This window comes from Vigna unguiculata, chromosome 3 (assembly GCF_037176805.1).
Source record: "Vigna unguiculata cultivar grain cowpea cultivar isolate G323 ecotype 2 chromosome 3, ASM3717680v1, whole genome shotgun sequence".
NCBI lineage: Eukaryota > Viridiplantae > Streptophyta > Magnoliopsida > Fabales > Fabaceae > Vigna > Vigna unguiculata.
The window spans coordinates 27,449,564-27,521,652 of NC_140794.1; the positions used below are offsets into that span (position 1 = coordinate 27,449,564).

Consider the following 72,089-nt stretch of genomic DNA (forward strand, 5'->3'; position numbering starts at 1 on the left):
AAAAATGTGGAATTGTCCTTTTCTTTGGAGAATGGTGGCCAATGCTATCAATTCTTCTCGTGCAAGCACAAGCCACACCAACAGATTGAATGAATGTGCCACAGATTCTTACCATTATTGATTTTTCTCTGCTCACAACTTCTTCAAGTAATCAACTAATACATTATTCTTTTCATTCATTTTTATTTGTCTTTAATAGATTTTTTTAAGCATTTATATGTACACGTAAAGTTAATTAATCTACTTATATTAGAGCTTAATTGTGTCTTTCGATTTGTTTTGTAGCTGCTGAGCAGTTTTTATAATTCTCAAAGTCACTACAATTTCTGAAAATATTAATTTTTTTTTAAGTGAAATTTTGATAAATTTCAAATCGTTTTGAAAGATAAGAGAATATAAAGAGAGACAGAGAGATCTTCTTATTTCAATATTCTAAAATTGACTCCTTATATATCTCTTTAAAGTTAACTGGTGTAAGAACATAATTGCTAATTATAGTTTATATAATCTTAATCTTTGTTGTTAGATTTTAGTTAATATTCTGATCAAATCAATTAAACAATACCTATGACTAGCACTTTTATTTTATTATATATGCATCTGAATTAAGGAGGAATATTTTTTAAAAGGAGTATGAATAAAATTAGGTTGTATAATATCATACCTAACTGAATTAGAATGGCCAAATAGAAGCATGGTTTATTATATATAACATGATCTTCTCTATCATTTGCTCCTGAATTATAATATCACACGCAATTATGAATGACTAAAGATTCTTTTCATCTAATATTGAATTTCAAATTTTATTTAATATTATCCTGTAAGATATTTTTAATAAAATTAACACTTAGATCAGTAATTTAATCTTCATATTTAAATTTACGATTTATTTTTATCTTTTATGTTTTTTTACTCAATTAAATTTTATTTTTTTAAATAAATTAATTTGGTTCCTTTCATTATATTGATGTAACATGATCGTCAAAATTTGCTATTTTTTACTTTAGAACCTTCTGATTATAAACATGACACAATTTTTTCAAATTTTCACATATGGTACTTTTAAATAAAGTTAATGCCAATTAAATTGATATGATCAAATTTATTTTATATTAAAAGTATTGAAATTTAATTAAGTCAAGAGAAACATAAAAAAATAAATCATGAGATTTAAGACTAAATTATTAATTAAGTTTAAAATCTATTATAACCAATTTAAGTTTTACATTGTAATTTTACATTATCATTATTATTTATATCAAATTTTATTAAATTTATTTAATAATTTGGTGATCAAATTATATTTAAAAAATATAAATTTTAATTTGAGATATGAAATAATTTTAAATTAATATGAGAGAGGAGATTAAATTGAACAAGATATATTTTTCAATCTTTAAAGAAAATCTAAAGTTCTAAGGAGAATAATTCTAAAACTTTGAAAATTTAAAATGATATTATCTATAATTATTTATGAAGAGGTTTTTTTTTTCATATTTGTTTTTCAATTCTATCTTTAAATAATTTTTTAAAATTAAAATAATTATTTTTTAAAAGACTATTTCTTTACATTTGACCGTTTTTTCATCTAATTATATTTTCAAACTTAATCATTTTCTAATTATAAAACTATTTTAAAATAAAAAAATATAAAAATTATTTATATTTAATTTTATAACTATAATAATATTGACAGAGTAAAGAGTAACGATTAGAAGTGAGTTTAATACTAATTCAACCTCGTAAAATCAATTTGTAAGATTAGGATTGCATCCTGTAAATTAGTCTTATCTCATCTCTAATTAAGATAGGACTTCCAACGGTAAACCAATACAGGCGAAATTAAACTTTGAAAATTACAAATTCATTTAAAATACTGATAAAGTAACGTTAACACTTTGTTGAGTAATTTGTTTTATTAAACTCTCCATTTAACACCTCTAGATACATATTATATATATAGGTATAGTAACATATATAGACGCGGAAACTGAGCATGTGATTATAAGTTTGTCCTGTTTTGGTGGAAAATCTGTGAACATTGTTAATTAACACTAAAAGTTGAAACCAAGTAGAAGATGCTTCAACGTTTTTAAAAGTTTTGCATGTCGGCATTGGTATGAATAATAGTTTAACAGTTGTTTAATTGGATAAGGATGAATATGCATGTATAATTTTTTTCTTAAAATAATTACATGAAAAGCAAAAAGTTATATTAAATAAAGAAAAGTGTTAATAAGATATATAGATTTTGATGAATCATAGTGAATACTGAAGGAGTGAGACATAAAGTGATAAAGAGGAATTGATTAAAAATTGTGGGGCATACGATACTTTTCTTTCTTCTTAGCCGTCCATTGTTCCTTTGGCCAAACCTTCAAAATCTGGTTCTCACTTACACTTACACACCTTTATCACCATTTCTTATATGTGATTCGCACTCCTTCCTCTGTTACATCCATAAACGTAGAAATCAAAAACTATAATCAAGTTCCCTCTGTTTCTGTTATTCTGTAGGAAATGTTCAAGAATAATAAGAAAATATATACAATTACTAAATTAGACCTTCCAAGATTTAGTAGTTGGTTCCGAAGGCAGGTTTGATACTTTGACAGGACTTGAAACCGTTGTATCATCGTGTTAAAAATTTGTTAGAAGTGAATTTTAAATTTAATTTAATTTCATAAAATTAATTTATAAAATGATATTTATATTCTACTTGTATTATGAAATTGTTTGATATAAGAATTTCGATAAGCTCCAACACATTTTTTGCATTCTTAATTCAAGTTGGCATCGGAAACAAAATGGCAATGATTATGTTGGTTTTGTGAATGGAGATATTTGGAAGATGATATTGTAAAAGGAAGCCACAATTGGGGAAAATAAAGTCAACTTGTGACCAGCTTTATGTGGTATGCTATATACATCAACTTTATAAGTGAGCAAACTCAGTAATATGGTGCATTCTGTGCATGAATTATATATATATATGACTGTGTTTTGGATAGAACAACTTTGCAATGGGCTAGTAACATTAGTGAGAAATGGGCAATTAGTATCAATAATTGCCTTTGCTATGGCCTATAAAATGAAGAATCTGAAGATGGTCCTAAAGAAAAAATTATGAATATGAGGGATCAGGCAAAGAGTTTTACTGGGTCCCATTCCCATAAACCAAAAAAGAGAAACTTTATGGAGCTCCACTTCTAAGTTTGATGTAACTACATTGTATGTGGTAGAAAACATATGATTTAACTCATGCTATTCACATTAATTAGTTGCTTCTCTCTCACAAGTGCCACAATTCTTTTTTGGGAAGTTGACCTTCTCATGTAAGTCCAATGTAGAAGTAAGTATTCAAGGAAAAATTCATATATATCTCTTTTTTTCTATTTTGTTCTTGTTAGTTGAACTTCCACAAGGACCGGAAAATGATGAGGTCCAACACACAAGACCATATATAATGTTGTGGAAAAGCTTTTCCATGTTTTTCCTTCGTCTTTCACTAATACTTTCACTATTCTTTTTTCTTTTTTTCATGTCAATGGATAATTGGAGCATCTTTCAACAAAAAATTAATAATTGTAGGATAAACAAATTGAAGTACCTCACGATTTCTTTGTATCATTCTCTCTCCACATCACCAAATTTTAGATTCAGCCCAAATTATTGAAATTGTTATAAACTCATTTAAAATAAATTATTAGACCAAATTAAAGTTTAATTATAGAAATTACAAATTATCATAGTTTGACATGGATCTTTCAACACACTCGTCTAAATTTATGGATGATAATAAATAAAGTAACAACTAGAGTGTCAACATTACAATTTGACAAGTTGAAAGAGAAAATAAAATTTAACAACTAAAGTGTCAACATTACAATTTTTAAAAATCTCTTACGCTCATTGTACTACATACATCATATTGCATTCAAATTCAACAAAAGTTTGAGAAAAATTAAGTTGAAGTGAACATCGATAAATATATTAACTTTCCTTACAAAATTTGCACATTATTAGACAATTACAAAATATTGAAGTAATTTCATTTGTTATATAGATAGAGATTATGAAATTAAACAAATAACTCTTCAGTCAAATTAATGACTGAGATGAGTTCTCACAAGTCATTTCAAGCATAGATAAAATATCATTGTAAAAGTGGACTTATGTGTATGATAACGCAAAAATGTATGTGTTGTGAGTTGCACAAATTATCTTGTAGATAGGTTAGATGGACTGGGTTATAATTGAAGAATTCAATATGTACATCAATTGTCTCATGCTAGAAATTAAATTGGTCATGTCATATCAAATTTTGATACTAGAGTTGGTAAAAGAGTTACACTCAAACTATGAACTATATCTTTTAGTCTAATGGTAAAAGCATTTACATATAAAAATCACTCTCGTTAAAGGTAAAGGCAGATCTTCTTAGTGACATAGGGGCCTTGGTCCCCCAACTTTTTTTTTATATTTATATAAACTAATAAATAATTTAAATTATCTTTTAAAACTTTTAATATTTTTTAATGTATTTTATTTATTTGGTATCTCTAAAAAAATTTATACATTCATATAAAGATTTTGACTCAAAAACAATTTTTATTGATGATCTGTCACTAATTAAAGAGTTGAACTCTTTTTTGAAGGAAACATTTTATATTATTATTATTATTATTGAGATAACCTTGAACTGAAGAAAATCATGATTTTTTAACAATCGATAGTTACAAAATACATGTTAAAAGTAAGACATTAGTACCCTAAAGATACAACTATCTTACTCGAAAAAAATGACAGAAAATTAAGAATGTACATTTTCAACTTGATTGATAAACATTATTACATTGACTTTCTGATCGTAGAAATTTCAAGCTCATTTTGCCTTCTAGTTATTGATAGTTCCTTTTTTCATTTACAACTATTAACATTTGTTAACACACTTACAACTATAATTACAAAACTTTTGAAGTTCAATTTCAGCCAATTTAAAATGAAAATTATATTGATTTACTTGTACGAAGCTAAATTTTATTTTTCACCCTCACATGTGGTAATTACTACTCATATTCTTAATCATATATTTTCTTCACTTTATTGAATATGTTTTATTTTATTAAGAATATCCTTTTTAGTATCTTCTTTAATTTTCTCGAATTACATTCAATTAATATGATTAGTTTGATTTATTAACTAAATTATACCAAAAAAGTAATATTTGAAAATAAAATAAAATAATGTGATTACCGAATCAAAACATTAAAATGTCTAAACAAATTAAAAAAAATACAAAAAAAAAACTTAAAAATAAAAATTTATACACATAATCACCACTTCCAAAAATAAATACAAACCGATGCATGAAACACGATGTATCCATATAAAAAATTGAAGAACAAAGTTTAACTTAAAGCAAAAAAGCGTGAGCGGCAGGATTCGAACCTGCGCGGGCAGAGCCCACATGATTTCTAGTAATGCCCGATAACCACTCCGGCACGCCCACACCTTTGTTACGAATTTTATTGAATAAATATGTTACTAATAATTCCAAATTTAAAAAGTATTTTCAATTTTAAAATAATTCTCAAACTCCTAAACCTTTTTTTTTCCTTTTTTTTATAAATAGATAGTTTGAAATTTTTTTCAGTATTCTTAAACTCCACGTGACATTTCAATAGTTTATTTTGTCAAAATAAAAAATATTAATTAAAAATATTTTTTTAAATCAGTTTAAACATTTTAAATATAATCGATTGTTATGAAACATAATAATTACGTGAATATGTGAAAATGAACAAACTAACACTATAATACCAGCAAAACTATAAAGTCTTTTTGATAATTATTTAAAATTGACTTAAACCGAAGATAGAAGGGTGATCAAGGTCAGAGGCAAATATATTTAAGTAAGAATGGCAAAATCGGTCAAACCATTTCTTCTAGGCCTATTTTGTTTTTGATCCGCAAAAATCTAGTCGAGTCGAGCTAACCCGGAGTATGAAAGCAGATTGAGATGTTCAACCCGTCCCGTCAATGGGGCTTGTTGGGCTCACGAGCTTGTCACTCCTCCCTTATTTTCTTTCATAGTTTTGGAAATACGAAGAATGATGCATAGAAAATTCGAACAAGCTCTAAACTTCTCCAAGCAAAGAAAATTGGAATAAGTTTCTTTCACATTTATTTCCAATATGTGCTTGTACGCTTCCAAGAAATGCATGCTCAAAATTTCTCTATACTCAAGTTCTTTCAATGATGGAGCAAAAGTAGTCCTTTCCATTTTTTGGGTTTTACTGCATGTCAAGACCAAACAAATATCACCTCTCAAGTTCCAATATTTGGATTACAATTCCATTTAGAACAAACGTTAAACTGTAAATTGTAGTTCCTGTAACCACAAAATTCGAACCAATTCCCTAATTCGAACCATAAAATCTCAATCCACAATTCAAACCATAAAAGTGATGTTCCAATTTGTTTTACGAAATTTGGCCACGGGTTGGCCCGGCTTGACCCGCAGGCTAGCCCGATGGGTTCACGGGCTTAGCGCGTCGAGCTGCATCGAATTTGTGTGTTGAAAACTTTATCTTGACCTGACATTTTTGGAGCGGGTTGGTAGGCTTGCCCGTTAGGCCTGACCCTTTTTCCTAACCATATACTTAAGAAAAAAATGACATGTAAGAATATTTTTATTCAATTTAGTATATAGTGAAATTTGAACGTCGTCAACTGTAGTTTTACTCATTGAGATCAACTAGTATATTAATAAAAGAAAGATTAAGTATGTTTTTAGTTCCTGAATTTTTATGCGAAATTGAACTAAAATATAGGAGTTAGTCTAGAGTAGTTTATTATTTTAATTTATTCATATACTACATATATATATATATATATATATATATTATATTTATTTTTCTATCACCATCATCTTTTTTATCTATTGTGAATTTCATTGTAGTGACATTGGACCGTTGATGGTTATTAGAATGTTGTTTTTGTCTATTTGTCCCTCTAGGACATCAAACTTCTTTAAGTGACAACTATTATTTTTTTTTTGTCTTCATCATTCTTTTTTATTCTATTCATTTGTAACCAATTCCTCTTTCATCAAATCAAAATCATAGTTTTTGTCTTTCACATGAATTTTAAATATTCCTTGGTTGTCTACATCTTTAATCATCTTAATCCCACAAAGTTGAGAGTGGCAAATTAGGTCATGGTCCATGGACCACCTGCTAGCCCACCAAAGCGAGTCAGGTTGGAATTTTCAACTCAATAGTTTGTTTTGGCCCGATCCGCCTAAATTGGTGTGCCAAAGGTAGGTTCACCCACCCAAACTCACTTGTTCATTTTTTTCTTAAAGTAAAAATTAAATGTTATATATTATATTTTTTAAAGATGTAAATATTAATAACATTGTAGTTTAAATCATTAATACCTACAAATTAAGTTCTAATTAATAGTTATAATAGAGTGATTTAACATATAAATATAATAATTATTTTAATTTATCCAAATTCTTATAAAATACTTATATGATTAAATATGATTTTAATATTTATTTATACGTATGTATATAAACAATTTTCAAAAATAAAAAATTAAGAAAAAAAAGGTGGCGGGCTACCTATCTTATGGTAGGGCAGGTTACAATTCATGGCCTGTTTTTGGTGGCGAGTCAGTCCGACCCGGTCTATTTTTGATAGGCCAAGGGCGAGCTGGGCTAAAACGAATTAGGTTGGTCTATTTTGTCATCTCAACATAAAGTTTATTTTCGAATGACATTTCCTAACTTTTCTCTAACAATTGAGTAATACTAAATAAATTTTGAGTAATCCTAGAAATATTTAAGACATAAAAGATAATTTGACACCTAAATAGTTTGAATTGTAATTATTCTTGTACCTTTCACAACCAGTTATTCTTCATTCCCTATTCTTACTTTACAAATATTATATTTATTAAGCTCTTTGAAACGTTCTTAATCAAGAGTCATATGATTTCTAAAACCACTATCTATAAGCCAATATTTTGTAGATTTGTTAGTTATAGCACATGACATTGCAAGAAGTAGTTTATCTTCTCATTCATCTTCTACAATCTTTAACATCTTCTTAAGAAGTTGAAATTTTCATGTCTTTTCCACATGTCCCAATTGACCACATTTGTGAAATTTTGCAATGTTGGTGATATTTTCCTTACAACAGTGACAAGATTGAAAAACTCATGTATTGTTATTTTGGTTGATTTGTTCTTTTTTTAGTTCTTAATTTTCAAAACACTTTGATTAGTATGAAGTAAATACCTTCAAGTGCATGGTCTTTTTTCACTAATATTGATTGCTTTTATGCATCTAAGTTATGTATCACTTCTGTCAAAGTAATTATAGATAGATTCTTTGTGTTTTCTAATAATAAAAAAAAAAATTGTATCTCTCCAAGAGTATTACCAAAGTTTTCTCAATAGGTTTAAAATCTAAAAACTCTTTATCCAATTAGTAATGTCCAACAATTTTTTGAGTATTTCTTAAATTTTCTTTCATACTTTATACTTTATTTTCTACTAGTGTATGTTTGTGATTTTATTTTATTTAAAAACATGCAATGGTCTGTAATGATAACGTAACAATGAGAAAAAAAAAACATAATTTGTTAATTAAAAGTTCAATGTCTAACTCAATTCAAAATTTTAAAGATAAAATTTTAATTAAAATAATGCTCAAAATCATATTTTTTTTTCCATATAAATAGACAGGTGTAAACTTTTTTTTCAGTATTCTTAAAAACCAAATAGTATTTCATAATCCATTTGGTTAAAATCAAAATTTATTAATTAAAAATATATTGTTTAACTTAAAAGAATGTTTGACAAAACTACGTGATAAGTAAGATGATAGTACATAACTTGTTTACTACCTTATAAGTTTTAAATTTGTGTTTATTGGATGAGAAGTATTTACTACATTAGTTGGTAAATATAAAATGACATGAAGTTACATAATTATATAATTTGTATTAAATAAATAAATTATTTTGTGCTTATAATTATAGATTTTCTAAAGTAGTTAAACTTTTTATTAGTTTGGTTCTATTTATTTTCTTAAAAGTTGTATAAACGTTTTTTTTTATTTGGATAACTCATTTTATTTAAACTAGTTAATATAATAACTATTAATCAAATTCAATTTTTATTTATTTTCATGATTTTTTATTTATTTTTTAATTTAAATGACATTACATTGAATTTAATTTTACAATTTTAATTAAGTGTAGTTTTTGAATAACATAATGACACGTTAATAACTTTAAGTTATAATATTAAATATTTTCTAACTTGTAATCACATACAAAATAAAAAGCAATCCACTAAATACTAAAAATAGCATAATAATTATTTGTTCTATAAAATTAAAATAAGTAATACTAGGTAAAAAAAAATAAAAATAACAAAAATATATCAAAATATAAAGGATAATAATAATAAAATTATGAAGTATAAAGCAGCTTAATTAAGTTGTAATTCCGAAAACGACATATCTTGGTATACAACACTTTTATATTGATTAACCCAACTTATAAACTACTAAAATAAATTAATAGTTTACTTATTAATCTTCTAAATTTACTCTTTCAAACATTTAAAAAAGAAATTCACTTGTGATACAAACACAATAATTACCTGATTAAGTGAAAATAAACAATTATTCAAAAAAAAAAATATAAAAACGTGAGCGGCAGGATTCGAACCTGCGCGGGCAGAGCCCACATGATTTCTAGTCATGCCCGATAACCACTCCGGCACGCCCACCTTGATGTTAATATCAACACTTTATTATTATTGAAAGAAATATTTCACAAAAAAAGTCTTAATTACCAATAACCTAGGAATTCAATTATTCATTACCCCACGTTGTTGAAAGTGAGGAACCTAATTTTAAGAGCATTTGTTCACGCCCCCACTACTAGCTAGGTGGGTAATGGAGGAGAAAGAGAACCTCTCACCACACAATGTCTTACCTAACAAATTTTGAATGCACATTTATCTTAATTATGTCCAAATCTTGTTTTATTTTAGGTGATCCCTTACGGAAATTGAACATCTATCACAACTAGTATTTGAAGTCTTAACCATTTTCCATAGAATATACCCTAAGTAGGTAGTGGAGCAGTAAGAGATTCCAGTATCTGTATAAGACCCCACAGATATTCTATGAGAGGAAAGTTATGGAAGAGCAACATGTATGTTGCAATTGGTATTATACACATTTGGTTGAAACACCTTTTGCTAGAAAGGCTAAATGAGTCTCTCATGATATAGGCACTAAAGTTTGCCCAATAAAATTCATCATCATGATCTCTTGTTTTGTATAATGTGAATAATTGGAATGATCCATTTGTACTTATCACCATGATTGACCCACTTAAATCCTTGAATTCCTACATCTAATCATGGTTTAGACTCTTCACTTTCTTAAAGCAACATTTTATGACCTAAACACCTAAATTGTCTTGTCATCATTATTTCAAATGTGGAACTTGATCATCACAAGATTCTAAAGGATTCCTTGCCAAGAAAGAGGGACAGTGTACAATGCAACCATAACCACATTTCTTAAAGTCACTGCACTCTTCAAAATGAAAGAGCCTCTTTTTTCCTCAGTGTTAGTTTTGAGCCTCAAATATTGGCTCAAAAGCTGTGTTGTAGTGGCAAAGTGTGGTCCTCACAACTTTTTTTGTCAACCATGCTTCTAAAAGATAGCTGATGAAATTAAGTGTCAAAGAATCTTGCTTCTGCTGCATAACAAAAAATGTAGCTGCTACAAATTTCAAACCACATAAGGGTCATTCATTTGTGCATGCTTATGGCCTAAGGTCCAACCACTTAGCATCATGTGTGGTGTGCCAAAAATTGGTTTTTTGTTGTTGGATTTAGTAAGAGGAAAAATGGTGGGAATGTGGGATAGTGTCTATCTATATTTAAAAGTGAATCTTTGAGATTGTGGTTGTCCATTTCGTGCTCTTGCTGGCTCTTCAAACCAACACAAAATTTGCTTAACTCAAACTAGAGTCAAATAATGGTGAAATGTTAGATTTTGTTTTCCAAGTGTTTCTTTCCATCTCAAGTCTAAAGTTTTAAATTCTTTATTCTCTTGAACTTCCCTTTTAGAAGTTGAGAACATCTAAAAAATGCAACAAAATTTGTTCCTACCATATATTCCCTTTTCTCTCATTAGCTTTCTCAAATAGGTCCTTAACCTAACAAAAACGAAAAAAAAAAAATTATCCCGAACTTAAGTTTTTTAAGATAATATCGTTAGATCAATAAATACGTTTGAGGTATTGTATATTTTAAAGTTTTAAGTATTGAAGTACCAAAACAAAAATAATAACCAATATGTTATTCTTTTTCTACACCGACCAATGTTTAGTTAAGAAGTTAAAAAAATTATAACTACAATAGCATTGTTACCAATATAATTTCACAGCGGCTTTACGTTAAAAAATAAATAATAAAACGTAGTTTATGCTATTTTTTTACAAATTACTAATCTTTTATAATGCATCCAACATCCATGCATTTTCTAAGAAGACCTAACATAAATAGAATTCCATCCAGTTTGAAATAGAAACAAAAACCAAATCACATTATAGTTTAAGAATTAAAAAGATAGTTTACTTTAAGTTAAAATTACTTTATACATAAATCGTAAAATTTATCACTTATAATTTTTCTAAATTTATAATTTTAACTTATGCATAAGTTAGTTTTAGTTTTAAAAATATATTTTGTTTTTTGTATTTTTTTTTTTGTAAATTTTGTTATGCACATATTAATACCAAATATACTATAATTTTATTTCAGTTTCCAATTTTATCATCACATGTATATTTTGAATATTACATTTTCATCTAAATCAAAACATTTGAAAAACAAATATTCTAAAACTGTTATCAATAGTAAAATAAAAAATTCAACATCATGTCTTTGCCTACTTTTACAATTGATTGATCTTAAGTATATAAGTACGCAATAGATTTCCATTAATATATACACTATTTTAAAACATCAATTTATATTATAAAATTTGAAATATTGTTTAATTTTAAAATATTTTGTGACTTGTAATTTTTATTACTGTTGAACACATGTTTGAGTATAATTTATCTTTTTAAATTATATAAGCAAGTTGTCGTTCTAAGTATGCTAAACTTATTCTCCTTCAACAAATGGATAGAAAGACATAATTGAGAAAGAAAATTCTAACACGAAATTATTTTATTATGTGGTGAATTGGCACATTAAGTGTAATGTTAGCTTATGTTTGGTGAAGAGTGGATTCAGGATTTAATGGAGGTAAGATGTAAGAATATACAACTTTCCAAGGATATTTTCATTGATATGAAGGTAAAATGCAGGAATATACAATCTTCAAGGATCACTTTCCATTGATGATATTTTATATTGGGCTTTGCTATTTTATATTGGGCTTTGGATAGAACTGGTCAAAGAGTCTCTCACGAGGAAATAAGGTCAATAGTACATAGGGGTGGCAACGCGGACCAGTCTAGTCCGTTTAGGTTCGTCCTGCATTTGCCCTACAAAATGTGGGTCGAGTCGGAAAATGCAGGCTAAAAAGTCTGGTCCTCATCGCATAAGTGTGAGTCGCAGGCCTTCTTTTTTTTATAATTTTTATAATAAAATTTTCAATATTCAACATATTGAGAAACTTTAACAAATTCACAAAATTAAGTAAAGATTTTGGAGAGTTAGATGATAAATTGATAATTCAACATTTTCATCATATTTATATTCATACTTTGACATACAAGATGTAATATTCAAATTTTAGTACATTCAAAAATATATAATACTTGTCTTTTTCACTCATACAAGAATTTGGAACATTCATATATAAGTCTATAAGGAAAGTAACCGATATACACAAGTGCAAGTTTTTTTTTTTATGCGGGCTAGCAAGCCAACCCGCACAGACTGTGGCCCAGTCTGCGTGGACTGCAATGCATGCTAGGTTTTTGCAGGCCAGCAGACTCGATATCTTGGCCCGCCCCGCTTGTTTGGCTGACCTGCCGACTGGTCCACCAAACCAAACCCACATTACTACCCATAATAGTACATGAATGCGAGAGAAACCGAAGACCCATCAAAGTGACTCTATTTTAATTAATTAGTGATAAAAGAATTTCAAAAATATATTAATACCGGAAACTTATTACCCAATATAATTTAATAATGATTTAATATATTTTCAAAACTAAAAGTGGAGCAAAGTTACGGATGATTAAAATTTAATAGGTCAAAATTGTTTATAAAGAAATCTATGAACAAAATTAAAAATTAAGGGACAAAAATTATTTTGGAGAAAAAAATTGTTAGGATCAAATATCCGAATATTGAAAGATATGAAAATAAAAATTACGCAATTAAGATTTAATCAATGAATTAGACACAAATGGTTAATACATTAAACCCAAAATTGAATGGTTCAAGCATCGTTTTTTTTTTCACGCGCAATCCTTGATGAGAATAATTTTTGTCTAACTTTAGTTAACTTTCAACTAAATTAGAATAATGGTGGTCTGAATATTTATTTCTTAAAATATTTTTAAAGTTAAATAATAAACACACATTGTTTTTTATTGGTCTCAATATTATAATTGAGATTAGTCTGTTAATCGATAGAAAATTACCGAGTGGAAAACAAAAAACAAAAAGGTCTTTTGTTGGAGTGTCGAAATAAAGAATGAGTAGGCCTAAAAACTTCCAGCCCATGCCCAAAGACCAACGCTCTGGTAATAATACAACATCTTCTTTCTACATTTCCATAAATGAATTATTTACCTTTATTTTCTTCACTTCATTTTCTTCTTCCTACACCAACATCGCAGTCCTTTCCAATGCTCTTCATCTTCTTCCTATATCAACTTTGCGTCTTTTTTACCCGTGTGGTGCAATTCCATTCACAAATTACAAAAGTGGTGCAAGATTTGAAAATTTTTTCATCCAACACAAGTCATGCAAAGCTGGCATATTTCATTTAAAGTTAGTTGAAATCTTGGCAAAACAACATGACTTTGGTGTATAGTTGAAGTTATGACATATTCACACAACTTTGATTAAAAGTTAATTATTGAACAAAGCAAAGTTGTGCCATTATGGCACGACTTCTCTGAGAAATATTAAATAAAGAAGTCGTAGTACATTGACAAAACTTCATTGAGGAAGCTTAAATGAAGAAGTCATACTATGTTGGCATGACTTCAATGTTAATGTGAATTGTGTTGAAGTCGTGTTATACTAGTAAAAGTTGTTTAATAGGAAGTCATTTACAATTGCGAGGACTTCAATTGCAGGTTACATTACAAGAATGCATTGTTTTAGCTTCCAAATTATAGCGTCGAATGAGTGTGCGACGCAAATTATGTTGGTTAGACCTACGCAAAACCGACATTAACAAAAAATTATTTAGAAACAAAAATTATCTATTCGCGAAAATGTAAAAAATGATTAATTTGAGGTTTTCATTGGTTTGGTCGACACATACATGCCAAATAGCTAGCGTCGGATGGCCGACGCATAACAATTTAAATTTTTGCGTCGTCTAGCCCACGCATACATTGTTGAGGTAAAAAAACACATAAGAGTTTTAGGTAAAGTATAGGGGGAAAACATCAGATTTCACTTTTCCCCTTTCAACTTTACACCTTTCCTCGAGTGAGCTCCAGTTTTCCTTCCTTCCCTTTGGCGCGGGATTTCTTCCACGAGTGGGCGAGCGAAACTCCAACTAGCTTCTTCGACGATGCCACCTTCTATGATGAGGCATGGTTCTGCAACGTCACTAGTTGCTTTGTCGAGATGACTGTAGTGACGAACGTGGAGGCTTAAGCGAGAGAGGGTGCGACAACAAGCTTCCTTCACCCTACAACTTCTCGTCAGCAACACAACGCAAAAACTCTCTTCTCTACGACCAAAAAACTCTCTTCTCTACGACGAAGAGTTTTTTCAAAGGCATAGTTTAGGGATTTTTTTTCACCCCAAGTGGATTTTTAAAGCATCCAAGTCAGTGATTGTACTATGTTGATTGAATTCTAGTTGACTGAGTAGTTTTTTGGTTGTGGGCCAAAATTAGATTTGTAGAATGAGCATTTTAGGTGGATGGACTTTGAGCTAAAATTTTGAACATGAGGTGCATGAGTTACTGCGATTTGAATATGCGTTGAACTACAAATTATTTGATTTGTTTTATCTTATTTTCAATTTAGGATCAGGTAGTATTGTGATTGGAGGTGGTTTTTTGATTGCAATTATTGGGGGTGAAGAAGAGATTTTGGAGTGGAGGTCAAAGTTGTGTTGGCAGCTACACAAGGTTAGTTAAATGTTTTAGTATAATTTTCTTTTCCTTTTCCTTTTCTTGTGTGATTGAGTTATAGTTGGAAGCATGTGCGTTGTAATGAGTTCTATTTGAGTTTGCAAGCAATTACTTAAGTTGGGGTCATCATTTTTTAAAAGCAAAGAAATTTCATGCATTTACTATCAACAAATGGTGAAAGTAGTAGTAAATCATGTCTGTAAAGGGTATTTTATTTTTTAAACTCTTGAAGTGTTCTAATGTAGTTCTTTAAATGAATAGCCTAGCTAGTTATCGTATCAATTATTTAACTAAGTGTGTAAGATGTTTACTTCATAAGATACAAGGAATATGTTGTGAAACTTAAATAAAACAATAGAGCAAATTTTTCTCTATATTTAGTGTATTGGAAAACTGATACGATGAAAATTCTTATTTTCGGATAGCCTAAAATTAAAAACAAGTGAATGTAATATGGATATTTATACAGAACAACAAAATGACTATGGACCCTATCCCTTTAAAAATAACTAAAAGAATTTCTAATTTCACAATTTAATCGATTAAAGTACCAAATAGTCACAATTTAGTATCCATAATTGGTTAAATTGTGAAAATGGAGACTATAGATTAAATTGTGAAAATGGAGACTCTAATTCCATTTAATCTAAGCCATTATATAAGAGGGATTCTAGATAATTTTATTTCCAATTTCACCTTTTAACTAACCTTTTTGTTAAAACTAAAAATTATCTTACCATTTTGCTACTATTAATTTTAAATTTAATTATTTTTTAAACTAAAATAGTTATTTTAGTGTTTTACCCTTTTTAATGACTATTTAGTTAATTGCAATTATTATTTTAAATTAAATAAATTTTCTACATGAAAAAAAGGGACACATGCATGTGTTTCCTCTAATTAATTATAATGGGAAAGGATTCGCTTCCACGGATATACACCATAAGCATATCCAAAAATTAATTAGTGATGTACTTCAAATTAAGTAAAGTTAAGTTTTCTCCTTTTACTCTTTATTTCCATTCTTTTTATCAAATTAACTAATTTTTGTTTAACAAATATTTACACTTAGTGTATTTAACATAATGAAATCTTTTGTTTATTTTGCCATCCTGTAAATAATGTAAACAAAGAAGTTGCACAACACTACAACGACTTCAACACACCACAATAGAAGTAGTGTAGAGCTCCAATGACTTCACTGTGAACGGAAGTCATGCCATAATGAACAACTTTGTTTCTGTCCATGTTAATTTAAGTAGAGTTATCTTTGATTAGGATGACTTCAATACACTGAAATCGCCATAAACGACTACGACTTTGTGCAAATCTGAGTAAAATTGTGTCATCCTTGCATGACTTTTTTATAACCAAATCACCAGAGCTTTACACCTAACGTGAGTGTAAATTTTTTGAAAAAAAGCACTACTTTCTAATTTCCATTTCAAATTGCACTATAGTAATAAAAAAACCCCAACTCTACAAACCCTCTCTCTCGTTCCTCGTTTAGTTTTTGTTTCTAATCCATTGCCAAAAAATCTTACTATGAGAACTATCTTAACCATGCATTGTGTATTTTTGTTTTAACTATTCTTATTCTTGTTGTCATGTATGCCTATTGAAAAATACATTCAAATTATACAATATGAAATATATTTTTTATTTTATATTTTAGGCTTAAATACCTTTTTGGTCCTCATTTTCGTAATGTTTGTTGCGGATGGTCCTCATTTTGACAGAATGTTTAAAATGGTCCTCATTTTTACCGAATGTTTAAAATGGTCATCATTTTCGCAATTCGTGTTTTATTTGGTCCTTTTCTGTAACACCGTTTAAATCATTAGCGGAGCATTGTACAGGTGGCACGGTTTGTATTAGGGTGTGTTACGTGTACTGTACATGTGTGGTAATTAGATATTTGGAGTTAAATAAGTGAGCTAGGATTTTGGTAAGGAATGTTTGAGCAGTTGGTGAGTTTTGACAATCTTGTTCCTTCATTCCCAATTGGTGTTGCTGCAATCTTCTTCTTCTTGCAATCCCATTATATAGGTATGTTACGGTCCCAATCTTCTTCCTTTACCTCTACTTGTAATCGTTGGAGGCAACCGTGTTGTATCACTTCGTGCACTGTTGGTGGTTCAACGAGAAATGGATTAACCCCAATTTGTAGCTGCGGAGAGATGACAGCTTTGAGGATGGCAAGAACTCCAAAGAATATTGGTAGAAAATTTTGGGTACAATCTGTTTTTATTTTTGTGTTAATAATAAATTGGTTTTAATTTTTGGTTTATTGATTTACATAGTGGTGGTTCCATTAATGTGGGCTGCAACTTTTTTAAATGGTGGTGTTGATGAAAAGGATGTCATCATCATGACACAAATGAGGCAAATTAATGATTTGGAGAAGTCATTGAAGGTTGCTGAGAAAAGGCTGTAATTAGTAATAGGGTTCACTTGTGTCGTTATTGTATTATTCGTACTGTTATTGTGTGTATTCTTTTAAAGTCCAATCGGTTTTGTACTATTGTTAAATGAAGAAATGAATTAGTTTGATTATGTTGATATTAGTCCCAACATGTTCAAAATGACATCTTAATCTGAGCATTGAAGTAAGTGATATTGATCTAAGCTTGGGAGAAATTAAATTGATCTAAGTCTGGAAGAAGTTAAATTCATAACATTAATTCATCCTCATCAAAATGCACTACATCAATGTTTGACAAAAGTGAAATTGAACGAAGTTTAAGGAAAGTCAAAATGCAGTACATCAATAATGAATTCTACATCAGAAATTCCAAAAAATAACTAAGACGTTTGTAGCTGCTATCATGGCCTCCTCCTAATCTGTAATTTCATCATAAACTGCTGAGATGGTTCTTCTGGTGTTGGTAGTGGTGTTGCTTGACTCACCACTTCAGCAGTTGGTGCATTCTCAGCAGTTTGGGCATCTAGTGTAGTTTTAGTAGGTGTTGTAGTCTGCTCATCCACAGGCTTATCTGGGCAATTGTTCCTGTTATGTCCAATCTGACAGCATATGCTACATTTTTTTCTATGACCTCCTTTGCTGATTTGTGTGTTATCCTTTCTCAATTCTCACTCTTCAAACCTTCTTTTTTTCTTGGGACAACAACATTGAACCTATCATCACTCATTGCCTAAAGTAAATTAAAGAGATAAAAAAGATGTATTATTAAGCCTACTTTAACGCAATGGCGAACCACTGCTACAATCAATTGCAAATAAAATAATGGGGATCATTACACCAACACCAACAACTGAAAAACAAACCAACTAAAATAATACCCCACTGAACCCCACCTACAGACACAAACTACACAAAATCATGGAAGTAGTTTAGAAACCATGCAGAACATCACAACAATCGAAAGATAAACAAACCCCAAAATAGAATTACGAAAACCCTAACCCACGAACAAACACAACACATAAAACCCTAACCCCACTTACCTTGTTGATGATGATTAACTAAAAAATTGAAATGAAGAGCGCAATTGCAATCCAATGATGAAATGGCAAGTATTAGCTGCTTCCTCTGCAAATCCGAGCTCAAGAAAGACGAAGATGAAGAAATTACCCTAATTGCAAAATTTCTCCTAAATTAAAAAATTAACGTTAATTAGCCATATGTACAGTACACGTAATACACCCTAATACAAACCGTGCCACTTGTACAATGCTCCGTTAATGATTTAAACGGCATTACAGAAAAGGACCAAATAAAACACGAATTGCGAAAATGAGGACCATTTAAACATTCGGTAAAAATGAGGAACATTTTAAACATTCTGTCAAAATGAGGACCATCTGCAACAAACACTACGAAAATGAAGACCAAAAATGTATTTAAGCCTATATTTTAAAATATAAAATTTATATTTTAGAATTTGTAATCAAATACAAAATAAAAAATACATTGCAAAATACAAAGTATATATTTCAAAATATACAATCCAAAATATAAATAATATATTTCAGAATATAAAATTTAGAATGTAAAAGTTTTATTTTATAAAGTACAAATTTATTTTTTGTATTATGCATTTTAAAATATAAATTTTATATTCTAAATCGTACATTTTATAAATTTTAAAATATAATCTATAATACTAATTTATATTTCAGAATTCAGAATATAGTACATCCTTAAAGGTATTGATATTAAATAATTCCGAACTGAAATGAACTTCTTAAGAAAGTTGAAGTTTAGGTGGACACATTGAAATCATTGAAATCATGGAGGTGCATGATGAAACTGTCCAATATTACCACAGTTTGGGCTGTGTAAGGCCTTGTCTTTATTTATTAATTGTAAGCCCATTTTTTACATAATGTCTTCCAAAACCCTAACGAGTAAAAACCCTAAATCCAAAATCTAGTCCCTAGAACCTTCCATCCTGATCGCGAAACCCCTGGTTCCAGTGTTTTAAGAATAGTGAGTCCTCTCTAAACCCTAATATCAACTATACTGTTAATTGCAGAGAATAGGAGGAGGAGATGGCGAAGCGTTTGATTCCCACCTTCAATCGCATTCTCGTAGAGAAAATTGTTCCCCCTTCCAAGACTAGCGCTGGCATTCTCCTTCCTGAGAAGTCTTCCCAGGTTTTTCCTCTCACCGTTTTGCTTTTGTGTGATTATTCTTTTTGTTTTTCTCTCAACAGTTGAACCAAGTTTTTTGTGTTGCGTTGAAACAGCTTAATTCCGGAAAGGTGATAGCGGTTGGTCCCGGATCACGAGACAAGGCAGGGAACTTCATCCCGGTGTCCGTCAAGGAAGGTGATCGCGTTCTGTTGCCTGAGTACGGTGGCACGCAAATCAAGCTCGATGACAAAGAGTATGTGTCATTTTGGATCTGTTTTCTTGTTGTATTTGAAGCTCTTTCTATTGAAATTTTATGTATCGCATCCTTTCCTTCTTGCAGGTTCCATTTGTTTAGGGATGAAGACATATTGGGCATTCTGCATGAATGATGTTGCATTTGTATTCTGAAAATAATTTCTTTCTTTATTGTATAAGAATGCAACCCGTTGCAAATGAGATGCAAACAATCTGAGAATATTATGGAATTGTATTCTGAAAATTTCAATGGAAATGGTAGTGTGGAAATAGTCCTCTTATCCTTATTTAGCAGCTGGTCTTTTATGTCTTTGCTCTTTGTAATCAACTCAACTCATCAGTGAAAAACATTTAACATTTCTTTAAATGGAAATTTGGTTGTTCTAGCTGAGATAAAAACAAGTAGAATCAGTGGTCAGTAGTAGGTGCTTTTTGATGGAGGAATCCAATAGTGTGAACAAATTTGGAGATAGAAGTGATGTAAACCTACGGTTAACAGCATTGTAGTATGCACAGATAAGTGTTAATCAGCTAGGTCTATGAGCAATGAAATTTGTTTTTACTAGGTTGTCGAGAGAAAGGGAACTAGGGATGGTAATCATATGAGAAATGCAGATCACTGGTTCTGTCATAATTAATTCTACAAATGGAGTTTTTTTTTTTTCAGTAGATAGATAGGTCCAAATCAATTCACATTTTAAACCATGAATAACTAACCTACAAAACCCGAAATCCACTCTGAAAATTCTGAAGTGTTATCGGTAACTGAAGTTCGTTATGATTGATTCCAGCGTATCTAAATGCTTAGAGACAGGTTTTGTGAAAAAATTATCTTCGTCCTTACACCACAAACGTATACCCTTGCAATAATATTGTTTCTTCAGCGTTAAACTCAACCAGTTCAAGCCTTACCAATTGTTATACAAAAGTTACTATTTTACTCAAAAAATCATAAACCTTTTTCCTTTGCAAAATGAGGTTTTTCGTGATGAAAACTCAAGCTCTAACTCCTCATCTTTCAGATTTTACAAGGTCAAAGAATTTTGAATCAAAAGCATTTAACATCATCTGCGATTTAGTTGCATATACAATATACCATAATAAAGAAAGCCAGGGAAACTATACTTGTATTTGCTCATAGAAGTGTAGGCAATCACTGACAATAAAAATCTAAAACACTAAACAAAAAACAATGATCCTAATTCTTAACCCTTTTTTTCACTTGTACTCGAAATTGGGGACAGGAGGCGCATCGAAGCTCTCCAAAACCTTGGTCTCGCTTCCCCCGCTGGACGCAGGCTCGTTCTTTTTCCCGTCGCCGAACCACCCGCCGAACCACGACGGCGGAGAAGCGGTCTGGCCAGGTAGTTCGTTGGGAGGGATCTGACCCGGTAGCTCGTTGGGAGGGAAACCGTCGTCGACGATGATGGGCATCGGCTGCTGCGCGCTGAGGAACTTGTTCAGCATGATGCCGGCGCCCTCGATGAGAGCGAGGAGGACGCCGCCGAACGCGGCAGCGCGGGAGGCGGCGGGGAGACCCTGGCGCATGGAGAGGAAGCCGCCGGTGGCGGCGCCAGCGACAATGGAGTTCCAAGGGTCCTCTTTCTGGCGGAGGTAGACCATGGTGCAGTCGAAGGTGGAGAAGAGGCCGCCCCAGACGGCGAAACTGCCACCGACGCGCGGCACGTTAAGGCGCACGGCCTGCGAGGCGGCTACCACACGCGCTCCCGTGGGCGCGTTGTAGAGTCCCTTGAGGAAGTGGAAGGCGGAGCCACCGACGGCGCCCATGCCGAACGCGCCGCCTATGTCGTCTAGGATCCGATCAGGACAAGGTTCCCGTGATGTCTCTGGCGTTCCCATCTCCTCTCTAGGGCTTTCTTACTGATTTCCCCAACTATTCTATTGTTCGCAATCCAAACATCTTTGAAGTGAAGCTACTTATAACTACGGGTATCAGGCGGGTATGACCGGGTTCGGATTTAAAATGGATTTCCATATGGACCCGTTTCCACCGCCAAACTATTTATGTTGCCACCCTGAAATTTCCAATGTCTTTTTATCGTTGCAATTTATCTTTCTGATCCAATTTCGTTGACAATATTTTCCATGGCACAATGATATCTTATTCAAAAGTGAGAAAAAAAGTGGTTGATGTTTATAAGAAGGGAAGATGACCAAGAGATGACTTCCATTAAAAGTTGTCGTGTGTAATGGGAAAAAAACATTTGATAGATGGATAATAGGAAAATAGAGAGATTATTGCTGTGTAATCTAAGTTACACAATGCTTGATGCATTATTTTTATAAAATTTAAAGAGTAAAATCCACTTATTTCAAGAATAAATTAAATAAATTACTCTTACTTTTACTTTTTCTATTTTATTTTATGCTAATATAGTAAATTAATTAAGTGATAGGTACTGCATATTAGTTCCCTTTTATAAATACATTAATACATTTGGATAAAATGTACCTTGACTTAGTAATTATCTATCCTCTCTATTAATGTTGGTTAAAAGAAATAAAAAAGGAAGAAATTTTTTTCCTATTCACCATCAATAATATTAATAATTATAATATATAATAATAATAATAATAATAATAATAAAGGAAATTAAATTAAACATGTGTGTACATTTTTTCGTACCATATCTCATTATCACCGTCTTTAATATTTATTTAAACAGATAATTTTTTTATTTTATCTTTTGACTAAATGAAGAGTTAAATAAAAGGTTGGATTTTCCAAACACATAGATGTTGAATCAAATATTTTTTTTTTCTAAAAAAGATTAAATATTTAAATAAATATTAATATTTAATTTGAATTTATTTAAGTAAAACAAAATATACATCTTTTATTCATATTTATGCTTAATTATTTTCTCTGTGTGACTTTCAAATTTAGAAGGAAGAATATTTTATTTCTCATACTTAGGTATTAGACTTATATGTCCACAAGTTTGTTTACTATTTATGAAAATATTAAAAAGTTAATTTGGGGAAATAAATCCCAATGATGATAATAGGATTTATTCTAAAAACATAATTCTGACATTAACAACAAATAATTAGTTGTGATAGAGAATAACACTTAAACATTCATAAAATACACATTAAGTTACTCAATTCTTAACTTGGATATACTTTTTTCAAACTTGATACCGTTGTTCAGGTCCTATGTGAGTATATTTGCAAATTGATTTTTAATGGACACATATAGAGTGCAAATCAAGAATAGTAATTCCTACACCCTTTATCACCACAAAATTTCTCCAAAAACAATAATTCACAAGAAAAATAAGAAAATAGTTCAAAAATTCTAATAAAACTATGACTAACTAGGTGACTACAAAAAATCGAATGCACACAAATTCACTTAAACATTCACATCTCCCTTGCAATGGCACCCTTTGATAAACCTCTTGTTGCCTAGAGATTTATGCAAAAACTTAGTTTTTCCACTAATTTGATATAATGGTTGTTCAGGTAAGAAACAATAGGCTTCCAAACCAAAGACAGTAAAAAGAACTTCTCATGACTTTGAATGATTATAATAATAATTACACTAAGACAAAAATAATTTCGTCTTTTGGCCAAAGGAGTGATCATTTTATTTATAGAAAAGATAAATACAAATTGTTTCTATTTTCCATAAAAATTCGGGAGTATCTTTTTTACAAAAGTAATGACCCAGTAAACCAAATATAACCTTCCTATGAATCACTCAACCAATATCTCGCTTTGGATCTCTCCCTCTAACCAACAACCTATTAACTATTTACCTGGCCTCCCCCAACAACTTGGTCTTCTAGTGTTATTAAGAGTGTTTTGTAGCTAAATCCTTATGACGAGTCAGCTAGGCCCACAACCACTTTCAAGCTCGACCTACGACCCATTTTGATGAACCTCGTCGTTTTCCCTATGAAGGATTGTGAGTTCAGCCTAAACACACATTTATAAAGGTTTACTACCCTTGAACGCTACACAACCCTCCAACCTCGAGTAGCCAACCTTTGGGCATGAGAAGTTTTCCATTGATCGTCCATGACATTGCATTTTCCCAAACTCATCATTAGTTTTCATCTACTCTGACATGTGTATGACTCTTGATGCATTGTCAAACTTTGAATTTACGGCTCAAATTAACCCTTCACTTAGTAATCATTTCATATTTCTTCTTCCACGACCCTCAAATTCTACTTTCTCCTTCGTGCATTTGTATCTTCTTCAACCTTTATGGATTATGTAACATCTCAGTCAGTTATTACTAATTTAAATAAGATAAAGATAAAAGAAAATATAAAATTGCATTTATGTCAATGTCTTTCCCAAAACGTGGAAAATTAAAATAAATTTATTAAACGTGTCCGAATAAAACCATAAAGTTCCAACAATTACTACAAACTCATAATACAGTAAAAATACTGTTTACAAAAATTCATGAAAGAAAAATCATAAATCAATGAAACTCCATGAAACTTTTCCGAGCTAGCCCCTCTCCAGCTCTATGCCTCACTAGAACCACCTGCAACATCATCTGCTCTCGTGTTACAAATTACATGATCATTGTCAAACACAAGCAAATAAGATGAGGGTGAGCTAACACACACACCCGTGTGTGTGTGTGTGTATATATATATATATATATATATATATATATATACACACACACACACACACACACACACACACACACACACACATATATATATATATATATATATATATATATATATATATATATATATATATATATATATATATATATATATATATTAATAATACAAATGAAGGTAGCATAAAATGCAAGTTTTTCCATCAATCACAAAAAGCAAAACACATAGAAATAACTAAAAATAGAAAGTTTAAACACTCCATTTTTTTGACAAGTGGCAACGCCTGGCTCTGACACGTGTCATCTCCTTTGCTAAAACCCTAATTCTTTCACTCTCAACTCTTCTCTCACTCTCTGCTGCCTCACTCTCAACCTTTCTCTCACCATTTGCTGCCTCACTTTTCTCTCAACTTTTCTCTCACCCTCACTGTAACATCCCGACCAGATATTACGGATTTAAATAGTAAAAATAAGAAATATTACGTCAACCTTATTTAATAATGCATCATTTCCCAAAATGCGGGAAATTTAAAACATTTTATTATTTCCAATTAAAATCCAAAATCCATAGTTTATAAAACTGGAAATAATATAAAAGCCTCTCATAGGAGCTTACAACTTATTTCAAATAAATAAATAAAAAATACAAAACTCCCAAGCTTTCCCCGCTTCGTGGCTAAGTCTCACCAGAACCACCTGCAACAACATCATCTACTCACGTGTACCGCGTACACGATCATCGCCAAACACAAGCAGATAAGGTGAGCTTAACAGAATAAACACACACACACACACACGCACACACACACACACACACACACACACACACACATATATATATATATATATATATATAACACTTATTTACATATATATCATACAATCACCCCAAAGGAATTCCCCATTTGATTCCATATCACATGGCCACAACCATGTTATTCGTGTTCTACATCTTCTAGTGATTACTTCAAGATGACTTGCTGCCATACCTATCAGCCACAACCAATAGAGCACGTGTGGGAAACCAGGTCACAGATCACACACCGTAACGCTAGGTGGAGTTCCCAAATACGACAATAGTCGTAACATCCCAAGACTACAAAACTTGTCAACTACTACTGAGGATAGCAATCTATCTGGACCCATCCGTACTGGCCACAACCAGCACACTCACACCGGTAACACTCGCAAACCTGAGCTCAACTCAAGGGTTCCTCGTGTTCATCCGCCATCCTGAGCTCAACTCGAGGGATGTCATTCCGAGCTCAACTCGAGGAATGCCACGTGCTTAACCCATATCCCGAGCTCAACTCAAGGGATACATTCCGAGCTTAACTCAAGGAACACCAACAATCCAACATTTAAAGCATCCTAAAAGCCTTGTAGATCACACATGCAGTACCAGCAACCAAAGGCTGCTGCAGCAAAATTGCCTGGCGGGAGACACGTACCGCCAAGCGCATTTGCTTCCAGATCGCCTAGCAGGTGACACGTATCGCCAGGCCCATAGCGCCTCTGAAAACACCATCGCTGCCGTCATCGCCTGATAGAACTCCCTCTTGCCACTAGGCGCGCGAGGTCTAGGAGCCCACAATTGTTGACCCTATCGCTTGGCGGTGTTGATTTTATCGCTAGGCGCCACACCAGGACATGGACAAATACTGGTTTTTGTTGCTCCAATTCTGCTGACACACTCTCACTAGGCACCAAATACCACAATGCTCTTCACCAGGTTTTCTCATTTCATGTCCACTTAATGCACTTGTCACCAAGCTACTTATTACCATTTATATTCGTGAGTCCAAGATTTCTCAATAATGAAACTTAGTTAACCTACCATATTTGCTAATTCATAATTTGCCACTGTTATTGTTGTGCCCTTGTTATCTGCTAATTACCCAATCATTAGCTGAGTTCCCAACAGATATCATAAGACATAACCATAATTCCTAATCATTTTTATACCATTCCTCCAACTCAAAGATTCCAATTAGCTTTATAAATCAACTTTGCTCTTTTAACCCCTTATCATGACTAATGCCATTGTGTTTATACCATACTTATTTCCCATTTTGCTCTGCGACTATTAGTGCCTTACACTAACATTCTTTTTCCATCTAATTCCTACATTCTACACTGTCCTACTATAATACCTCACATTCCTAACCAATTTTCACAATTTATTCATCCCACTCAAGCTTATAACCTTTCCTAGGTGTCCATTAACCAATGCAATAGAAACAACTTCATGTAATTCTTGCCTTATACCTTGGTCTAGCTAGTCCCTGTTTGAATTGTAAACACTGTTGTTTTAGCATTACTCCATTCCTTTACCACAATTTAATAACTCTTATCACTTCTTTTCATTACTTAACATCCTAATATCATCTCCATAAAACTCCTCTCTATGTATTTATTTCCTTATCCATTAGTCCTAACTGCCCCTAATTTTCCCAAGCACCACAACAATCCCACAATTTACTCCCTCTACGATGGCGCCTGACGGGTCAATCCTTGCCGCCAAGCGGTGCATTCTATTCTGGAAAAATTTCAGAATTTCCAACTCTGCACAACCCCTCCTAATAGCTCCTCAATGCGTTTCTATGCCTATTCTCATCGTTCATCTCGTGAACTTAATAACAGGCTTACCAATAATCAAATTTAATTATATTCAACACAATAATAATTGTATCCAATTCATCCAGACTCCAATCGTCAAGCCTAAACTCACATTCATACCATGTTCACTCAATTGAACCCCAAACTCTACGAATTTAAGAAATGTATGATGTCGAATTATTCACAATCATTAAGACATGATTTTCTTCCGATCAAAATCCTCCTAGAACACTAAAATACCCAAAATCGAGCCAAAATGCTCGCGTCGCCTGGTGGTTCGGCCGCCACTGCCAGACTCTTCATCCAAAACCCATAAACTGGGTGAAATAACTTTGTGTCGCCTGGCGGTCGGGAGCTTACCGCCAGGCGGTTCCTCTTCAGGAACCCAAAACAGGTGAAAAACTTATGTGCCGCTTGGCGGCTATGAAGAGCCCGCTAGGCGGTTTCTGGAAAATTTCTAGAAACTCGAAAAACGCAACCAGAACGAGAGACATGCATACAATTAATACCAATCATTATACAATTCATGCTCATACATAAAAATTAACGCGTAAACTTCTCTAAGCTGAAATTCCTTTGCTTAAAATATAGTGCTTGAGTCCTTTCCTTGATTTCCAATAGTTCCTCTAAGTTCTTCCACTGTCTAGCCCCTCAATTCCACTCCCTAACCATTGTTTCTCTCTGATTTCGTGCAGCTCTCACTACCCTCAAATGTCCAGACTCAAAAACCTTCCTCTCTCTCAATTAGCCTTTTATTTGTGTTCTTAATGCATGATTAATTACCAAAAACGAAAATAGGCTTAATGGTAATGTTAATTACCATTCAATGGTCCTTTATGGTCTGTTTTTCAGCCACTTCTAGGTTGTCCATTCATCTAGGGTTTCCTTTAACTCTTCATATTCAAACCCAAAACTAAAATTAGCAAAAATAAAGTTTAATTTGAGTTCTCCAAGACTTGAACCCACAACCATGCCAATGCCAAGTCAATGCTAAACCATCAAGTCAATTCATGTTTCTTGCTAACTAATATAATTCAATGATTATATCCTCCCACAACATGATCACATAAAAGAATAATAACAAATAAATAACACATAAATAACACATAAGACTTGAACCCAAGTCCTCTGATACAATCAAGTACTCCCAACCACTTAATTAATTAAATTCCACGGGTCTTACACTCACCCTTCGTTGCCTCACTTTTCTCTCAACTTTTCGCATCCTACTCTCCATATTCATCATTGAAACCCTACCGTTCTCTTACTCCCCAATCATCAACATCTCTCAACTTTTCTCCCAGCCTCAACTGCCTCACTTTTCTCTCAACTTTTCGAATCCTACTCTCCATATTCATCACTAAAACCCTACTGTTTTGTTACTCCCCGATCATCTGAAACCCTACCCTCCTATTACTCCCTAATCATCAACGAAACCCTCTACGAAATGTGTACACTGCATTTTCAGATTTCCATCATATTCGACCACTACTTGGTATGGTTTTGGTGTTTTTTGTGTAGATGATTATTTTTATGTTTTTTCTATCTTCGTTTTTGTTTATTTTTTGGTTATGCCTTCACTAACAAAGAAGAAGATCGGAGAAGTCTTCAAGTCCAAAGATCAGGTTTTGGTTATGCCTTCACCGTTTACTTCTCTTATGCTTTTTTTAACTTTATTTGCTTTGTTCTTTTTGGGTACGCCTTTAGTAAACAGAATGACGAAGAGCTTTCCATGGTATTTTATAGGATGCAAGGTCAAAGAAGATACCCTAATGTTTAGTGATGATTTTTTGGTTAATGTTTTTTATATCGCACTCCTTCTTTATTTTTAGCCTTTGAAAAACACCACTTATTTATTTTTCTATCCCAAACACATCACAGAATTATGCACAAAATGACAATGGTGAGTTTTGTCTGAAGTTAGAACTCATTGGACCTCAACTTTGAAGAAACGCCAAGATTTTAGGTTGAGTTCTGTTTAAAGGCATTCATGAACTTTTTTGTGCTGTAGGAAACTGATATTTTTAAATTATGTGACAGAGCTGCATTTTCAAGCGAGGAGTAGTTGATAATGCTAACCAAAATTTAGAGGTAAGAAAACTCAAAAGCAGAGTGCACATGTGAATTAAATTGATAATGGAATACCTTCAATAAAATTGAGTCCACATAATTGTGGTAGCTATTAAATGCCTTTAACAGTTTCAGCTCCAAGTACATGTCTGCATAATCTAATGTTTTTTTTCATCTTCTTCCATTATTGTTCTTATTGTTGTATTGTTGATTCAAAGATACCATTTTAATTTTTTTCTTCAATTCATTCTGTTCATCTTTCATTGTGCTCAAATTGATTTCTTTTTCACATGCATGGGTGATGGTTGTTGATTTCTTGGTTGTTGATGTTATTGTATTGGATGAGAAGTAATTGTATTAATTTTTAAGTAGTTTTAAAATGGTCTTACTTTTTGTGTTCTTAGTTTTTCTGAAAATGGAAAATAAAAAAGATTGCATAAAGCACACGAGAACGTAATCCACCTCTACATAAGTTAAAACATAAAATGCTTATTATCAAAGTAAACTATTTCTTATATTTCTATTACTATAAGACAAAGTATTTTGTTTTTCTTTAGCATATAAATCTTAAATTTACTCTCGGTTGTTTCCTTTACAGTCACATTATAATTGTTTTGATTATTCCCATGTTTTCATTAAACAATAATTTCAGATTGTTATGGAGTTTAGATTGTTGTTATTACTTTCCCTTGATTCCAAAGTTGATAACAGAGAATTGTTTTAATGTTATGCTAGATTGTTATTACTCAACTTATTCTTTCAGGATTGTATCCAAAATGTCTTCAGATTTGTTCAAAGCTACTACACTTAAATCCAGGTTATGCACTTAAATCCACATAATTTTATTTATATATGTTAGATTTGTGTAACTGATTTGTTTTAACAGGACTTACTCATATTTGTGGATTGGAACCCAAGGTCGATTTGTTGTCTTAGGCAGTGTTGGAATTCAAGGCAAAGGAAGTAATGTTTTTTATGCAAAAGAGAGAATGCTTTATGCAATTTTATGCAAAAAAGATGGTTAGCTGCAATGCTCATGCTTGAGCAGCTCAAAGCAAGAATAAAAGTTGTTCTCCATGGGATTGGATATGAGAACTAATAATGTAGAAGATTTGAAAAACATATATGAAATTAGTATGTATTTGCTTGAGATTGAATTAGACAAAATATGTCCATGCTATCATTTGCTTTCAGACTGCACTTACATTTGCATCAAAACGTATTATCATTTGTGCATTTTACCCAACAATAACATTAATTTTCGTATTATATTTAATTTTACTACAAATACATCAAACTGTATATATGTCTAAAAAAGTAAATATCACTTCTTCATATATGTTAGATATTTTTCTATAACTTTTTCTATAACGATAAAAAGCAATTTGACAATCTCTATAATTTATGTTAGAAATATAATTTGTTTATTAAATTAAAATAATTATATTTTAATTATTTTATTCAACCTTTTATTTTATTTCTAACCTTATTTTTCTTTTATTTTATGTAGGTTTTCCCATATTTTATGTTGGACTCCTCAGTTAACTAAAAGGGTAAAAAATGTACATGACAACATTAGGTCACTTCTTTCCTTTTTCGTCTTTGTATTCTCTTCACACTTTCCTTTTCTTCAAAAGTTCAAACCAAATCTTTATTTCCTTTTTCATCTTACGTTGGAACGATATCTGAATTTCCTTCAAATATGACAACTAAAATTAAATATGACATTTATGTTAAGGTTTGGAAACATTTTTCAATTTATTTCTTATCTGATATAAAAATGCTACATGACTACATCAGGTCACTTCTTTCCTTTTTCGGCTTTCTGTTCTCTCCATACTTTTTTTTCTTCTTTCACTACAAAAAAATACCTCATTAGTAACTAATTTTAGTGACCTAAAGTTATTAGTCACTATAATGACTAATTTAGATACCAATTTACAAAGTAAAAAATTATTGGTTACTAAAACAGTTACTATTATGAATAAAAAATTATAATTGGTCACTAAATTAGTTTCTAAAATTAGCTACCATGATTTTATCTACAAAAGGAAATTGGTCACTAAAAATTAGCTACCTAGGTTTTGGCTACCAAAATGACTTAGTTACTAAATTGGTCTCCAATTAAGTAATGACCAATTTAGTGACCAATTATATTTTTTTATTTATAATAGTGACTATTTTAGTAACCAATAATTTTTAATTTTGTAAATTGGTATCTAAATTGGTCATTATAGTGACTAACAACTTTTTGTCACTAAAATTAGTTACTAATAAAACATTTTCTTGTAGTGTTTCCTTCTTCTTCTCTGTTGTCTTCATAATTTCCTTTTCTTCAAACGTTCAAACAAGATCTTTATTTGAAATCAGATCTTTATTTCCTTTTTCATGTTATGTTTCAACCTTTTACAAGCATTTAAAGGTCGTGCAACTTTTATTTTTCTTCTGCTCTCTGCCATATTTTCCTTTTCTTCCACAACATTGAGCCATGTGAAAAAGAGCTTTTGGTTTTTTCTGTGCTCTTCATATGTTTGACCAGTTTCTTTTCCCAAATTTTACTCAATTTGGGAAACCAAAACCAGAGTATGCGTATGGTTTTAGTTTAAATGAATCTTTAGGCATGTGAAAAAAGGTGTTTTTCTTCCTTTTGTGCTTTTCATATGTTTGACTATTGCTTTTCCTGATTTTTACTGAATTTGTGAAACCAAAACCACAACATGCGTATGGTTTTAGTTTTGGTGTATGATCTCCAAATTTAAATTCAAATTAAAATCAGACCATTCTTATGTTTTTATGTTCTCTACAAATACATCTATCCACACCTTCCTTTTTTCACTATTATCTAATTTCCCGTTTTCCTTACACCATGTCTGCTTTGCAAAAACACACCCAGTCATTACAAGAACTGAACCCAGAGAAGGAAAGCTAGAATATCGTTGCAACAATGGTAAGGTTATGGTTTGTTGAAGATTACTACCCAATACTATAAACGCCTGTTAGTTTCTTACTTTTCGTTATTCTTTTAGTTACAATATGATATTATTATGTGATATATGAAACTGTTTGTGCATGGTGTCCTAATCCATGCATCTGTTAGACGCACACTGATATACAAATTTCAATATGAAATCAAAGAGGATAAGGTTTACGCCATTCAATCTTTTAGTGTTTCATGTAATGGTGATTCTTATAGAACTACAAATCACGCCTATAAGATCAACTTCCAATTTGGAACCAAGGTGAATTTTGTCGAATGTACCTTAGTTCCGAAAAGTAGAACTGCATACACCCCTTTTTCAACCATCAAAGCTCCTGGTTTTGACATAGATTACTTAGTTAGTAAGTATATTCTTTTCTTTTTCTTCTTCTTTGCGTTCAAAGTTGAGTGCAAGAATGATTATGATAGCAAATTTGATCAATCTTTCAGAGTTTAAAAAGTGTGCATGGATGAAAAAGTCGTTGAAAGCTTTACTTGTGTTGAAGTTAAGTCTTTGGTAAGATCTGATTTATTTCTTTTGATGTCTTATCATATATTTTTTTTTTAATTTTACTCTTATTGTACTTGAATATCTTTCTTAGGATCTATACTCTGCAAATGAAGAAGAAAGCAAACTTAAGCAGCTAACAAATGAGATCTCATCTGATACCATTGCAGAGGTATGTGAAGATTAGAATTATACTGTTTTTTTCTAAAACTTTGTATATGCTAACTTTTTCAAGTTTATTTTTAGGATTTGCTGATCAAATTCATTAAAGAATCAAATGATGTTGAGACTCTAAGTGATCATTTGAACACTATAGGATCAAGCCATGTTTCTACAAAGGAAGCGTTGATCAATAAAGCAGTAATTGATGTGCAAATTGATGAGTTAACCCGCAAAGAATCATCTCATCTGGACAATCTTAGCTTTGAGTTGGCTACGCAAGCACGTGTCCCGACACTTAAAAGACAGAATCGATCTTTGGTTCAAGAAAACAAAAAGATACCAGTGAAGATGTTGAAGAAGAACATGAAGATTGAAAAGTAATTTGTGTTATTTCAATCTCAAAATTATAGCAGACTTTATTTGTGTTTTTATGTTAGTTATGTTATTTTTTTGGAAAACATTTGCTGCTTTTACTGCATGTACTCATGACCAATATGTTTTGTTGTTCTTAAGTTGTTATTATTTTGAAAACATTCACTTGAAGTTTCTGTTTATTTAATTATGAACTATATTAGTTATTGCTCAACATGAATTCCTAATTATTTTTGCAGTCACAATTTGCTAGCAGAATCAAAGTGTGTTGATATTATTTTATATTGTCAACACCATAATCATGCTAGCTACATCAAAGGAAGTGTATTGTGTGTGTATTGTGTTTTAAAAGATTGTAGTCTTTCAATATTTGGGTACATTTCAATCTTTTCAATCAATTATTCGTAAAAATATATTTCATGTTATATACATATAGTATTAACTTTTGTTGTCTGTGTTGATTTTTAAACATCAGTATATGTTGCTAGTTGAATCTGAAAGTGTTGATATTTTTTTTTTGTCAACTACATTATCATGCTAGCTACATCAAATGGAATGACTTTTGATCTATATGAAGATTTTTTAACTACATTATTTGTTGTCCAATATATATAACTTATTTCATGTTTTCAAAACCATCTACATCAAATATATTCTACTCCTTTAAAGAACAAAATCTATTTATATTCATTGTCTGAATATTTATTTAAATTTTAATAAATTCATAATATATCTATTTTAAAATATAGCTTTTTTTGGTTGCCTACACAAATACACAAATTATTAAAATTTCTAATTTTATTTTTAATCAACCAACCCGTCAACATATTTATTTATTTTTAAAATTAATTTATCTATTTTTAATATATGTATTTATTTTTAAAATTAATTTTCTGAAGATTTACTTAAATTTCAAAAAAAAAAAACATAATATATATTTTTCATATGTCTTTTTTATTTAGTTAATGTTTTTAGATAAAAAATTATTAAGTTTTGAATTTTAATTAACCAAGACACAAATCGACATTTTATACAATAATTTTTTTTTTTAATTTAACTGGCTGAACTTTAAAGAATTTATTTTTACTTTAAAGAACTTTGAATGAACGTTTATTTTATTTTTTTATAAATACATAATATATAATATACACTTTTATTCATTATTTTTGTTTTTTTAATATTTTGTATTATTGTTTGAACTTCTAATTTGTATTTTTATTTGTAATATTTGTAATTTGTAATAAATATATACGAATTTAATGATTGTTTTTTTAACAATTAATTATATTTTGAAAATCATTAAATATATATATATATATATATATATATATATATATATATATATAATTTCTAAAGTAATTAGAATTTGAAACCGTGTTTTCATATCTATATAACCGTCGAGTATCCATCAAGTTTTGTTTATTATCCATCAAAGAAACAGAAGGGTCACTCCCTGTAAACTTCCATGGATACCTCTGTGAGTGTGGTTGCTAAAATAACTTTAGGAAGGTTCACTACAGTGCATTTTGTTCATAATCAGGTATGTTTACTTTAGAAAACTTTGAAAAATATGTTCTTTCTGCATTCATCTCTTTTGGTTCAATCAATATTATTCGTTGAAATGTACTCTGAATGTTTTTTCTTCCCTCAGCCATGCATTTTTTTTTTTACTTTGTTCAAAATCTTATTTATTCTCTTTTTTTTTTTATAAAAATGAAAACTTTATTTAATAATCATTCAAATTTATGGCTTTTTCTCTTTGTTGTGCATGCTTCATCTATGCCAAACTATTTTTCTTTTATCAGACATGCATCTCTTACTTATTATGTTTTTTAATTCTAAAAATGTAAAATTTCTTCAAGAATTCTTCAAATATACGACTTTTTCTTCTTCTTTTTTGCGTTCTTCATTTATGTAGAAATGTTTTTGTTTCGATTGGCGATTCATTTTTTGTACTTTGTTAGAAATTTTTATTTTTTTTAAAAAAATGTAAACTTTCTTCAATAATCGTTGAAATCTACGACATTTTCTTTTTGTTCTGCATTGTTGATGTATCTCGAAATTTTTTTGCTTCCATAAGCTAAGATTTTATTTTTACTTTGTTGGAAATCTTACGTATTAATTTTTTTTCTAAAAATGTGAATTTTCTTCAATAATCGATCAAATGTACGACTTTCTCTTTTTATTTTGCATGCTTCATTTATCTGGAAACGTTTTTGCTTACATCAGCCATGCATGTTTTTATTTCTTTAATGGAAATCTTATTTATTCTTTCTCTTTCTTTCATGATCAGTTTAATATTTGTCTTTGTACCTTACAACTAATTTAAGTTCAACAATTGCATACTGCTTTAAATACATTCTTTTTCTTACAGTCATTTTTAAAATGTTTTTCACCCTACTTTTTGTTTTTTGAACACTAAAATTTTAGGAATTCGGTCATGTTGATCGAATATTTGTTGCTATGTTTGAGCAAGAATTAGGACTGGTTTGGCATTTGGAAGATATTAAAGGGAATCACCATCAGTTAACTTTTAGTATGGATGTCAATGATCCATTGGTCACTGGCGATTGGTTTAGCCTAAGAGTTTTTGATAAATTGGAACATATCCATCAAATTTATTCAGATATGTTGGCAACTCAACCTTCCAGATTATTGTATTCTCCGGCATGTCTACAATATCAATTGCGCAGAAGGTTCTTTCAAACATACTTCGAATGCGAACAAAACATCTTTTTAGAGTGAAATTGACAAAATCTCAAAGCAAAGCGGGCCATCTGGTGAACAATGTTGTTTTATATTGTTGTTTTATATGTTATTTTGTTGATATAAGTTGTTTTTTTTTTTTTGTTTCTGATTTAGTTCTTTTTTCAGGAGTTACCAACTGACTTTGCAGCATACGTTCGGAAACGTAGATTCAAGAGGTTGGAATTACAGGGAGGAAAGAACACATTTGTTGTTCAATGTAAGCTTTTGGTGCGTAATTCACCTAAGAAGTCAACTAAGATTGGGAAGGGATGGAAGGATATCTACAAATTCAATCGGTTGAAAGAAGGGGATATTATTGTGTTTGCAACTGACAACCAAATGAGAAAGAAGAAGATCAAAGTCTATGTCAAAAAAGAATTCAACTTTTAATATTTAACTTTTCTTTCATTTTACTTTAGATGGTATGTAAGGTTTTTCTTGAATTTTCAAGGAAGTTTGCTTTTATTTTTTGTGTAAGACTGAATGCATGCTAATTTTGTTGCTTCAAAGAAGTAGAAGCCATATCTATAACTATTATCCGTAAGTTAATTATGGTCAACTTTAATATTTTACTTAATTTGATGCTTCAAATTATGTATTATAGTTATGTATTACTTTTTTATTTATTTCTTAAAAAAATATCACAAACAATAAGATTTATTTGAATATTTATTTTATACAAATAATATTCAATTCTTATAATAAAAATTATTATTTACAAACATTTTTAAGAGAGAAATTCAAATTTTTTAAAAGATTTAATTGATGTAAAAAAAATATGTTTGAAGTCATAATAAATAACTCAATATTTTAACTTGCTAACTCATTATAAATTGAAATATTTTGCTACAAAATAATTTCAATAACGTTATTTTAATTTTTGTAAACACAAATCTTTAATTATTTCTTTTAATTGTTTTAACTTGCTATTCATTTTTAATTGTTTTTTACAAATCTTTAACTTATTCGAATACTATCACACAAGATCATTTCTTTTAAAAAAAATGCAATAAAAAGAATACAATTGATTTGTTACTTTGAAACACGTGTTGTAATTTAAATTAGAATTTTTACAATGTATGTATGTTTTAGAAAGTTAATATTCAACGTATTGATTTTTTTCAAAATTATCTTTGCTCAATTTTTCAGCAAAGGACAATTAAAAGTTGATTGGGCTATCATTCTTTTTGTTTGCCTTGACTTTTTAAACAATTTTTTGATTAGTTTCAGAGTACACTAAATGTAGAAACAAAATTCTACTTTGATGGTTGACTATTACCAAGCATAGTACTTATGTGTTAGCCCAAAAATGAATTGTAGCACAGATGCACATTCTAAAATGCAGCATAGTAGTGTCTGCAAATCATCAATTTGGACATTACAGATCAAATCTTTTTTCAAAAGGTACGCTGTTCAAAATATTGAATTATATGTTACTGTTTTCCATATCAATGACTTGGTTGTTCTTTTGTATAAAAAGATTGTACTTACATTAGCTACCTTAGGAATAATTTGCGTGGAAAACTGAAAATGTCCCTTCATTTATTCATAGCTTTTTATATTGGACACATCCTCCAACAAAATTTAATTATTAATCAAAATCTTTTTTTTTATTCAACTTCTTTTGATTGTGTAAAGAAATAACACAATAAGAGAATGCATTACTTCTGCAAACTTTGAACAGTAATACAAACAAATGGATGCAAATGATTCAAGAAATGCAAGAGAAAGGAATAACATTGTCTCACAAAATATTTCAAATATCATGATGAAGTCCTCAGGTAAAATAAATTTATGTTTCTGACATTGCATTTTAAACTTTCTTCAATTTGGTTTCTCATTTCATTTGTTCTTAAAACTTCTTCAAAATAAATACAGTTACTTCTCATCCAATACAATAACATAAACATTCAGATGTTAAAACAAAGTTGTAAATACCAATACAAATTTTTATTTTGTTCTCTTGAGTGCAGATACCAATAAGGAAAAATCCATTGACATTGAAGCATTTCCTTCTCCAAATACTACACCTCTTTCTCAGTATACACATTGTGGTAATCATTTTTTCATTCAATACAAATTGAATCCAGTTAACACATTCATTATAAATTGTTGTAATCACTGTCCATTCATTGACAGTGAAGCATTTTTTCATTTTTACATTGTGGTAATAAGTTACTGAATACATCATCTTACAGATAAGTTGTGTTTTTAATTTTTTTTAGGGTTTAGGGTTTAGGGTTTATCCATATTCAATGGACATCCAATGAAATTGACAAAGATGGAGCATAAATCATTGCATTTGATAATCACTCTGTTTCATGTTTGTTCTCATTGATCTTTATATTTAATGTAATCTTTCTATTGTAAACTAGATACATTTTTATTTAATTTTGTTTAATTGCATTTTGCAGACATTGACCAAATTAATTAGAAATATGCACGAACAAGAAGGAAAGTTATTAGGAATCAGAAGATTGCAGAAAAAAGTAATATCATTGTTGATAAATCTATTATTATTTTATCTTTATTTCCATTCCTTTCATACTTTTTCTATTACTAACATTTACTAACATTTCATGTAAAGAAATTCATGGTTCTACCTCCATTGGATCTGGAATGGATTGTACTTCAATTGAAATCACCAATGGTCCAATTTTGCACAAAAGCAACACTAAGAACATAGGTACTAATCCAACTTATACTTCTTTTAGTTATTCACAGTAGTCAAATGTGAAACCAACAAAATTATTTTAGTTATTCCAATGTAATAAGAATTCAATGTTTTTCCATTCAACTTAATTAAAACAAATTCGTACAATATAAAATTAAGAACACAGTTACAAACTAATATACCATCAGTTTATATTTCATGTCTATATAAATGTTGAATTCAGTTCATGAATTTATGCATATACTTGTAGGTATGGTTCAAAGTGACTGTCATAGTGGAAGAAGGAAAACAAATTTGTTTAATACACAACCACTGTTGAATACAATTACTAACATGTTAGATAAAGAAATTGTTGGTAGCAGCTTCACTCCTGCTTCTCTGGATTCTTCTCCTTATTCTGAAGTTGTTAATATTTTTTATGTTGAAGAGAACCAAAGTCGTGGTAATTTTTACTATTAACAAAATTAGTTTGATTACTTTAATTACTTTAATTTTTACAAATTCATGTTGCTAATCTTGAAATCAATATTTATACATATCTAAGCTGCCATCCTATGCTAGTGTAGGACCAAGTAAATCATGTGAATATTTAGAAGTTGTAAAATCCTGTCAGCCTTCTCTTGAGGATGCTATTACATCTATTTCAAAGATATTGGATTTTGACAATAATTCTGATGAAGATGAAAATGATGGTAATCAATAATGGTTGATTTTAAAGAATAAATTCATATTGTATTTATTTTCCTTGATGAAAAATTGCTTCTTTATTTTATTTCAGATTACATAAATTGCCATTTCTCCTCTGATTGTATTCAAGAGCTAAAATTCAAGGTGTCACACTACTTTTTAGTTAATTTATATTATTATAGTGTACATATAAATATAAATATGTTTTAATTAATGACATATTGTTCTTTATGTACTTAGCAAATGTTGATGTAGGGGACTGTTCCATTGAGTGTCCCTATTGTCAAGCTCAATTGTGGTACGAAGAAAGATCTGATAAATGCAAAAGATTAAAACAAGTTGATTTCTCTCTTTGTTGTCAAAAGGGAAAAGTCCAACTTCCATTTTTGAAGAAACCTCCATAATTGCTTCAAAAGTTGTTGAAAGGTGAAGACACTACAAGCCAACATTTCTTACAGTACATAAGAAGCTACAACAACATGTTCTCATTTACATCAATTGGTGCTAAGATTCATTCGTCAATCAATAATGGATGTGGTCCTCCTCAATTTATTCTTAGTGGTCAAAATTACCATCGCATTGGAAGTTTATTGCCCAAAAAAGGATCAAGTCCAAAATTTGCACAACTATATATTTATGACACAGAAAATGAAACAACAAACAGAGTTAGTCACTTTGGGTATTTCTACATACTTTATTTATGTTTTACCAATCATTGCATATATAATTGATTCATTTGTAATTTTACAGGTCTGATATACAACAATCCATATTTGATAAATCATTGATCGAAGAGTTGAAAAACATGATTGACAAACACAATGTTCTTGCTCAAACATTCAGAAGAGTAAGAGATTTTGTAGATGATGATGACCGATCAGATTTTGGATTGAGGTTATTTAGACATCGCTTTAAGGATTCTAGAGTATACAATACACCAATAGTAGATGAAGTCGCAACATTGATAGTTGGTGATTTGAGCACCTTAGTTGTAGGAAGGGACATTATTGTTAAGAAAGTTTATGGTCAGTTGATGAGACTACAATGAAACCCACACATGTTTCATTCTTCTGCAATATACTTTTATTTTTCCATATAGAGAAGATGGTTATCAAGAGGATATTCCAATTAGAGATTGTCATAGATATGGTCAAAGTAGAAAGATAATTCACATTTCTTTACGAGAATTCATTGCTTTCATAATACAAGATAGAAAGGTTGAATTTGCTAACTTTGTACATTCATGTTGATTGTTTCAACAGTTTTTAGTGGATACATACACTATGATTGAAGCCCAAAGGTTGTCTTTTATGAGAAATAATCAAAAACTCATTCGTTCTGATATTCTAAATGGGTTACAAGAAGTTGTTAACAAAGGTGAAACTTATCTTTCTTCACTGGAAAGCGTATAGTTTTGCCAGCTTCATTTATAGGTGATATGTGATACATGTTCAATAATTGCCAAGATGTTATGGCCATTTGTAAGAGGTATAGCTATCCAAATTTGTTTATAACAATCACATGTAATGTAAATTGGCCTGATATTCTTGATTTTGTAAAATCAAGAGGTTTAACTGCTTCAGATAGGCCAAACATTGTTTGTAGAGTTTTTATAATGAAATTAGACCAAATGATGATAGATTTCAAGAAGAATAATTTCTTTGGCAAAGTCAATGCAGGTCACCAAACTACATTTCCATCATTTAGACTTTTTACCGCCAACTGTTTTTTCTAATAATTATGTTCAAATTTTAGGTATGTATACAATTGAATTTCAAAAGAGAGGTCTGCCACATGCTAATATATTATTATGGTTGAGTGACTCAAACAAGTTAGAAAATGCAAAGCACATAGATCAAGTAATCTCTACTGAACTTCCTCATCCAGATCTCTATCCAAAACTTTCAAAGGTTGTTAAAACATATATGGTACATGATCCGTGCGGAGCCCCTAGATTCAACTCACCATGCATGAAAGAAGGTTGGTGTTCTAAATTTTTTCCTAAAAAATTTAGACATAAAACTACAATTGATGAAGATGGATATCCTCTATATAGGCGTAGGGATGATGGTTTATTTGTGTTGAAAAATGGACATAAATTAGGTAATGGAAATGTCGTGCCTTATAGTCCTCTTCTCTTAATGCGGTATCAAGTTCATGTTAATACAAAATATTGCAACAAATCAAAAACAATCAAGTATTTGTTCACATATGTCAACAAATGTCCTGATAGAGCCACAATGAAAATTACAGACAAAGAGAATGAATCTACAGAAATGTGTATTGTTGATGAGATTAAAAGATATTATGATTGTAGATGTTTATCTCCATGTGAAGTAGTTAGGAGAATTTATGGCTTTGATATCCATCATAGATGGCCTGTTGTTCAACGTTTAACTTTTCACCTACAAGATCAATAAACAATTTTGTTTAAAGATGATAATAGAATTGATGATGTATTGGAGAGGAATGACAACATCAATATTGTTGACATAAGAAGCCAAGGTGGTTTGCTTCTTAAAGATTTAATGAAGATTTAATGAAGCTCTTTTGAACTATATTGAAGCCATAAACATTGGAATGAAGTCTACATTGATGAAGGAAAGGAGATTTGATGATATCCATGGTGATCAAGCTGGAATGTGTGTTCTCCATGTACTTACATCATTAAGAAAGTGTGCTTGTAGTTTGTAATTCATGTTGTAGACCTTAAAGCATTAATTAGATGTAGTTTGGTCTTTGTTGTGTTTTTTAATCTGTTGAATGGTTTTTCAACAGGTTAAAATGTCTCTTTTAATCTGTTAAATGACTTTTTAACAGGTTAAAAGGTTGGCTGCAGTAGTCTTAAACTGCAACAAATTCAACCAGTTGATTTAGTTTTTAATCGACTAATTTCACTTAAGTAAAGTGAAATCAACCGATTGATTTGAAAATCAACTTGTTGAATTTCCTAACAGTTTGACTATAAAAGCTGTGATTTTCGAAAGAGAGGTCGGTTGATCATTTTAGAGCACGAATTGGTTCTGGAAACTTGTGGAAACTCTCTCCTTCGTGATCATAGGTGTTGCAGCTGTTGAAGATTGATCTTGGATCAATTATTGAAGCTTTTGGCTTGGTTTGAAGCTTGGAGAAAGTGGTCTGTGGTAGGCAAGGCTGTGCTACCACTGAGGTTTGATCTTTCTCAAGCTTTATGTGTGTGCCTGTTGGTTTTCCAGGTCTGCAAGAGGGTTCTTGTTGTGCTGGTGTGATTCTTGTGTGATTCAAGAGTCTTTTGTTGTGTTTTTTCATATTTTGGAAGTGTAAGGGTGGATTCTTTGTAAAACTTTTGAAATAGTGCAAAGTCAAGCTCAGGTTTCCTTGACAAACTGGATGTAGCTCAGGTTTGAGTGAACCAGTATAAAAATCCATGGTGTCCTCTCTTCTTTAACCTTTCTCTCTTGCATTTTCATTTTAAGTTTCAAGAACTTGTGCTTTAATCATCTTTTTCATGTTCTTGCATGTTTTCATAGCATCTGAAGCATTGAGCATGTTTGTATAATCATTTGGAACTGATCTTGATCATTCTTGAGCCTTGTTTCTGGTTTAAAATTCAAATTCACATTTCTGCATTTTTCTCAGTATTTTAGTCAACTGTTTTTCAGTTTCAATCGATTGATTATACCAGAACAGAATCTGTTTAGTAAAATCAATCTGTTAACTCTGTTTTTGATCGATTGAAAGTGTATAGTTCAGTACTATTTGCATCCTAACTTGGTGATCTATTTGATTCAATTAAAGGAGGTTTTTAGCTTGCAAAAATAGCCTAAAGTTTTAACTAGCCAATTCAACCCCCCTTCTTGGCTTTTCAACCATTTCAAAACTAACAATTGGTATCTAGAGCAAGGTACTTGAAATTTGATCAAGTAAGGTCCTAAATCTGTTTTGAACTACTTGAAATGGCTGAAAACAAGTTACCCTTTGGTGAAGGTGCCTCAATTCATAGACCCCCTATGTTTAGTGGCATTAATTACCAATTTTAGAAAATTAGGATGAAAATCTTTATTGAGTCAATAGATCAAGGGATATGGGATGCAATCATAAATGGACCATATACTCCTAAACATATTGTTGATGATGTGCAGGTTAATAAGCCATGGACTCCATGGAATGAGGAAGAAAGGAGGAGAGCCCAATATGATTGCAATGCAAAGAATATCCTCACTTCATCTCTCAACATGGATGAGTTTTTTTCGTGTTTCACAATGCAAGAGTGCCAAGGAAATGTGGGAACCAATGATGTTAAGAGAGCTAAAAAGCATGCCTTGATTCAAGAATATGAGCTATTCAAGATGAAACAAGGAGAATCCATGGCGGATGTGCAAAAGAGATTCACTCACATAGTCAACCATCTCATATGCTTGGGTAAGGAATTTGACAAGGAAGAGTTAAACATCAAGGTGCTAAAGTGTCTTGATAGATCTTGGCAACCAAAGGTCATGGCTATCTCAGAAACAAAAGATCTATCCACTTTGACTACAGCCGCATTGTTTGGTAAGCTTAGGGAGCATGAGATTGAGATGCTAAGGCTTAATGAGCTTGAGTCAAGTGAGAAAAAGGTCAAGAACATAGCCTTGAAGACTAGCACCAAGAAAAATGAGGAAACTGACGATGAGGTGGCTGATTGAAGTGAAAGTGAGAACTTGAATCTCCTTGTCAAGAGGTTTGGTAAGTATCTCAAAAGGAAAGGTATCAAAGGTAATCCCAAGAGGTATACTTCCAAACACAATGAATCAAACTCTTCTAATTTTACATGTTATAACTGTGGAAAACAAGGACATATCAAGATTGAATGTCCAAATGGTAACAAAGAAAAGGAGAAGAGTGTTGATAGGAAAAAGGAGAAAAAGCCAAAGGAGAAACGTGCATACATTGCATGGGAGGACAATGATGATTCAACAACAAGTAGCTCCTCACAAGATGAGAGTGAAGAAGCCAACTTGTGTCTCATGGCTGGTTATGAGTTATCTTCCTCAAGCCAAGTAAGTTCTATAGACTTAAATGACTATAATCAATTGTTGCATGATTTTGAAGATTTTCATAATGAAGCAAACAAGATTTCTGCATTAAACAATCGGTTGAAAGGCTTAAACAATTGTCTGGAAAACAAAGTTAGTCAACTGGAAAAAGAAACAGCTGATTTAAAAACTAATTTTGAACATTTGAAAATTATTTACAATAATTCAACCGACTGTTTTAGAAATCAGTCAGCTGAAAGATCTTGTGAAAACTGCACAATTTTGAAAAACCAAGTGAAATACCTTATAAAAACATGTGCAAGGTTCACAAAAGGAGAAGCAAACTTAGAGGTTGTTCTTGGTTCACAAAATTGTGTGTTTGTCAAAGCTGGACTTGGTTTCAATCCTTCTTTTCAAAAGAAAACCAAGAATTTCTCTAGTTTCTTTTCTAAAAGCATGACAAGTGACATGCCATTCATTTCATGCAACTATTGTATGCAAAAAGGTCATGCTATTAAGAACTGTCATGGTAGAAAATATGATGTTCCTAAAGGGATTATGAAATGGATCCCAAAAGGATCAAGAAAGGCTTAACCATGTTGGACCCAACCTATCAAAGGGTACCATGTAATGTATATTTCTTTTGCAGGTTATCAAAAGTGAAAAGAAGACTTGTGGTACCTTGACCAGCGTAGTGACAAAGGTTTTAAAGTTGTGTTTGAACCAAATAATTGTCTTATCTATGATTCATGTAGTAGTATTGTATTGATAGGAAAAACAGTCAACAATATATACTTGATGGATCTGCATCATGCATCATATAGCATACTTTGCTTTCTTATAAAAGAAATGTTTTTCTAGGCTATGCTATACAAAGTCATGCATATAGAGTCTATAATAAGAGATTGATGACTGTTGAAGAGTCTATGCATGTTGTATTTGATGAAACTAACCCAAAACTGCAGGATCAAGTGCAAAGAATGCAGATGAGGAAGATATACTGTAGGAGCAGATTTCTGCTGCAGAAAAGTCCAGTACTGCAGGAAATCAGTTGGCTAAAAAGGAAAAACAGTCGACTGAAAAAGCTGCAGACAACAAATTGCTCAAGGATTGGATCCAGCCTAGAGGTTTATCAAAGGACAACATCATAGGTGATATCAAACAGCGAGTATCTACTAGACGTAGGATTGTATTTTGTGAACATGTTGCATTTGTATCTCAAATTGAACCTAAGAATGTGAATGATGCTTTGAATGATAGTAATTGGATTGTGGCTATGCAAGATGAACTCAATCAATTCACAAGAAATGATGTGTGGTCTCTAGTGCCTAAAACGAATGACATGAATATAATTGGAACCAAATGGGTTTTTAGAAACAAAATTTATGAAGATGGTAATATTGTAAGAAACAAAGCTAGACTAGTTGCTAAAGGTTATAATCAAGAAGAAGGCATTGATTTTGATGAAACTTATGCACCTGTAGCTAGGCTAGAAGCTGTGAGATTACTCTTAGCATATGCTTGCATGTGTAACTTTAAATTGCATCAAATGGATGTGAAAAGTGCATTCTTGAATGGTTTTCTAAATGAAGAAGTGTATGTATCACAACCTCCTGGATTTGAGGATCATCTCTATCCTAACCATGTTTTCAAATTGAAAAAGGCCTTATATGGTTTAAAACAAGCACCAAGGCAATGGTATGAAAGGCTAAGCAATTTTCTCTTATCAAAAGGTTATGCTAGAGGTGCAGTGGATAAAACACTCTTCATTAGAAAACATGATAATGATGTTATACTTGTTCAAGTGTATGTTGATGATATCATCTTTAGTTCAAATAATAACACATTGTGTGAAGAGTTTGTTGCAGCAATGCAGGGAGAGTTCGAGATGTCCATGATGGGTGAGCTTGCCTACTTTCTAGGGCTGCAAGTCAAGCAACTCAAGCATGAAACATTTTTAAATCAATCAAAATACTGTTTTGACTTGTTGAAAAAGTTCAAAATGGAGGATTGCAAGGAAGCTGCCACTCCAATTGCAACAAATTGCCTTATGGATGCAGATGAGGCTGGCCAACCAGTAGATTCAACCAAATATAGAGTGTTGATTAGGTCTTTGCTCTATCTTACAGCAAGTAGGCCAGACATTCAGTTTGGAGTATGCTTATGTGCTAGATTTCAAGCAAATCCTAAGGAATCACACTTTAAGGCTGCAAAAAGGATTCTAAAGTACCTCAAAGGAACAACCAATGTTGGTTTATGGTATCCATGTGATTCTAACATATCTCTTAGTGGTTTTTCAGATTCAGACAATGCAGAGTGCAAATTGGATAGGAAAAGCACAAGTGGTACTTGCCATTTGCTTGGATCAAGTCTAATCTCATGGAATAGCAAAAAAGCAAGCTTGTGTGGCACTTTCCACAGCTGAAGCTGAATATATTGCTGTTGGACATGGTTGTGCACAAATCATATGGTTGAAACATCAACTTTTGGACTATGGTGTAAGGCTAAGCAAGGTACCTTTGTATTGTGATAATACTAGTGCAATCAACTTAACCAAGAATCCAATACAACATTCTAAAACCAAGCATATAGAGATTAGGCATCATTTCATTCGTGATCATGTTCAAAAGGGAGATTGTGAAATCAAGTTTATTAAAACTGAAAATCAATTGGCGGATTTGTTTACAAAACCATTGGCTAGAGATAGATTTAACAAGCTAAGAACTGAACTAGGCATCTTAGACATCAAGAATGTGGTCTGATGTGTTTGTAGCATGTTAATCTATGTACTAATGCATTGGTTTAATAAAAATTTGCTGCTGTATGCAAAAGTTAAAAATTGTCATAGTCAACCTGTTGATTTTGCATTTCAACGTGTTGATTTCACTTAAATCTGCCTTTGTTTGCAAAATTCATGATCTGTCAATCTGCTGTTTCTGTATTTCAACATGTTTATTTCACTTAAACTGCCACTGGATAATGAAAAATTAATCTGCTATGATTTTTTATCTTCTGTTTTCATAATTCAGTATTTGCTTTCATTAAAACTGAATCTGGAAAAATGAAGTTCAATTTCACGATTTTCAATCGATTAATTTTCAAAATCAGTCAGCTAATTTCACTTAACCAGGTTCTGCTTTTAATCTCTGATGCTCTGATGTTGTTTTAGTCGACTAATTCTATTTTCAACGTGTTGATTTCACTTAAACTGTGCTTTTACTCACGAATTGATTTGTTAAGCTAACTCAGCCAAAGCAAGCAACTTTTTGTCAGGTACTATCTGCTCTTAACTGCCCATTTCATCAGCCATGTGTTACTTTTACTGAATTGTTTGACCAAAAAGCATTCTAGTGTACAATTCCAATGTGCATGCAGCTCACATGATCTGAACTGATTGATTCTCTCATAAAAACACATTGAAAACATCATGAATGCACGAGATATTGTTTTGGACTGCATTAAATTGATTTGGGTAACATAAAATGAATTAATTAGAAAAATCTGCACCATTTAATCAATTGTTTCTGAAAATCAGTTTGTTGAATTATAAATACTGCACTTGTATTGCTGCATTTCCATCATACATCTCTTAGAAACAGCCATACCAACACTCATCATGCCTCGTCGTTCCCAAAGAGCTACCCAATCTGATGATGAGCACTCCACTCCTCCTACTCCAAGGTCTCCAAATCATGAAAGCCATAGGAGAATTGAAGCATGGTTTGAGGATCATGAGGACAACATTCAAGTGTTCCTCATTGAGATGAGCAGGAAGCAGATCAACATTCCTAAGGTGTTGAGGTTCTCATGGCTAAGGGCTGAAGACTTTGAGAGCCCATTCCAACAACTAAAGCATCAAAAGTTGAAGTCATTCCTTGAACTTTCAGGGAAAATATATCCAGACTTGGTGAAGGTGTTTTTCACCAACTTGGAGTTCAAAAATGATGTTCTACTGTCCAGCATCAAGGGTGTTCAAATGGAGATCAACAAGAGAGCTTGGAAAGATGTGGTTGGACTCAAACCAAGGGGTGTGCAAGTGAGAAAAGGTGAAACTGGGGTTGTTCTAGAATTCAACAAGATGCAATACTATGGCCAATGCTTGAGAAATCCTATTGCTGAAATCAAACACTTCCATGTTGGTGGTCTCAAGGTGGATCAAAGGTTACTTGGTATGATTGTCACAAAAATCCTTGTTCCACATGGTAGCAACCATTCAACATTGAATGAGGGAGATTTGACACTCATGTACTGCATTCAACACAACATTCAAGTGGATTGGATCTATGTGTTTCGTGATCACATGCTCAAGGCCAAGAGGCTCAAGGATTTTAGGCTTCCATATGTGGTTTTGGTGTCTAAATTCATTGAATACTTTGGTATTGATGTAGAAGATGAGCTAGAGGAGTCAACTGGACTATTGAACCATACCTCCAACCAAAATCTGCACAAAATGGGCTTTATCAAGGTGGGAAATGGATGGATAACTGCTGGAGTTGTTGTTGGTGGTGCACATGACCATGAAGCCGGTCCAAGTGGTGCAAATCAAGAGGAAGAACCAACTACTGGACCTATGGACTTGATTCCCTACAATCCTCCAGAGGATAGAGGCCCTATGTACTCACATTTTGAGAGGATGGTGCTGAACCAGCTGCATGAGCTCAATGTGTCTCAACATGAACATCACAACTATTGCAATAAGAGGTTCAATGCATTGGATGGCTAAATCCATGATATCCATGATATGCTCCACTCATTCCAGACCAGAAATGACCCTCAGGATGACTGAGTGTGGTGGTTGTTTAGGATCATGCATTGCATCCTTGTGTTTGTGATTTTTCAGTTTGAGTTCTGTCAGTTTTAGTTGGTTGTTTTTTCATTTCAGTCGGCTGATTGTATCAGCTTTATGCATCTGTTTTCTGTTTTCAGTTTCTGTTGGTTGTATTTCCTTCCAGTATTAATCAAATGATATGCAATGCTTGTTATCTTTATGCATTTGTTCTGTTTGATGAATCCAAAGGGGGAGAAAAATTAGAAAATTGGAAAATGGATAATTGATCAAATTAAACTAAGCATTAAAAAAAAATTGGAATCAATAATCAAATCTGAATTTGAACCCATATTATTGATAGGGGGAGCATGATCACAGTTGTATACTTGCTAGCTTGTGTGTATTGCTGCTGTAAAATAGTTTTTCAGGTTCCCAAGCTTCAAGCAAGGTGTTACTTCATCAATTGGTTTCCAACAAATGGAAGAAGCATTTTGCAATGGAAGATAGAAGAAGATAGATGGAATAGAGGTTGGCTTCATCAAATCAGGGGGAGATTGTTGACATGAGAAGCCAAGGTGGTTTGCTTCTTGAAGATTTGATGAAGATTGAATGAAGCTCTTTTGAACTATCTTGAAGCCATAAACATTGAAATGAAGTCTACATTGATGAAGGAAAGGAGATTTGATGATATCTATGGTGATCAAGGCTGGAATGTGTGCTCTCCATGTACTTACATCATTAAGAAAGTGTGTTTGTAGTTTGTAATTCATGTTGTAGACCTTAAAGCATTAATTAGATGTAGTTTGGTCTTTGTTGTGTTTTTTAATCTGTTGAATGGTTTTTCAACAGGTTAAAATGTCTCTTTTAATCTGTTGAATGACTTTTTAACAAGTTAAAAGGTTGGCTGCAGTAGTCTTAAACTGCACCAAATTCAACCAGTTGATTTAGTTTTTAATCGACTAATTTCACTTAAGTCAAGTGAAATCAACCGATTGATTTGAAAATCAACTTGTTTAATTTCCTAACAGTTTGACTATAAAAGCTGTGATTTTCAAAAGAGAGGTCGGTTGATCATTTTAAAGCACGAATTGGTTCTGGAAACTTGTGGAAACTCTCTCCTTCGTGATCACAGGTGTTGCAGCTGTTGAAGATTGATCTTGGATCAATTCTTGAAGCTTTTGGCTTGGTTTGAAGCTTGGAGAAAGTGGTTTGTGGTAGGCAAGGTTGTGCTACCGCTGAGGTTTGATCTTTCTCAAGCTTTGTGTGTGTGCCTGGTGGTTTTCCAGGTCTGCAAGAGGGTTCTTGTTGTGCTGGTGTGATTCTTGTGTGATTCAAGAGTCTTTTGTTGTATTTTTGCATATTTTGGAAGTGTAAGGGTGGATTCTTTGTAAAACTTTTGAAATAGTGCAAATTCAAGCTCAGGTTGCCTTGACAAACTGGATGTAGCTCAGGTTTGAGTGAACCAGTATAAAAATCTGTGATGTCCTCTCTTCTCTAATCTTTCTCTCTTGCATTTTCATTTTAAAGTTTCAAGAACTTGTGCTTTAATCATCTTTTTCATGTTCTTGCATGTTTTCATAGCATCTGAAGCATTGAGCATGTTTGTATAATCATTTGGAATTGATCTTGATCTTTCTTGAGCATTGTTTCTGGTTTAAAATTCAAATTCACATTTCTGCATTTTTCCCAGTATTTTAGTTGACTGTTTTTCAGTTTCAATCGATTGATTATACCAAAACATAATCTGTTTAGTAAAATCAATCTGTTAACTCTGTTTTTGATCGATTGAAAGTGTATAGTTCAGTACTGTTTGCATCTTAACTTGGTGATCTATTTGATTCAATTAAAGGAGGTTTTTAGCTTGCAAAAATAGCCTAAAATTTTAACTAGCCAATTCAACCCCCCTTCTTGGCTTTTCAACCATTTCAAAACTAACAAATACGATGTTTCTAGCTTGGTTTGAAGCTAACAAAAGATTTGAGGAAGGCATGAACTTGACCTATGCTGAATTTCCAACAAAGTTTGTTTCGAGTCTCAACAAAGGCAATGGAAACCAAGAAAGCAGGGTTATAGTATTGGTTGACTGACATATGTTCCTCTAGGATCAAGTGAATGTTATTACATGAGAATCTTACCAACAAAACAGAAAGGTTGTATTAATCATGATAGTATAAAGACAATTAACGGTAAAACATTCTCTACATACCAAGAGGCTTGCTAGGAATTAGGATTATTGGCAGATGACAAAGAATTCTTTGATGCCTTTAAAGAGGCTAGCCATCTTGCATCTGGAAATAAAATTAGAAGGTTATTTGTTTCTTTGTTAATCATGAATACTATGTCAAAGCCAAAAGTTGTTTGGGATGCAACTTGGAATTTATTGGCAGATGGTATCCTATATAAAAAAAGGAAAGACTTGAACATACTGGGTACTAAATAGAAATAATCTCCATTCTTTATTCCATATTTATTTATTCATGATATGTTTTGTTTTGTAGGTTTTCAAATGGAAGAACATGATTTACACAATCTTTGTCTCCTAAAAGTAGAAGAACTTCTAAATTTCAATGGGCGAGCTTTAACAAATTATAGTTCCCTTCCTCAACCTGATCTTTCAAATTCATTCAAATTTCATAACAGGTACATTATTGATGAAATGAATTATGATAAAGAACAAATGGAGAAGCTATATCACTCTCTATTGCAGTCAGTCACTAATGAGCAACTACATGTTTATAACAAAATTATGACAGCGGTGAATTCAGATGTAGGGAATTTCTTTTTCTTATATGGTTATGGTGGGACTGGAAAAACATATATATGGAAACTTTTGTCCGCTGCTATTAGAGCGAAGGGAATGATTGCCCTTAATATAGCTTCAAGCGGCATTGCATCTTTATTGCTTCCTGAAGGTAAAACTGCTCATTCTACTTTTTGCATACCATTAGCAATCAATGATGAATCAACGTGCAACATCAATCAAGGAAGTCTCCGTGCTAAACTATTGCGGGAAACAAAACTTATCATATGATGAAGGATTATCTTGTTCCTTTTTAAGATTATTGAATATGGTGAGTTGATTAAGAAAGCTAAGTGAAATCCCCACTGGACATTAAGATAGCAAGTTATCTAGATGTGAAGGTTCCTTTCACAAAGCTCAAGAGAAGAAGATGATGGATTGATTCAAAACAAAAAGGAAATGGAAAGCACATAAACCATAGAAAACCAAGAACAATTAAAGGAAGAAGAAAACATAAAATGGAAAGGAAAGGAATGGTAAAAATGTGAGAAGCACGCCACTACAAGGCTAGGCTAGAAGCCATGGCAACCTTGAAGATGAGTGGATGTGTGCCGCCACTTGCTATGCAAGATAAGGCTTAGAAGTATTCACTCCCAAGGGAGGAAACTCTCACAAATGGTTGAGACACAAGAGTGTTTTTACTTCAAAATGTTCAACCCTTTTACATGTCTAGGAGCACCCCTTATATAGAAGAGTTTAGGAGCCTCTAAGCAAATAAAAGATACCTAAGGATGTCTCTACAAAAACCTAACCTAGCTTCTAGAAACTAGGTCAAATAAGGTTACAAAAATGAGAGACAAAAGAGCCAACTATGGTGTGTGCAAGGCTAATTTCGTTCTAGCACAAAAGGAGACAAAGAATGTGTCTCATATGTCTCCAAAAAGTGGCTAAATGGTGCTAAAAACAAAGGAGACCAAAGGTACATAGGTACACTTATTTTATGCCTTTTACTTTATGATTTATGCCTTTGCTTTACTTTCTCCTCCACATCATTTGTGCTCCCCAATCACCATGCACCACCTAGCATTGCTTTCTTACTCCTAATTAACCTACAAAGCAAATAAACATAGATTAGCATGTTGGCTTAAGTCAAGTCAACTATAGTCAACAAGTCAAACCTAGTCAAAGGTCAACAAGTCAACTAAAGTTGATTCAATGAAGTCAACTTTGGGAATCAAAAATAACAAACACAAATGAAAGGGATGAAGGATTAGTGAACTTCCTTTCTAAACATGCTTAGTCTTCTTAAGCATGTGCCTCCAACCTTGGTTGGGGTCAATCCTTCATCATCATATGGGATGAAGCTCCTATGATGAATAAGTTATGTTTCCAAGCTTTTGATAGAACATTGAGAGAGATTATAAGAGCTAGAAATGAAGATAATGCTGACAAACCATTTGGTGGAAAGGTTGTTGTCTTGGACGGTGATTTTAGACAAATCTTGCCAATAGTAAGAAAGGGATCAAGGTATGATATTGTGAACTCATCAATTAACTACTCTGATTTGTTGCAATATTGCATAGTTCTTAAGCTATCACAAAACATGAGGTTAAAGAGTGTTGTTTCAAATGAAAGTGCAATAAATATAAAAGAATTTGCTAATTGGATTCTTAAAATTGGAGATAGAAATATGAATTTGAATGAAAGTGGTGAAGTGAACATTTCAATACCAATAAATCTTCTAATTCAAGAAAGTGAAACACCTTTACTTTCTTTCGTCAAATTTGTTTATGGTGGTCTAATTGATAATATCATGACTCTTGGCTTCTTTGATGACGACGCTATACTTTGCCCTACAATTGATAGTGTTGAACAAGTAAATGACTTCATTTTATCTTTGATTCCTGGTGAAGAACAAAGTTATTTAAGTTCAGACACTCTTTTCCAATCTGATGATGATAAAGAAATTCAAGGTGAGTGGTTTACTTAAGAGTTTCTAAATGATATCAAATGTTCAGGAATTCCAAATCATAGGATTAAATTGAAAGTTGGCGTACCAATTATGCTTTTAAGAAACATTGATCAAGCAAATGGTCCTTGCAATGGTAGAAGGTTGCAACTTAATGATTTGGGAAAGAATGTTATCTCTACTACGATAATAATAGGCAAAAATGTTGGTGACAAAATTTTCATACCAAGAATGAACTTGACACCTACTGATTCCAACATCCCGTTTAAATTTCAAAGGAGGCAATCTCCAATATCCCTATGCTTTGAAATGACAATAAACAAAAGTCAAGGCCAAACTCTTCTAAAGTTGGACTTTATTCTCCTCGCCCAGTTTTTACTCATGGACAATTGTACGTAGCAATTTCTAGAGTGACATCAAAGAAAGGACTAAAAATCTTAATTCTGGATAAAGATGGAAAAGTAACCAATACAACTACAAATGTGGTTTACAAAGAAATATTTGAAAATCTTTGATAAGAGTACAAATTACTTTAACAACATTCTTATAATTTGTCAATTATTGTAGCTTTAACTCTAATTCCTTTCTTTTGTTGTAGATTATAATGACTTCAATAGAATTGAAATGATTATGCAATAGTGTATAATATACACTTTGATGATTTTTTTTACAGCTGCAACGATATTGAAAAGTAGTTGGTCATTGATACATGTTTGAACTGCATTATTTGTTGTCCAACATCTATATCTACTTCATTGGATTCCACTCATGGATTGATGTTTTGAACACCATGGTTGTTGCAGTACAAATATTATAACTCTTTTAAAGATTCTCAATTGTTATTTTAATTTTTATTTGTGGCTTTACTGTATTGTGAAGAAAAAAATATGTACCTACATGTTCTTATATGTCTCTACAAAAATATTCGTTAATGGAAAAATGATAAATATAACAGCCACATTCATTTTCATTTACAGAATGTCTCTACATTCATTTTATTTCTTTTAATTATATAAACGTTAAAGAATGAACCTTATAAAATTTATAGATTTGAATAAATTGTAAAACGAATATAAAAAATCATATGTTATAGTTATTTTTAAATACTTTATGTTTCCGTTACTTTATATATTAAAGTATTTCCAAAAAACTATTGTACAATTGTATGTTACTGAAGTTGTGCTGGCAGTTTCAACTAAGATTCGTTTTCACTGTTTGTACGTGATACACTTTGCCATTCCATTTCCAACTTTCACTTTACCATTCCATCCAGAATTTTCACTTTCCCATATATTTCAACCGTGACTTTGTTCTGCAATTAGAGGAATGGAGATGGAGCAAACTCAAAACCACACAACAATACTTTGGGAGTTCAACACCATCTACATATGTTGTCAGGTATTCCGTAAATTTTACCATAGAAATGCATTGTTGAAAAGCATTGATATTTGTTGTTGTATGTGTTTTTTGCTATCAACGGTTTGCTTGTATGTGTTCCAACTCTATCATCCTCATTCCCACTGTATCATCCTCATTAAAAAGGTAAGATTTTTGCCATAATGCTAAACACAAAATATCGATATAGTAGGACTAAATAGGAAAATGTGTAATAGAGATGGAGATAAAACAATCTGTGGAAGAGAATGTACTAGTGCCTGATCTTTAATTTTCTATCATTTCATTTTAATTTTTTGATTGTTATATATTTTTCATTTGTCTTTTTCATTTCGTTAAGAAATTTTTTTAGATACTAAATTATTGAACCAAAATAGACACACACCTTCATTTGCATTTATACAATCAATTATGGTTTCTATTTTAATTGGGTGAACTATAAAGAATTATTCTTTTTCATTTTAATTGTATAAATGTTTGTTTAATATTTTTTATAAATACATAATTAATATATATATATATATATATATATATATATATATATATATATATATATATAATATAATATAGACTTCTTTTCATAATTTAATTATTTATCTGTTTTTTCTTATTTTGTGTTTTATTTATACAATCAATTATGGTTTCTATTTTAATTGGGTGAACTATAAAGAATTATTCTTTTTCATTTTAATTGTATAAATGTTTGTTTAATATTTTTTATAAATACATAATATATATATATATATATATATATAATATAGACTTCTTTTCATAATTTAATTATTTATCTGTTTTTTCTTATTTTGTGTTTTATTTTTTTATTATTAATTTTTAAATATTTTGTAGGTTAATATAGTACCGAAATTTCTTTTCGTTTCAACTATTCTAAAGATTTAAAATTTGTTCTTATTTTATTTGTTATTTACTGGGTTTAATATTTTGTATTACTTTTTAAACTTTTAATTTTTTTTCATTTGTAATAAATACATACGACTTTATTTTTATTTTTTGTATTACTTTTAAATTTTTAATATCATTGTTTTCTAACCATTAATTATATTTTGAAAAATAATATTTTGTACTTATATATGTTTGTGTTTATGTTTTCATTTCGTTGCAGAGAAAAAAAATTCTTCATGTTTTTATTTATTGTTGGAAAATAATTTACTGTCTTTATTAATTTGTAGCCATTTGGATTTGTCGATCGACACTTTGCTGTTGGTTATGCACACGAATTAGGACCACATTGACACTTGGTAGATGGAAATGGTAAAAGCACGACAGTTACCTATAACATGGATTCAAATAACCCAAGAATCACTGAAGGTTGGAGTAATATGAGAGATTTGTATGACATCCAAAGTGACTCTCACATCCAGTTTCAGTATTTGGGAAATTCTTTATTTCACCTAACCGTGTTTAAAGGTGGTTGTACACCAATGAGTTTGACAACATTTATGTGCCGTATCAGTCATCAAGATACAAGATCTATATTTTTAGTCAAATTGACAAAGTATCAAAGCAAAGCAAGTCACTTGGTATATGTCTTCTGATTTCTTTTTATCCTTACAAGTATAATTTAATATCAATTTACATATAACTAAATGAAATACTAAATGTACTAACAATAACCTTATAAATCACGTAGGACTTGCCATCAAAGTTTGCCAACTTCATTCGGGAGGAGAATGTACAAGATGTGTTTCTTATAGGGCCTAAAACTATAGTCAATTGCAAAATCCTAATATCGAAGAAACATAGAATTTCAACAAGGTCAAGGTTGGAGGCTATTTTGTTCTGAAAATGACTTAAAAGAAGGTGATATTGTTGTCTTTCAAGCAGACAATGATTTCATCAAACCAAATATTGAAGTGTTTGTTAATGGTTGTTGTTGTGATTAGATTAAGCCTAATTCTGTAATGTTATTGTTGAAGATGGTGTACATAATCAGTTATGGTTATTGAACTTGGTTATATGACATATTTTCTTTGACGCTTCATGAATATGGCTTCAATTGTGAACAAACATTATGTGTGCTTCACAATATAATATATTGATGAAACAAAATATTTGATTTAAAGGAATAAATCATTTTATTGGAATGAAATTTTTAATTATTATTATGTAAACAATATGATTTCTGCATTATGTTGAATCATTCAAATAACATTCTCATTCTTCTACGTTGGTAACTCTCATTACATTTATCTAAGTTTAACATTTTATATATTAATTTATACTTCATTAAATTTTTTAAATGAGTGAATTAATAATAAAATATTAATCTAAACTTTTTCTTACACATTTATAATTTATAATCAATAATAAAAATAATCTTGTGCATTACACGGGTCAAAAAACTAGTATATGGTCTGACAATATGCACGCTGGCACTTCATGCAACCTGACCACCTCTCTGACATATAACTCAGTTAGTTTGTCATTTAACATCTTTTGATTGATTGGCAGAAAATGCGTACACTTTATCAACCTGACTACAATTACCCAGATCGAGTCATGGCCTTTTTGCTGACCTCGACAGGTGGGTCACGAAGTCCATGGAAATACTGTCCCACTTCCACTAAGGAATATCAAGAGGCTCCAACGTACCACCCGACCTCTGGTATTCAATCTTTGCTTTTTGACACACCAAGCAGGATGCCACATAATCTGCCACATCTATCTTCATACCAGTCCACCAAAAGGATTCTTTCAGATCTTTATACATGTTAGTCATACCTGGATGTATGCTAAGATGGCTCTTATGTCCCTCCTCTAGAATCCTCTTCATCAGTTCCCGCTTCCTAGGCACACATACCCTATTTCTGAGTCATAGGATATTGTTTGCACCCATCTTATACTCTTTCCCCTTGTCGGTGCCTAACCATCCAATGATATGTTGTAAGTCTTGATCCTTACCTTGTTCTACCTAGATCTCTTTCAGAAACTCATTAGTGACCTTCAACATGCCACACCAGATATAGTCTGAACCCACCTGCATTTCCAAGTTCATATCACAAAGCTTTTCAATTAATTCCAACTCCTCCACCATCAACGTAGACGTGTGGACTCTCTTTCTACTTAGGGCGTCTACAACAACAATGGCTTTACCAGGGTGGTATAGAAGCTCAAAGTCGTAGTCCTTGAGGTACTCCATCCACTGCCTCTGCCTTATATTTAACTCCTTCTGATTAAAAAAGTACTTCAAGCTTTTATGATCGTTGAAGACTTGGAATTGAGAGCCATATAAGTAGTGCCTCCAGGTTTTAAGGGCAAACACCACTGCAGCTAACTCCAGGTCATGGGTTGGATAATTCTTTTCATGAACCTATAACTGTCTAGATGCATACGCTACTGGTCTCTTCTCCTGCATCAGTACACAACCAAAACCCTTATATGAAGCGTCATAGTATACTTCAAACGTCTTGGTCGTGTTTGGAATAACTAACACTGGAGCGGTCATCAAACCTTCTCTTCATGTCCTTAAAACACGCTTCACATTTGTCGGTCCAAGAAAAAGACAAGTCCTTCCTAGTGAGTTATGTTAGTGGACTCACCATCTTAGAGAACCCCTCCACAAATCTCTAGTAACAGCCTATCAAACCCAAGAAGGTTCTCACCTCCATAACGAATTAAAATCACGGAGTCCAACGACCCTATATAGTGACATAAATGTGACTTTATATTTTCTTTTATCTTTATCTTATTTAAATTAGTAATATTCGACCGAGATGTTACACATTCTCCTTCAAGCATTTTCTTCGTCTCACTTAGTTTTCTTCGATTATGTTCCCAGGTGCGTCATTTTTCCTTCAATTTCAAAGACATTCAAAGATAATATATTTATGTGATTTTTGCCTATTTACTTTACCATTCATTTCTAATTTCCTTTCGCTCTAAAGTGATGAATTTTCATGCTTGAGGGTTCAAGTTCCTTCGTAACTTTCCCATTTTTTGGCTTGCGATTGTGCTTATTTCTTCTGCTTTTTAAACTACTTTCTCATATTCTTTTTGTTATGATTTGTGCTTATTGTACTTATTGCTTTAAGAAACCCACTTGTCTTTTAGGACTTCCAGCGTCTTAGGTTTCTCAAACTGTTGTTTGTGCGCACTTGTTGTATTGCCTAACTTCAAGTTCTTATTTTCTTTTTCCCTCTTCAAGTTCTTGCCTAACAAGTGGCGGCACATATCCACTCATCTTCAAGGTTGCCATGGCTTCTAGCCTAGCCTTGTAGTGGCGTGCTTCTCACATTTTGTACCATTTCTTTCCTTTCCATTTTATGTTTTCTTCTTCCTTTAATTATTCTTGGTTTTCTATGGTTTATGTGCTTTCCATTTCCTTTTTGTTTTGAATCAATCCATCATCTTCTTCTCTTGAGCTTTTTGAAAGGAACCTTCACATCTAGATAGCTTGCTATCTTAATGTCCAGTAGGGATTTCAAAAAGCTTTCTTAATCAACTTCACCATATTCATAACTCTAAAAGAAAACAACATAATCCTTCATCAAGTGGTTGAGAGTACTTTGATTGTGTGAAATGACTTGGGTTCGAGTCCTATGTATGCCATTTATGTGTTATTTGATTTATTATTAATTCTAATAATATGCATGATTATGCTGAGTGATAACATAAATATAGAATTATAAGAATTATCACGAAACATGATTGGTTGAATTAGTTGTGTGTTGACCTTGTGATTCCATGGTTGTGTGTTCAAACCTTACTGAGAACGAAATTGATTTCTTTATTTTTGCTAATATCATTGTGACTTGAATGTGAAAGGGTGGGAAAACCCTAGAGGCAATGGGCAGCCAAGGGAGTTGGGGAAAACATCCCATAATGGTCTATGAAAGGTAATTATAGACATTAAAAAGGCCATTTTTCGTTTTTTTTTGCCATTTACTACAATTAGGAACCATATAAAAGGGGAAACTTAGGCAATTAGGAGGGTTTTTGAAGTCTGAAACGTAGAGTGAAAAGGGAGCACGAATTTGGAGTGAAAAGAGAGTCAAAGAGAATCAGGAGAGCTGAATTTTTGGAAGAGCAAAGGATGGTTCTTGGGGTATTACAAAGCTAAGGTTAGAAAACCCAGTTGGAGCAAGGAATTCTAGGTTAGGGGAGCTCTTTTTGTATCTATATGCATGTTTGTAATATTTTTGTGTATTCTGTATTATGCAATGAACAATTGTACCTTTGTCATAAAATTTTCCTGCACTATGTGTTTGGATTGAGCCTTGATTGTGTGAGATGTTATTTGAGTAAACACCTAAGTTTGTGTATGAATATGATAAGGTTTTCTGCAATGCATGAATTGGTATGGCTTAATCTCACGTTTTGGGGGTTTATTTGGGTTGCATAACCTGTTCTTGTGAATGGCTTGTCAAAATAGATTATTGGTAATGTTGGAATGAAGAATTTGGAAACTGGAATTGGTGTCTGTGTGCATGAAAAAAGGAGAATGTCTGTTGTTCTCACTCAGGTGAGCAAGGCACGCCTAAGCGAAAATAGCAGAAACTCAAAACCTGGTGTTGCTCGAGCATCTCGCTCAGGCGAGGGCATCTCGCCTAAGCAAGAAATCGTGAAGTGTTCAGGTTGTGCTCGAGGGTCTCGCTCAGGCGAGTAGCCCATGGATTGGGCGACATAGCACCTCGCATGGGCGAGAGGTACTCGCCTAAGCGAGAAATCATGATCTGAAGAGTGTGTTCCTGGTGACTCGCCGCCTAGGCGAGAGATGTTTGTGTTAGGCGAAGGGAGATCTCGTCCAAGCGAGATGAGCTCGCCTAAGCGAGGCTTTGTATTCAAGCCATGGTGGCACGCTCACTCAAGCGAGAAAGCTTAACCTAAGCGAGACAGGCTTGGTCGTTTAAGCTAAGGCTTCTAGCTCAAGTGAGTTTAGTGCAATTTGTGTGCGTTGTTTGTGCGCATTGATTCAAATATGGATCAGGGGATGCTATGCCATGAGTGGGTAGGTTCATGGATGGTGGTTAACATGTGATGGTATGAACGGGGAGGTTCATACTCAATTACTCTCATGTGGGGATACGAGCGAGGTATGTTTGTATGTTCCGTGCTCACATTTGAAAGATGTTGCGCGCGGAGAGGTACGTAGCTGGTGGATCACATGTGTTGGACTATGGGCGGGTAGGTCCGTAGAGTAGGACTACGAGCGAGAAGGTTCGTAGAGGCAGAACCACGAGCGGGCAGGTTCGTGTGAGCATCATAAATCCTAAGTCCATGACTAACTTGGTTATTTGAATTGAGGGCTGAAAAGCCTGAAGGATATTAAGGACTTGGCCAAGGTCTAATTTTAATAATATAATTGGCTATAATTATATTGTTTATTTGATGTGGTTTCTTTTATTACTGAGCTCACCCTTTTTGTTTGTGTTTGGCGATGATCGTGTAATTCTTTACACAGGAGCAATTGATGATGCAGGTGATGCTGCTAATGCCTGAGACGGAGAGAGGGGCTATCTTGGGTTGAAGCTAGGAATTTATTATGTCGTTGCTATTTTATTTGGATTTTGGAAAATTGTAAAGATATTAATTACTTTTATTGAGTAGTTTTGACGCGTTCAATGATACTTTAAATTTTCCGCATTGGAAATAGTAAAAGATTTGACATTTGGTATTTTTTCTTATTTTCTTGATTTTAAATAAGTAATATTTGGTAGAGATGTTATAGTTAACGCCACGTGTCAATTTTTGGTTTTTTTGAATGTTTAATTTTTTTTAAAAAAAGTTTTAAGTTTTTTTTAATTTTTTACACGTGTCACTTCACAATTGTGTCACGTGTCAAAATGACTGAATTTGGTCCCTATATTTGTTTTTAGTTTCAATATATAATATTGAGACTAAATTGAAACTAAAAACAAATATAGGGTCCAAATTAAGTCATTTTGACATGTGGCACAATTGTGAAGTGGCACGTGTAAAAAATAAAAAAAAATTCAAAAAAAAATCAAAAAAACCATAAATTGACATGTGGCATTGACTTTAACACAGTCTGGTCAAAATTAACGGCAAAGACCAAATTGAATCATTTTCAAGAAAATGAGGACCAAATTGAAACAACGAAAAACTTGAGGACCAAATTGATATTATTTGACAAATAGAAGGATCAAAAGAGTAATTTAACCAAATATTTAAGTCTCCATGGTGTCTTAATCTCAAATTTTGTGCCAAGGCATTGAGTTAACTCTTGTTGCTCCCTTTTATCGTCATTAGTTACATAATATCATTTACATACACTAGTAATATTGTTACTCCCCCTGAAACTAAATGTTTGATAAATAGAGTGTGATCACTTTGACTTTGTTTATAGGCCAAACTTGTCACAACTCTAGTGAATCTTCCAAACCATACTATCAGGGATTGTTTTAGTTCATAGAGCCTTTTTAGCTTGCAAACAATTCCAATAGCAACCTTTTCATCATAATTGAGGGGTAATTGCATGTGTATTTTTTTCTTCAAGATATTTATGAAGAAATGCATTCTTCATATCAAACTGTTGTTGGTCCTAATTATGGTTTGCTACAAATGAAAATATTACTTTGACCGTATACATCTTAGCAACTTGGGCAAATGTTTCCAAGTAGTTTACACCATAGGTTTGAATGAATCCTTTGGCCACTGATCTTGCTTTGTAACGTTCAATGGTCCCATCTACACCCCACTAGTTTCTTTCCAACTAGTAAAATGGTAAGTTTCCAGGTCTTGTTCTTGTTTAACACTTCCATTTTTGTTGTCTCTTAGATAATTCTTCAAATACAAAGGAAGGGTTGGGTGTAGTGTTTAGGTTTGTGAGAAATTTTTTATGGATAAGAGGAACGTTTTTAAAGGAGTTATGGATAGGTCAAGGTTAAGGTTTTGGTCCTCTTGTACTTCTGAAATTTTAGCAACGTAGTCATTAGCATTATTTATAGGATTAAAAAATGTTACCTCGTGTAGTGATGGTGGTAGTGGATCAGATTCTCGGAGATGTACTAAATCCGGAATGATCTTTTTTATCTCCTTCAATATACCTATTTTTTTTTTTCAAATTTCCCACTATTAGTCTCAGGTTGAGGTGCCAGACCTATTATTTAATATGGTTTTCTTTCCGGTTCAGGTTCAACGACAACACTTCCAATTTTAGGTGTAGCGGTGCTCCCAACTTTAAGTTCAACAGGTATACCAATACTAATTTAAGGTATAATAGGTCTTACAACACTAGTTATCCCAATTTCAAGTTGAAATGTCATATTTAGAGAAATTAAAGTCTCATATTCCATTCCTACATGCTCCCCATGAAGATGAAATTCCTTGAAGTAACTATCTTGTTCATTAAATGTGATACCCCTTGACACATAAAGTTTTCTTAATAGAGGATGAAAGCATTGGTTTAATAAGTGCCCATTTTTTCTTTCAATAATCATATTTTGTTGGGGTGTGTTGACACATGAACACTCATGATAATCCCTTCTTTTGGCAAAAAAGAGTTAAGCAAAAAAGTAAAGTAGTTCTTAGCATTGCTAAACCCAATCCTTTTTATGATGACTCCAAATTGGTTTTTAACCATTAAGGCAAACATAATAAATATAGAACTAACTTTAGATTTTTGTTTCAATAACAAAACCCAAGTCACCTTGGTACAATTATCTATTAAGGTTAAAAACCATTTTGCACTAGAGATATTAGAAACATTAGTAGAGGCCCATGTAGTATGAATAAGAGAAAAAGGAAAATGACTCATTTTATTACTAACAAGAAAAAGTACATGCTTATTTTTAGCAAACTCACAAACCTCATATTGTAGACTCCCCACATCTAAGTTCTTAAACAAGGAAGGAAATATTACTTTCACAGCTTGGAACGAAATGTCCCTTCGAAAATGGTGAAGTTGGATTTTTTTCTTTGTTGGCCATGGTAGATTCAAATATAACAGAGTGGCTTTTGATTAGCATATTAGGATCTTCTATGTAGTACAAGCCATTCATTTCTCTAATATGTCCAATCATCCTCTCCAAGTTCTTGTCCTGTAATATATAACCATTGCTATAAAAAAACAACATTACACGAGAGATCTTTTGTAAGTTTTTGTATAAAAATTAGGTTGGTGGACAACTTAAGGATGTGTAGAACATTTTTTAATGTTACGGATGAGTTTATTTAGACCTCTCCTTGTCGTACTGTTCTTATAAGGGTGTTGTTTGCTGTGGAAATATTTTGTTGCTAGGACATGGACAATGTGGAAAAATATTTGGACAAGGGTGTAATATGACCTATGACTCCGAAATCAAATATCTAGGAGTGGTAAATAATGTATCTAAAACATTGAGTCCAAAAGAAAATGGGAATTTACCAAAATATATTAAGGAGCACGTACCTTTGGACTTCTCCAATTTTGAAGTAATTAGCCAAGAAAGGGGGTGGGGGTTGAGTTGGCCTTTTCGAAGACTTTAGTTCCTTTTAAACTTGTAAAAACACTTTTGATTGAATCAAAATGACCAAGAACTCAGTATACAATTATTTATGAAACAAGCATTTTTAATGTGGAACATGCATTTTCAATCGATTAAAAATAGAGTTAATAGGTTTATTTCATTAAACAGAGTCAACCAAACAGATAAATATTTGTCCACATATTAAAACATAGAAACAATCGATTGAAATATTGGGAAATTATATAGAAAAACAAAATTGATGATAAACACATAAATAGTTTTAGCAACTCATCAATATTGATTCTAATCAGTAATACAAACAGAGTTACAACTTCAAATTATATCAAATCACATAAATACCATACAAAGATTACTAAAAGTAGATTTCTTGAAACTTTCTATCAAATAACAATCAAAGAGAGAAAGATCAAATACGTGTATATAGATTTTTATACTGGTTCACTCAAAATGGAACTACATTCAGTTAATCAAGGCAACTTGAGCATGACTTTGCACTATTTCAAAAGATTTACACAATCCACAAAGATTACATTTTTGAAAATACAAAACAACTAAGTCTTTTGAATCCCACAAAAATCTCAACATAGCAACACAAGACTCCCACGTGTAGATTTGTAATCCCACCAGGCAACACCAAAAAACTTAAGAAAGATCAAACCCTTGTGATAGCTATCCCTAGCCAACCAAACCTCTTTCTCCAAGTCTCTACACTGAGGAAAAGTGCTCCAAGAATTCAAAGATCAATACATGAACAATTGCAGATATGTATAGTCCAAAGAGAGAGAATTTTCTAAAAGTTCACACTGATTTTGCGCTAAAAAAGGCCAAACTCTATTTCAACTTTCTTTGAAAAACCAGATTTTATAGTTTATCTGTTAGCATATTCAACAAGTTGATTTATCTGTTCAATTTGTTCATTTCACTTAACTTAAGTGAAATCATTTGTTTGAAAGTTAATTAAGCTGATTGAATATGTTAATAACATAACTATAGCAACTAGCCAATTAATCTGTTAAAATCCCATTTAACAAACTAAAAGACTGCAACTAGACGCAAGACACCTATTATATGTCAAATTGTCTTCACGTTAAGCTCAAATCTTCAAGCTTAAAGATCTTTTTGTCATACCTAGATTTAGCACACACATATCTTCAAGTCTTCATCAATCTTTATCAACTCTTCATATCCCCATCAAGTCACTATGTAATATCTTCATCAAATCTTTATGCACCATTGAATTGATTTAATGAAGCTAAAATCCATTGATTGATGAAGTAACATCCATTTTGCTGAAAAGATTTTCCAAACTTGTGAATTTGAAATATAATTCAAAAAATATACACACAAGATAAGAAACACACACAAATGCACATACTCCCTTTATCACTAGTATGGTTTGTCATGTTAGAATTTGGTTCATTAATTTTCTCCCTCAATATTAAATTACTTTTCACTTTCTAAATTAAATTCCTTAAGTTTTCTCCCTCTTTGGATTCATCAAAGAGAATTAAGGCAATCAAGAATGATAATAATAGCTAAATTTCATTAATAAAAGCACACGTTATAAGGGATCAAAACCAATCAACAGAAAAAAAAATTGATACATTCAACACACTGAATTTGAAAAACAACAAATTGAAAAACTGACTCATAAGACAAGAATGCAACACCAAAGATGCAATGCATGACCCTAAAAGCCACGTGGTGAGGTAGTGTCACATGTCACAATAAGTTCTAAGTGTCATTGTCTTGTATTCAATTTAGTCCTTATATATGTATTTTTGTTTTAATTTGGTCCCATTTTTTTTAAATGGATCTGTGTTGTCCCTCTTTTAATTGGCACTAAATTATTATTGGTATAAATGTTATACTGATATTTGATTTAATAATGAAGTTTTTATTAAATATTTTTGAAATTATTTTTAAATCATTTAAATTATTGGATTCCATTTAAATTAACTATATTTAATCTTATAAAAAGCATGGATTAATAATATATTAGTTTTAAATACTTACTCTTTTTGTAAAAATGAAACTTAAATTTATTTAATAAATACAATAATATGTATACGACAAATAACAAAGTAATGTCAGACTTAAAATAAAATAAAATAAAAACTAAATTGTTAGAATTGCGTGACAGAATGTTTGTGTGTGAACAAAATCCAAGAGGGGTGAATTGGTTTGTTAAAAATTAACACTTTTAAAATTTTTCCCTTTGAATTTCAAAGTTTAATTAATTTTCTTTCCTTTATAATAACAATAGTTAAACAAAGAGAGTAGGGAAAGAGAAAATTGCACAAGGATATTTATATTCAAGTTAAAAGATCCTACGTCCAGTTGTTAATCTCTAAAAAAATGAGATGAACTCTATCATAGATAAGAAAGTTTAGGATTTAGAAAATATCTCTCTTAAAGTCACAATGGATGAAAGACACCTCCCTTAAAATCCTCAAGGAATGAACACCTCCTTTGAATCACACAAAGGATGAACAACTTCACCTAACAACATCAACAACACTCAATCACTTAAGATCCCACTTGATGAAAGTTATCTTCCTACCCATACTAGGTTTCCAAAGCCTTCCATAGATAGTTCTTAAATACTCAGACTTCTTTAACTTTTGTCTTTTTGTAAAATGAACTAGGAATTAACACTTGGCATAGACTTTAATCGATCTTAATGCTATTTGTAATTTTTTTTTCTAAAAAAGAAAACTCAATTGAAAAAAACTAAATTTGGAATTTCATTCAAACACAAAATTAAGTGGGACTGATTTAAAACTTTCCGGCCAAAATTAAAAAAACAATCGAGTAAGTAAGTTTTTTTTTATTAAAAAAGAAGTAACATGATATTTTGCTACTTAAGATGTAAAATTTTATCCAAACCAAATTTTAACGTATTTGACAAAGAAGAAGAAATTTATCATTTTATTATCTTTTTCGTAAATTACGAGTCACAATTTTCATGATGTGATTATTGAATTGTATGTAATAATGGATCAAAGTCGTAATAATGAGGTAAATATTTCAGAAAGTGGTGTTATTTTCAATCCAACTAAAGAATTTTTAAAAACATATCATTCATCCCAAAAGACTAATTTATGACACATTTAGTTAAGATTTTATCTTTTGTATTGCTAACATAATATATTTGAAGTTAATTATATCCACATATAATTTTAACGGAAATAATTTGACTTCGTTGACGTGAAAAAGAATATCTCATCTATATATATAGATATGAATTATAATTTAAATACCTATTTTAGTAATCCACACCCAAATTAAAAATAAAAAAAGAATTTTGTGCATCGTGCAGGTAAAGAAAGCTAATGACTTTTACGAAACTATGATCTAAAACTAATGAAAATTAGGGCGACTTTATGATTTATACATGTTTTGGGTTCGACACGCTAACCAAAAATGTTGTTGGTTTCTTTTTTGTGTACACGTTTGAGACAAAAATGCTTACGGAATCAATCACAAATAAATGCATATGCTTAAGTACTTTTTTGTCAAAAGTAGAATAATTAGAGGATGCGCAAAATTCTCTACTTAGATAGGGTTACAAACTTGTTTATCAACGAAAATCAATCATATCTTGAGTACTTTCAAGATTATCGAACCATCGTTATTTTTTTTTTCTTTTTTATTTCACCGTTTTCACTCACTAACAATAGAATAGTTTTCTTTTTTCTCAATAATTTCGTAAATTGGAAAGGAAAAACAATTTGTTAAAATAAATTATCATAAATCATAGATGTTTTTTATAAATTTGAGCATTTGATTAAAGGGGAAAAAGAAAATAAAAAAAGTGGTTGTAAGTAACAGGATTACGACATCTACGAAAACATCTCAACAGAACACAAGACACACGCTTGTAAAGAATATGAGTAAGAGAGTAGATGAGTTTGGAAGAGATTAAAAAAAAAAAAATAGAAAAAGATAAAATGAAAGTATAAAAATTTGAAGAGGAAGATGATGCGTTGTTTATTAGGATTAGGAGAAAAGCAGAGACAGAGAGAGAAAGGGAAAGAATTCGTTGGAAGGGGTTGAATCCAGTGATATGCGTGATACCTTTCTTCGCGCACCTGCAATGAGTCACAAAAAAAGAAATAATAAAAAAAAGAAAAAAAAGAAAAAAAGAAAATAGAAAACCGAAATAGGTGCATGGCGTGGTTTGGCTCTCCATAAAACAAAAAGGAAAAGACTGCAAAGCGTTTTACCTGGTAGGCTAGGCAATAGCCAAAGCAACCCAACCCACGTGCTCTCTCTCTTTCTTTCTTGATTCTATTAGGAAATCAAGCCAGAAACGGTGTCGTTTTCTCGGAACGTTACATCGCGCTGCGTGCGGCTGCGGTGCTAGGAGAGAAAGAGAGAGAGGAGGGTTGTGATGTGGAAACGTTGATCCCAAATGCACCCGTACAATCGGCTACCGAGCAGCGGGCACTCGACACCGTCGCCGCCGCCGTCGCCGCTCCGGTCGCCGAGGCTCCGCCACGGGCGGTCTAAGACCGGGCGGTTCTCTCCAAACCGGGGGGGCGGTCGGACCGCAGCGCAGCGGCTCAGCTGGATGTTTCTATCCGTCCTGCTCCGACGACAAGGCGTTTTCCTCTTCGCTCCTCTCATATACATCTCTGGCATGCTGCTTTACATGGGAACCGCTTCCTTCGACGTCGTTCCGGTTATAAAGCACCGTCCCGCGCCTGGCTCTGTCTACCGTAGCCCTCAGCTGTACGCTAAGCTTCACCTCGAAATGGATTCCGACAATTCCTCCGTCGATGCGGTTCGATTCATTTTCAAATCTCTCTGGATTTTATTTTTCGCCGGATTTTGGTGATTTGTGATTTGTCAGGTTATTCTGACGGAGTTCGTTTTAGTTTATTTTATTTTTTGATTGGAATCGAGTTTCGACTCGTTGTCTTTTTTAATGTAGGTTTAGCCTTTGCGTTTTGTGTCTCGATTTGTTGCTGGTTGTGCATCTTGCATTCGAATGTGATTAAATTGCTTGTGGAAGAGCTTTTGTGCTCTGTGATGCGTTTAATGGTCAGATTGTTTGCCAGGTCTGAATACAGAGGATGGGGTAATGTGAGTAAGCGATTGGTCAAATCCTTTAGAACTGCATGATTGCGGATTTTGAATAGAGGAAATTGGTTCTAATTGTCAAAGCTGCTTGTTGAGCTACCTGTGAGGATGTGGGGGTTATATCGTTTTAGGAGTTTTGTTCACTGAGTATGTATTAGTCTTGCTGCATATGTTTCAATTTGACCTAGCATATTCCTTTTAAAAGCAAACTAATCTTGACACCCGACTTTCAAGGGATTCCTTTTGGATGATAATAATCATTTCCGAAATAAACAAAAGGGATTTCTCTGTTGACATGCTTATGAATTCATGCATTCATTTGGACAGAATTTCACTTTTGGTGGTAATATTTTGCGAAAGGCAGTCTGCTATGTTCAAGGTCATACTTCCTGGGTTTGAGAAGATATCAATTGACGAATAAGCTAGGAGAGGACAGAGCTTAATATTGTTAACCCATGTTTTATTTGAATTTAATGATTGTTTGTAATATTGGTCAGAAAATTTTCTTTTAAAATTTTTAATTCTTTCTTGATGCCCCGGTTCTAAAATTATGTATTTTATGAATGTCTTTTAGTTCTTGTGAAGATAGTTTCTTTATTTTCTTTTATAATGACCATTCTCTAGCTATTGGAGGATATTTGATTCTGACCGTCCATCTTTATATTCTAATTTGTTGGTTTCTTCCACAGTACTTTTACGAATCTTTATACTTTGCTGGTTTAGTTTGTTTTTTGGTTCTAGATAGACACATTCAGTGACAAGCTCATAAATTTCCTTTCAGATATCAACAATATGGAAGATTCCCTACAAAGGTGGTGAGTGGAAACCATGTGTGAACCGATCTTGTGAAGGTATGAGATGAGCTCTACTGATGGACAGTAAATGATGACATTTTCATTTTTATCTTAATTTTTTGTTCTGGTGTATAATTTGTTAGTGCTTTTGGTACCATTGATTTTTCTTTTCATTGTTACCCATTTAGTTCCTTTGGTTGCAGCTTAATGTTTGCAATTTTTAGGATATATTTTGTTAGAGATATGACATGAAGCCATCCATGACATGGCATACGTGTCCATCTAGTCTTGATGTTGAGGGCCATCTATAGATGTCTATACTTGCAAACTTCATGCATCAGTGCCCCAGTCCTACGTGTGAGGGTTTGTGTTAAGTTCCCTTACATTTAACTCAGAAAATGGCCAAAATACTCCTTTCAAGGTTTGGGCGATTCTTTTTCTTGAGTTAGGTTTGGGAGTTGAGTTAGGTCCAATTTATTTTTAATATGGTATTAGTCCCTACTACCAGATTGTTGTGAGTTTTATCACTGCTGCTCCTATTCTTCTCATTAAAGTTGAATTTAAGTGATCATGTTGCTATCCCCGCTTTAAGCCTATTGGTCTCTTGTATGAGGGGCATCTTTGAGATATAATACAAAACATTGACGTGTCTTCACCAGCTTAAGCTTCTGTGTGGTTCATTATATCGTTTTACCTCAAAAAATGGTTTGTCATCTCTTGGGTGTTCTGCTCCAGTTGTTTCCACTGTCAGGGTCTTGTTTTTCCTGTTATTTGGAGATTGGAAGCCATGCTACATTCTTGAGTCTTTAAAAGCTTTTTCGTCATGTATAGCCTTTTCTCTTTTGAAGGGCATCTTTTTCTTACCCTTGTATGATTTTTTTCTTATCTCTAATAATTTTCCCTTTTCTATCTAAAGAACAAAACATTGGGTAATAAAACCTTTTGTTGAAGCACTGAGTTGTCTTTAATTTATAAAGTGGACCATTCTTGTTAGAATTCCTCTGTTGGTGTTGGTCATTGCTGTGTGTGTGCGGAATCATGTCTCTAACTTCTGCAGTGTACTGTGTTGGGTTAACTATGAATGTACATTTCTTTTATTGTTGATAGCCCTACCTGAATCAAATGGATACATATACGTAGAGGCTAATGGTGGCTTAAATCAGCAGAGGACATCCGTAAGTGTTTTCTGTTCATTCTGTTTTTCCTTAT

The 72,089-nt window shown here is 32.0% G+C and overlaps 2 protein-coding genes, 2 non-coding genes and 2 pseudogenes across 4 annotated transcripts in view; 3 read left to right on the forward strand and 3 right to left on the reverse strand.

Annotated features, from left to right (window-relative positions):
* Positions 1–5,433: 5,433 nt before the first annotated feature.
* On the reverse strand, positions 5,434–5,515 carry TRNAS-AGA (transfer RNA serine (anticodon AGA)). The gene has a single exon. It is a non-coding gene; the product is annotated as a tRNA-Ser (tRNA).
* Positions 5,516–9,734: 4,219 nt separating this feature from the next.
* On the reverse strand, positions 9,735–9,816 carry TRNAS-AGA (transfer RNA serine (anticodon AGA)). The gene has a single exon. It is a non-coding gene; the product is annotated as a tRNA-Ser (tRNA).
* A 9,948-nt stretch (positions 9,817–19,764) lies between these two features.
* On the forward strand, positions 19,765–20,538 carry LOC114175436 (10 kDa chaperonin, mitochondrial-like). Its single transcript, XM_028060194.2, has 3 exons — positions 19,765–20,017; positions 20,110–20,249; positions 20,337–20,538. Exons 1-3 carry the CDS (start codon positions 19,913–19,915, stop codon positions 20,383–20,385), a joined length of 294 nt encoding a protein of 97 aa, XP_027915995.1. The 5' UTR covers positions 19,765–19,912; the 3' UTR covers positions 20,386–20,538.
* Positions 20,539–21,292: 754 nt separating this feature from the next.
* LOC114175435 (mitochondrial import inner membrane translocase subunit TIM17-2 pseudogene) lies at positions 21,293–22,192 on the reverse strand (annotated as a pseudogene).
* An 18,299-nt stretch (positions 22,193–40,491) lies between these two features.
* LOC114175238 (uncharacterized) lies at positions 40,492–54,672 on the forward strand (annotated as a pseudogene).
* A 14,509-nt stretch (positions 54,673–69,181) lies between these two features.
* The window catches only part of LOC114178186 (O-fucosyltransferase family protein), a 6,548-nt gene continuing 3,640 nt past the window's right edge, over positions 69,182–72,089 (forward strand). Inside the window, exons 1-3 of the mRNA XM_028063944.2 lie at positions 69,182–69,787; positions 70,868–70,937; positions 71,988–72,055. Coding sequence (XP_027919745.1) covers positions 69,416–69,787; positions 70,868–70,937; positions 71,988–72,055 — 510 coding nt within the window. The 5' untranslated portion in view covers positions 69,182–69,415. The remainder of the gene's footprint in view (positions 69,788–70,867; positions 70,938–71,987; positions 72,056–72,089) is intronic.

Bases quoted from the DNA above. Each gene is read 5' to 3' on its own strand.
- LOC114175436 (XM_028060194.2), top strand. From the start codon at position 19,913: ATGGCGAAGCGTTTGATTCCCACCTTCAATCGCATTCTCGTAGAGAAA. The intron at 20,018-20,109 runs GTTTTTCCTCTC...GCGTTGAAACAG, and splicing joins TTCCTGAGAAGTCTTCCCAG to CTTAATTCCGGAAAGGTGAT. The intron at 20,250-20,336 runs GTATGTGTCATT...TCCTTCTTGCAG, and splicing joins ATCAAGCTCGATGACAAAGA to GTTCCATTTGTTTAGGGATG.